Raw genomic sequence first — 72,089 nt, 5'->3', positions numbered from 1 at the left:
GCTATTGTAGCAGCGGCCGGAAAAATTTATGTTTTCCAGGCAGAAAAGTGACTAAAACATTACGGCTTGAACCCTAGTTGGTGGTGGAGAATTCACGAAAGTCATCCGGTATGCAGACATTAAATACAGCAGCGTGGGGACCATTTTGAGGCCAAGGCATGTAATCAGGCCTTTTGTTAGTCAAACGTATCCCCCACTGTCAGTCCCTTCGGGATCCATGCCTCATTCATCTTTATGAAGGTGAGGTAATCAACACTTTTTTGACCGAGGCGACTTCTCTTGTCAGTGACAATGCCTCCTGCTGCACTGAAGCTCCTTTCTGACAGGACACTTGAAGCAGGGCAGGCCAGAAGTTCTATCGCAAACTGGGATAGCTCAGGCCACAGGTCAAGCCTGCACACCCAGTAGTGAAGGGGTTCATTGCTCCTCAGAGTGTCGATATCTGCTGTTAAGGCGAGGTAGTCTGCTACCTGTCGGTCGAGTCGTTCTCTAAGGCTGGATCCCGAAGGGCTGTGGCGATGAGTAGGACTGAAAAAGCTCCGCATGTCCTCCATCAACAACACATCTGTAAATCGTCCAGTCCTTGCCGCCGTGGTAGGAGGAGGATTACACTTACCTCTTCCCCTGTTAGATTCCCGTTGTGCTGTGACATCTCCCTTATAAGCTGTGTAAAGCATATTTTTTAGTTTGGTTTTGAACTGCTGCATCCTTTCCGACTTTCGGTAATTTGGTAACATTTCTGCCACTTTCTGCTTATACCGGGGGTCTAGTAGCGTGGTCACCCAGTACAGATCGTTCTCCTTTATCCTTTTTATACGTGGGTCCCTCAACAGACATGACAGCATGAAAGACCCCATTTGAACAAGGTTGGATGCAGAGCTTCTCATTTCCCGTTCCTCGTCCTCACTGATGTCATTGACGGTCTGTTCTTCCCCCCAGCCACGTACAACACCATGGGTCCCAGATAGGTGACAACAACGAGCACCCTGGGGTGCCTGCTGTGGTTGGTCTTCCTCCTCCTCAAAGCCGCCACATTCCTCCTCTGACTCCTCTTCCTCATACTCCTCTTCCAGCGTTGCTGCAGGTCCGGCAAGCGATGATGACAAGGCTGTTTCTGGTGGTGATGGTGACCACAACTCTTCCTCTTCCTCTTCACGCTCATCTACAGCCTGATCCAGAACTCTTCGCAGGGCACGCTCCAGGAAGAAAACAAATGGGATGAGGTCGCTGATGGTGCCTTCGGTGCGACTGACTAGGTTTGTCACCTCCTCAAAAGGACGCATAAGCCTACAGGCATTGCGCATGAGTGTCCAGTAACGTGGCAAAAAGATTCCCAGCTCCGCAGAGGCTGTCCTAGCACCCCGGTCATACAAATACTCGTTGACGGCTTTTTCTTGTTGGAGCAGGCGGTCGAACATTAGGAGTGTTGAATTCCAACGTGTCGGGCTGTCGCATATCAAGCGCCTCACTGGCATGTTGTTTCGCCGCTGAATATCGGAAAAGTGCGCCATGGCCGTGTAGGAACGCCTGAAATGGCCACACACCTTCCTGGCCTGCTTGAGGACGTCCTGTAAGCCTGGGTACTTAGACACAAAACGTTGTACGATGAGATTCAACACATGTGCCATGCACGGCACATGTGACAACTTGCCCAAATTTAATGCCGCCAACAGATTGCTTCCATTGTCACACACCACTTTGCCGATCTCCAGTTGGTGCGGGGTCAGCCACTGATCCACCTGTGCGTTCAGGGCGGACAGGAGTGCTGGTCCTGTGTGGCTCTCTGCTTTCAGGCAAGTCAACCCCAAGATAGCGTTACACTGTCGTATCCGGGATGTGGAATAGCCCCTGGGGAGCTGGGGGGAATCAGTTGATGTGCAGCCAGACGCCGCAGCAGAAGAGGACTCAGCCGAGGAGGAAATTAAAGAGGATGGAGTAGGAGTAGAGGAGGTGGCAGTAGGTCTGCCTGCAAGTCGTGGTGGTGTCACCAACTCCGCTGCAGAGCCACGCATTCCATGCTTGTCAGCCGTCAGCAGGTTGACCCAATGCGCAGTATACGTGATATACCTGCCCTGACCGTGCTTTGCAGACCAGGTATCAGTGGTCAGATGGACCCTTGCCCCAACACTGTATGCCAGAGATGCCATGACTTCCTTTTCAATGACATGGTAGAGGTTTGGGATTGCCTTTTTTGAAAAAAAATTTCGTCCGGGTACCTTCCACTGTGGTGTCCCAATAGCGACAAATTTTTTGAAGGCCTCAGACTCTACCAGCTGGTATGGTAAAAGCTGGCGGGCTAAGAGTTCCGTCAAGCCAGCTGTCAGTCGCCGGGCAAGGGGGTGACTTTGTGACATTGGCTTCTTATGCTCAAACATGTCCTTGACAGACACCTGACTGTGGGCAGATGAGCAGGAACTGCTGAAGGTGAGAGATGGAGTGGCGGGTGGTTGAGAGGGGGCAGGGAGGACAGCAGTGGTTGACGTGGCTGAAGATGCAGGACCAGGAGGAGCATGGTGGCTTTGAGTTTGTGTGCTGCTTGTACTCATGTGTTGATCCCATAGGCGTTTGTGATGTGAGATCATGTGCCTTCGCAAAGCAGTTGTACCAAGGTGGGTGTTGGACTTCCCACGACTCAGTTTCTTTTGGCACAGGTTGCAAATGGCATTGCTTTTATCAGAGGCAGACACACAAAAAAAATGCCACACTGCTGAGCTTTGCAATGACGGCATTCTAGTGGTGGCAACAGCATGCGTTGACTGGCGTGCTGTCTGGCTGACCCCAGGTGCCGATACATGCTGTCTGACTGTGCCACTAACTCCTTGCGACGACCTCCCCCTGCTTCCAACTCGTCTCCTCATTCTCTCTGTCTCCCCTTCAGAACTTTCCCCCTCTTCTTCTCTTCGAGCAGGCACCCACGTGGCATCCGTGGACACATCGTCATCATCAACCGCTTCACTTGTATCTGACACCTCAGCAAAGGAAGCAGCAGCGGGTACAACATCATCATCATCACACTGTACGTCCATGTGTGTAATCCTGCCTGACTGAGACATATCCCCGTAATCTACATCATCTGGCAATAATGGTTGCGCATCACTAATTGCATCCAACTGATGTGTAAATAACTCCTCTGACGGATCAAGTGAAGCGGCTGTGGTGGCTGTGGTGGTAGTGGCGACGGGCGGGTGCGTGGTAACTTGAGAGCAGGTGACCGAAGCTGAGTTGGAGGAGGATGGTGCGTCAAGGTTCTTAGCGGAAGCTGTTGAAGATTGGGTGTCCTGTCTAAGCCAGTCAACTACGTCCTCTGAATTTTTCGGGTTCAGGGTACGTGGCCTCTGAAAACTGGGCATTATTCCAGGGACAGTGGAAATCACAGCACCACGACCACGACGGCCCCTGCGGGGTGGCCTGCCTCTGCCTGTCATTTTTTTTTTAGATAAGTGGTACTACGCGTGCTAGGTACTGTGCCACCCGGTATGAGTGGTTGGCACTGGCAGTGGGCACACTACAGTCTGTGGAAGTGGGCCTGACACACACTGGCAGCAGGCAAGCAACTGAATTTAGACTACTGTCTAAAAATTAAATGCCTTATTTATCGGCAAGCTACTGTGCCACCCGGTATCAGTGGTTGGCACTGGCAGTGGGCACACTACAGTCAGTAGAAGCGGGCCTGACACACACTGGCAGCAGGCAAGCAACTGAAATTACACTAAAGTGTAAAAATTAAATGCCTTATTTATCGGCAAGCTACTGTGCCACCCGGTATGAGTGGTTGGCACTGGCAGTGGGCACACTACAGTCAGTGGAAGAGGGCCTGACACACTGACTGGCAGCAGGCAAGCAACTGAATTTAGACTACTGTCTAAAAATTAAATGCCTTATTTATCGGCAAGCTACTGTGCCACCCGGTATCAGTGGTTGGCACTGGCAGTGGGCACACTACAGTCAGTGGAAGCGGGCCTGACACACACTGGCAGCAGGCAAGCAACTGAAATTACACTAAAGTGTAAAAATTAAATGCCTTATTTATCGGCAAGCTACTGTGCCACCCGGTATCAGTGGTTGGCACTGGCAGTGGGCACACTACAGTCAGTAGAAGCGGGCCTGACACACACTGGCAGCAGGCAAGCAACTGAAATTACACTAAAGTGTAAAAATTAAATGCCTTATTTATCGGCAAGCTACTGTGCCACCCGGTATGAGTGGTTGGCACTGGCAGTGGGCACACTACAGTCAGTGGAAGAGGGCCTGACACACTGACTGGCAGCAGGCAAGCAACTGAATTTAGACTACTGTCTAAAAATTAAATGCCTTATTTATCGGCAAGCTACTGTGCCACCCGGTATCAGTGGTTGGCACTGGCAGTGGGCACACTACAGTCAGTGGAAGCGGGCCTGACACACACTGGCAGCAGGCAAGCAACTGAAATTACACTAAAGTGTAAAAATTAAATGCCTTATTTATCGGCAAGCTACTGTGCCACCCGGTATGAGTGGTTGGCACTGGCAGTGGGCACACTACAGTCAGTGGAAGAGGGCCTGACACACACTGGCAGCAGGCAAGCAACTGAATTTAGACTACTGTCTAAAAATTAAATGCCTTATTTATCGGCAAGCTACTGTGCCACCCGGTATCAGTGGTTGGCACTGGCAGTGGGCACACTACAGTCAGTGGAAGCGGGCCTGACACACACTGGCAGCAGGCAAGCAACTGAATTTAGACTACTGTCTAAAAATTAAATGCCTTATTTATCGGCAAGCTACTGTGCCACCCGGTATCAGTGGTTGGCACTGGCAGTGGGCACACTACAGTCAGTTGAAGTCGGCCTGACACACACTAGCAGCAGGCAAGCAGCTGAAATTACACTAAAGTGTAAAAATTAAATGCCTTTTTTATGCAAAGTCCTGTGCCAGCCGGTATGAGTGGTGGGCACTGGCAGTGGGCACACTACAGTCAGTGGAAGTCAGCCTGACACACACTGGCAGGCAACTAACCTTAGATTAAAGTGTAAAAATTAAGTGCCTATTTTTTAAGCAAAGTCCTGTGCCACTCGGTATGACAGGGGTGGGCACTGGCAGTGGGCACACTACAGTCAGTTGAAGTCGGCCTGACACACACTAGCAGCAGGCAAGCAGCTGAAATTACATTAAAGTGTAAAAATTAAATGCCTTTTTTAAGCAAAGTCCTGTGCCAGCCGGTATGAGTGGTGGGCACTGGCAGTGGGCACACTACAGTCAGTGGAAGTCAGCCTGACACACACTGGCAGGCAACTAACCTTAGATTAAAGTGTAAAAATTAAGTGCCTATTTTTTAAGCAAAGTCCTGTGCCACTCGGTATGACAGGGGTGGGCACTGGCAGTGGGCACACTACAGTCAGTTGAAGTCGGCCTGACACACACTAGCAGCAGGCAAGCAGCTGAAATTACACTAAAGTGTAAAAATTAAATGCCTTTTTTATGCAAAGTCCTGTGCCAGCCGGTATGAGTGGTGGGCACTGGCAGTGGGCACACTACAGTCAGTGGAAGTCAGCCTGACACACACTGGCAGGCAACTAACCTTAGATTAAAGTGTAAAAATTAAGTGCCTATTTTTTAAGCAAAGTCCTGTGCCACTCGGTATGACAGGGGTGGGCACTGGCAGTGGGCACACTACAGTCAGTTGAAGTCGGCCTGACACACACTAGCAGCAGGCAAGCAGCTGAAATTACATTAAAGTGTAAAAATTAAATGCCTTTTTTAAGCAAAGTCCTGTGCCAGCCGGTATGAGTGGTGGGCACTGGCAGTGGGCACACTACAGTCAGTGGAAGTCAGCCTGACACACACTGGCAGGCAACTAACCTTAGATTAAAGTGTAAAAATTAAGTGCCTATTTTTTAAGCAAAGTCCTGTGCCACTCGGTATGACAGGGGTGGGCACTGGCAGTGGGCACACTACAGTCAGTTGAAGTCGGCCTGACACACACTAGCAGCAGGCAAGCAGCTGAAATTACACTAAAGTGTAAAAATTAAATGCCTTTTTTATGCAAAGTCCTGTGCCAGCCGGTATGAGTGGTGGGCACTGGCAGTGGGCACACTACAGTCAGTGGAAGTCAGCCTGACACACACTGGCAGGCAACTAACCTTAGATTAAAGTGTAAAAATTAAGTGCCTATTTTTTAAGCAAAGTCCTGTGCCACTCGGTATGACAGGGGTGGGCACTGGCAGTGGGCACACTACAGTCAGTTGAAGTCGGCCTGACACACACTAGCAGCAGGCAAGCAGCTGAAATTACATTAAAGTGTAAAAATTAAATGCCTTTTTTAAGCAAAGTCCTGTGCCAGCCGGTATGAGTGGTGGGCACTGGCAGTGGGCACACTACAGTCAGTGGAAGTCAGCCTGACACACACTGGCAGGCAACTAACCTTAGATTAAAGTGTAAAAATTAAGTGCCTATTTTTTAAGCAAAGTCCTGTGCCACTCGGTATGACAGGGGTGGGCACTGGCAGTGGGCACACTACAGTCAGTTGAAGTCGGCCTGACACACACTAGCAGCAGGCAAGCAGCTGAAATTACACTAAAGTGTAAAAATTAAATGCCTTTTTTATGCAAAGTCCTGTGCCAGCCGGTATGAGTGGTGGGCACTGGCAGTGGGCACACTACAGTCAGTGGAAGTCAGCCTGACACACACTGGCAGGCAACTAACCTTAGATTAAAGTGTAAAAATTAAGTGCCTATTTTTTAAGCAAAGTCCTGTGCCACTCGGTATGACAGGGGTGGGCACTGGCAGTGGGCACACTACAGTCAGTTGAAGTCGGCCTGACACACACTGGCAGGCAACTAACCTTAGATTAAAGTGTAAAAATGAAGTGCCTTTTTTTTAAGCAAAGTCCTGTGCCACACGGGATGACAGGGGTGGGCACTGGCAGTGGGCACACTACAGTCAGTTGAAGTCGGCCTGACACACACTAGCAGCAGGCAAGCAGCTGAAATTACACTAAAGTGTAAAAATTAAATGCCTTTTTTATGCAAAGTCCTGTGCCAGCCGGTATGAGTGGTGGGCACTGGCAGTGGGCACACTACAGTCAGTGGAAGTCAGCCTGACACACACTGGCAGGCAACTAACCTTAGATTAAAGTGTAAAAATTAAGTGCCTTTTTTTAAGCAAAGTCCTGTGCCACACGGAATGACAGGGGTGAGCACTGGCAGTGGGCACACTACAGTCTGTGGGCCTGCAGCTCCTCACACACAGGCAGGCCAGGCAACTGCAATATGTATATAAAGGAAAAAAAAAAAGCAGACTAATGTTGCAGCCCTAAAAAGGGCTTTTTGGGGTGCTGTCAGGACGCTGTCCTTACAGCAGAGATCAGATGAGTCTTTCAGGACTGGAGTGGACACTGAATTCACTAGCCTAGCTATCGATTTCCCAATTAAATCAGCAGCAGTTACAGTCTCCCTCCTCTCACTAAGACTGCAGCTTCAGAATGAATCTAAAATGGATGCTGTGCAGGAGGTGGGAGGGTCTGGGAGGGAGGGTATGCTGCTGATTGGCTGGAATGTGTCTGCTGACTGTGAGGTACAGGGTCAAAGTTTGCTCAATGATGATGTATAGGGGGCGGACCGAACATCGCATGTGTTCGCCCGGCAGAGGCGAACGCGAACAAGCTATGTTCGCCGGGAACTGTTCGCCGTCGGATAGTTCGGGCCATCTCTACTTAGCACTTGTTGGCCCTTTTGCCTTCACTCTGCGGTCCAGCTCACCCCAAACCATCTCGATTGGGTTCAGGTCCGGTGACTGTGGAGGCCAGGTCATCTGACGCAGCACCCCATCACTCTCCTTCATGGTCAAATAGCCCTTACTTTCAAAGTTTTCCCAATTTTTCGGCTGACTGGCTGACTTTAATTTCTTAAAGTAATGATAGCCACTCGTTTCTCTTTACTTAGCTGCTTTTTTCTTGCCATAATACAAATTCTAACAGTCTATTCGGTAGGACTATCAGCTGTGTATCCACCTGACTTCTCCTCAACGCAACTGATGGTCCCAACCTCATTTATAAGGCAAGAAATCCCACTTATTAAACCTGACAGGGCACACCTGTGAAGTGAAAACCATTTCAGGGGACTACCTCTTGAAGCTCATCAAGAGAATGCCAAGAGTGTGCAAAGCAGTAATCAAAGCAAAAAGGTGGCTACTTTGAAGAACCTAGAATATGACATATTTTCAGTTGTTTCACACTTGTTTGTTATGTATATAATTTCATAGTTTTGATGCCTTCAGTGTGAAACTACAATTTTCATATTCATGAAAATAAAGAAAACTCTTTGAATGAGAAGGTGTGTCCAAACTTTTGGTCTGTACTGTATATTGCTGCCAGATACAACTATAGTCCTTAAGAGAACTTTTGGGTCTCTGACAAGTTTTAGCAATTTAGTGCAGGTTGCGCTAAAAATATATATTGCTGCCACGCACAATAGTCCTTAAAGGACTTTTGGGTCTATAACAAGTACAAAAACTAAAATATTGCTATTTCAATCCCTACACTATCTCTCCCTTCTGCTCTCCAGCTCTCCCTGACTAATACTGAGCTGAACACGTGTCATCGGGTGCATATAGCACCCAATGATGCGTTCCGGCCAGCCAATCACTGTAATGTCAGCAGCCAACATGGCTACTGCATTACAGTGAATGGCAGTACTTACCTGCATGTTTATTGGCTGCACAGCAGCCAACAAACATGCGGGGAGGAGACTCGAGCATTCGGACGAACACAGCGATGTGTCGAGCATCGCGATGCTCGAGCCAAACTAGTGTTCGGCTGAGCATGCTCACCCAACACTACTAATGAAAGGTATTTGGGAATATATTTATAGTAAAGTAATATTTAAGAATTTTCATTTTCTTAGTTCCTGATGAACCCCTTTATAGGTATATTAGACTGGCTGATTCTTGGCCAGTTTATCGTTAACGAGACAACTAGACAGCATGGGGATGAGCAACGGCATAGCAATCACTCCTCCCTATGCTGTGGAGGAGATCTCTGCATGTTATCACCGCGGTCTCCTCCATTAGAGAGCAGCCAGTTGCCGGGAAGGAACACTTCCTTCCCGACAATCATCTTCAGAATTGGGCTGTCTAATACAGCCCTTACACAGGATATCCTTTTTAATGAGTAAAAATGCAAATAAACCTTTCAAGTTGCTGTATCATATGAAATTATCTGAAGTACAGCTAGGTTTCAAATGGAGCAAATACACTATATGGACAAAAATATTGGGACACCTACACATTATACTTACAGGATATTTTATGACATCTCCATCTAAACCCATAGTCAGTAATATCTAGTTGGTCTCCTTTTGCAGCTAAAACAGCTTTCTCTCTTCTGGGAAGGCTTTCTGCAATATTTTAGGCCCCTTTTACATGGGCGAGTATTCCGCGCGGGTGCAATGCGTGATGTGAACGCATTGCACCCGCACTGAATCAGGACCCATTCATTTCTATGGGGCTGTTCACATGAGCGGTGATTTTCACGCATCACTTGTGCGCTTGCGTGAAAATTGCAGCAAGCTCTATTTTGTGCGCTTTTCACGCAACACAGGCCCCATAGAAGTGAATGGGGCTGCGTGAAAATCGCAAGCATCCGCAACCAAGTGCGGATGCGGTGCGATTTTGACGCACGGTTGCTAGGAGACGATCGGGATGGAGACCCGATCATTATTATTTTCCCTTATAACATGGTTATATATATAGACAAAAGACCGGCACTCACTGTTGGCGATTTAGTGTGCGTTATTCAAAGCATGGATTCAGCATTACTTAGAGCAACACGTGTTTCGGCTCAACAATGAGCCTTTGTCAAGCATAATGAAACTGAGTTACAAAGGAATTTAAATAGAGCGCCATGACCGGCGTTCAAACGTGATGACGTCACATTGCCATAGTAACAATTTGTATACAAAGTAAAAAGTTATAGCTGAAGACATAATCAATTGATCAATCACTCAAATTGGTGATCGCAATGCTAAATAAATACTCTTGTAATATATAACAGAAAAACGGAAAAAAGGAAAAACAAGGGACAAGAAAATAGGGAAGACGGCAAGCATGTGGTGCAAACATGCACAAAAGCCAATTAGACTGAAAAAACAATGATAAATGTCCTGAGATATCTCCATCTCTTACAGGCTAAACTTAATTACATAAACTTTCCATATTTCAATTTTACATTATTTTCATTGTTTTAAATTTTCATTTTTTCTGTGACTAAAAAAGAAGGGAACAAAATAAATAAATAAATTACCTCATAAAAGGGAACTCAATTCATACTCTCGATTGAGACCTTTTGGTTCCAAAGTCTGCAAGGTGTGGATCCAAAAGCTTTCCCGTTTTTTGAGCATTAATAACCTGTTGCCACCTCTACGTGGTTGCTGAACCTGTTCAATAATTTGAAATCTTAATTGTGAAAGCTTTTGGATCCACACCTTGCAGACTTTGGAACCAAAAGGTCTCAATCGAGAGTATGAATTGAGTTCCCTTTTATGAGGTAATTTATTTAAAAAATGAAAATTGAAAACAATGAAAATAATGTAAAATTGAAATATGGAAAGTTTATGTAATTAAGTTTAGCCTGTAAGAGATGGAGATATCTCAGGACATTTATCATTGTTTTTTCAGTCTATTTGGCTTTTGTGCATGTTTGCACCACATGCTTGCCGTCTTCCCTATTTTCTTGTCCCTTGTTTTTCCTTTTTTCCGTTTTTCTGTTATATATTACAAGAGTATTTATTTAGCATTGCGATCACCAATTTGAGTGATTGATCAATTGATTATGTCTTCAGCTATAACTTTTTACTTTGTATACATATTGTTACTATGGCAATGTGACGTCATCACGTTTGAACGCCGGTCATGGCGCTCTATTTAAATTCCTTTGTAACTCAGTTTCATTATGCTTGACAAAGGCTCATTGTTGAGCCGAAACACGTGTTGCTCTAAGTAATGCTGAATCCATGCTTTGAATAAAGCCAACTAAATCGCCAACAGTGAGTGCCGGTCTTTAGTCTATATATTGAAGCGGGTCTTCTCATACCCTGGACGCGAGCACCACAACACAAAGAGAGGAGTGCCGACTGTTTCCCACTGTTTATAACATGGTTATAAGGGAAAATAATAGCATTCTTAATACAGAATGCATAATACAATAGCGCTGGAGGGGTTAAAAAAAATAAAAAAATTATTTAACTCACCTTAATCCACTGGATCGCGCAGCCCGGCATCTCCTTCTGTCTTCATCTTAGCTGTGTGCAGGAAAATGACCTGTGGTGACGTCACTCCGGTCATCACATGATCCATCACCATGGTAAAAGATCATGTGACGGACCATGTGATGACCGGAGTGACGTCACCACAGGTCCTTTTCCTGTACACAGCTAAGATGAAGACAGAAGGAGATGCAGGGCTGGGCGATCAAGTGGATTAAGGTGAGTTAAAAAATTATAATTTTTTTTTAACCCCTCCAGCGCTATTGTATTATGCATTCTGTATTCAGAATGCTATTATTTTCCCTTATAACCATGTTATAAGGGAAAATAATACAATCTACAGAAAACCGATCCCAAGCCCGAATTCTGTGAAGAAGTTCGGGTTTGGGTACCAAACATGCCGATTTTTCTCACGCGCGTGCAAAACGCATTACAATGTTTTGCACTCGCGCGGAAAAATCGCGCATGTTCCCGCAACGCCTGTGTGAAAGAGGCCTTAGAGTGTTTCTGTCAGAGTTTATGCCCATTTATCCAGACAGGCATTTGTGAGGTCGGACACTGAAGTTCATCCCACGGGTGTTGGAAGGGGTTGAGGTCAGGGCTATGTGCAGGCCATTCAACTTCTTCCACATCAAAGACACACAGCCATGCCTTGCTTAGTGCATTGGGACACTGTCATTCTAGAACAAAAAATAATCTTCCCCAAACTGTTCCCACAAATTTGGATGCATCTAATTGTCCAAAACATTTTTGGTAAGCTGATGCATTAAGATTTCCCTTTACTGGAATTAAGGGGCTACATTCTGAAAATAATTCCCTGAAAAACAGCTCAATAGCATTACTGCTCTTCCACCAAACTTTACAGTTAGGACAATGCATGCAGGCAGACATGCCTGGCTTTTGCCAAACCCAGACTTCTCCATCAGACTTCCAGATTAAGAAGCGTGATTCATTATGCCACAGAACAGATTTTTACTGCTCCAGAGTGTTGGCATGCTTTACATCACTCCATGAGACACTTGGCATTATGCTTGGTGATGTAAGGCTTCCATGCAGCTGCTTGGCAATGAAAACTGATGACATGAAGCTCCTAGTGCACAGTTTTTGTGCTGATGTTAACGCCAGCAGGGGTTTGGAACTCTGCAGGTATTGAGTTAACAAAGCATTTTTTATTTTAAGCACTATTGGTGTCATTTATCAAACTGGTGTAAAGTAGAACTTGCTTAGTCGTCCATAGCAACCAATCAGATTCCAACTTTCATTTTCCAAAGGAGCTGTAAAAATGAAAGGTGGAATCTGATTGGTTGTTATGATCAACTAAGCCAGTTCTACTTTACACCAGTTTGATAAATGTGCCACAGCACTCGGCGTTCCCAAGTCTATATGTTCTACCACTTCATGGCTGAGTTGCTGTGGTTCCTAAACACTTTTTTACTTTGCAATAATACCGCTCAGTTGATCTAGGAGTCATTACATTTCACCAACTGACTTGCTGAACCAGTGGCATTCTGGAATTCAGAGAGCTCTTTAGAATGAACTATTCTTTCAGAAATGTTTGAAAAGGCAGACTGCATGATTAGGTGCTTGACTTTACAAATACATGGCAATGGAACTGAATTCAAGGTGCATCCCAATACTTTGGACCATGTAGTGTGTGTGGCAAACCAATTATTAGCAATTGCTGCATGTCTATACAGCACACTTTTAACTTTTAAGGGGTTATCTGACTTATAAAAAAAAATATATAAAACTCATCAGGGCATACATATACTGTACATTAGTTAAGCTTGATTTCTTAAGAGAAAACCCATACTTACACCTTTGCATGGTTCTGTTATTATTGCTTTGTTTTCATGCTACAGCAAAGCTGTGGGGGCGTGTAACAACAATGCCTGAGCTCTCCCTCATGAATATTTGTGGGTGTGAATAATCTGACATTCCCCACCCCCTGCTCTGCACTTTGCATAAAAAAACATGATCATCTCCTAGCTCAAATACGCAGAAGATCTTCCTGTCACATTGCAGATACACAGCTATATGTATCTAAGCTATATGATACCTACATCTATCTAAGCTATATCTATATCTAAGCTATATGTATCTAAGCTATTAATAAATAGTGATGAGCGGCAGGGGCAATATTCGAATTTGCAATATTTCGCAAATATTTGGGCGAATATTCGCCATATATTCGAAAATTCGCGAATTCATGATCTCCAGGCATTATTTCCTTGATTACGAAAATTCGCATAAAATTCGTCTAAAATTTTCGCATAAAAATTCGCATGAACTGGTATTTAAAAAAAAATAGAATATTCGCGATTACGAATATATTTAGCGATATTCTAAATATTCGCGAATTCTCGAAGTGCCGATATTCGCGATTAAAATTCGCAACTTGAATATTCGTGATCAACACTATTAATAAATAAATCTGGGCCAGTGTACTCAAACACTTTAAAAAAGGTTTTTGTGGGGTGGAAAACAGAAAAACACAATTCTGCCATTTTATTTGAGGGAGATGTTTATTTATATTTTTTTCGGAGTCACTGAGCATGGCTTCAGCATGGTGGTGTAAGGCAGCATAAGTATACTGTAGGTTCAGGCCACCCAACAATAATCTGGGCACATACTTACCGACCCTGGCACTGCTTTGCATGAATAAGGAGAAGAACACTGAAGTGGATCACAGGGAGGGAGCGGACACACCATTGAATCTCTCTGCCCCGCTGCCAGCACTGATAATGATCGCGCATGCTTGATACCTCACAGGAGCCGCGGCAGCCAGAGGGGAGAGAGGGGGGCAGAGACACAAGGCTCTGACATTTCGTATACAGAGTCCAGCCGCTGCCTAAGGCAGGGAGAAGCCTCTACACGAGACGTCCCTGCCGGAGCCTGGTGGATGACGTCAGGGGTCACGTGACCCGCATCGGCAGTTCACAAACAATGCTGAATAAATTATGTAAGTAAATAACAAATGTTTTTTTAATACTGTTATAAGACAAAGTAACATGTATAGATATAATACTACAAGAAAATTTTGACTAGAACCTTCAAAAATCACAGGTGCATATCCATGAAGCAAACATAATTATAAAAAAAACTAAATTCTTAAAGGGGTTGTCTGAGTTATATTTATACATAATTATAAAAAACAAAATGGCTGCACACCATTATACATACAAACAATAGAGCTAAGAAATGGGGGTCATACCGGATAAAAGTGGTACAATACCGACTATAAATGGGTTAATGGAAGCTCTTAGCGCACATATTTGATCAAACGTGTGTCGGGCCCATCTACCAGGCGTCAAGGTGGCTTCCGCAGAAAGCAAAAGCCACCTTGACGCCTGGTAGATGGGCCCGACACACGTTTGATCAAATATGTGCACTAAGAGCTTCCATTAACCCATTTATAGTCGGTATTGTACCACTTTTATCTGGAATGACCCTATTTCTTAGCTCTATTGTTTGTATGTATAATGGTGTGCAGCCATTTAGTTTTTTATAATTATGTATAGATATAACTTAGACAACCCCTTTAAGAATGGGAACTACATGCTGCTGAAATACTTATGATGCATGTGATCATAGAAAGTAGCATGCTATTCTAGTAAATAACACATTGGTTGGTCTCTATTTTTATGTGTATTAATGTGTAATCCATCAATACATCAACAAATACTTGTGGTTGTGCCTTTCAGAACTATTTTCAAGAATGTTTGATCTGTTATATATTTTTTAGATTCTATTGATCTTAACTCTGTTATCAATGGATGGTGACAGCTTAAGAACATTAGCCAAGACAACATGGCTACTCTCTGAATTAAATATGTCAATTTCTTTCAGATCTTGCTGTACATCTAAACTACAAACCAATAATCTAGGGACACATGGTGAGAGTAAAGCTGTATTTATAGACTTAAAACTCCCAAGGTCCTTTAAATCTAGCCATTTCTGCATCTAGTCATTTTCTGAGGATCATGGCATATATTGACTAGCTTCATTTTGCTGAGCACCTGCCTATATTGATTCTCAGCTGTTCTTCACATGACCAGTTTTCAATTTCTTTTGTTGATTTCCTACATATATGCCCTTCTTACCAAAATAGAAAAAAATGCCCTTGACGTTCAAATAACCGATTTAAAGCACTCAGTACCTGGTTTGTTAAATTGTTGAGTCAGACTCTGAGCATTTTAGATGTTCACTTAAAAACAAAAATGTCATTGAAGTTAAAGTCAGTGTTATGATGAATATTGTTTTCATTCAATTGGTTCATGAATTCACAGTGCAAAAGTCTTAGGAAACTAATCAGTAAATGTAAAGCTTATTTTTGTTCATTCCCTTTTTTATTTTTTCATACATTTTTACAGTACAAAAATATATTCTATATGGTCACATATTCTCCTTCCAGGATTGCTAATTGTCCATATTACAGTCCATAAAACAGGGGACATTTTGTCATTTATTACCCATTGCTTACTTATTGACAACATATTCCATCCCTTATACCATTCACAAGTCCCTGTCTCCAGTGGGGCTCCCTATGTCGGATATGTACAGAAAATAATAGAGCCAATGTTATAAGAAGCAAATTAGCAATGTATTATTATTATTATTATTATTATTATTATTTTTGCAGTGCAGGAAAAGACCCACCTATCTAGAAGAAACAAACACAGGGAGAACATATAAACTCCATGCAAACTCCCGTGTTCAAATTTTAACCCAGGACCAAACTGAACACCATTAAGTCAGCCCAGGGGCATGGAAAAATCTCATAGGGCCCCATAGCAAAATTTAGTATGCCCCCTCTGCTCCACGCAATTTCCCAATATGTGTGCAGCCAAACACTCCCAATTAACGCAGAATGCAAAGGGTAAAGCCCCATATTTCTGATAAATAAACTTTTTTTTTTTACAGGGAAGAAGTTTTGAAAAAAAAGTGATAATAAAAGTCGCCCTTGGCCTCGCCCACACTTTATACAACTTCTACGGGTGCTTTAAAAATATGATCATTCAAGATATTTCTCAATGTATTACGACAAGACAACTGGCATATATACTTTGATAAATCTCCCCACACAGTTTGGAACTCCACAAATGGAGTGCAGTGTATAGGCATTTATGCTGTTACTGAAATAATCTCTTAGAGCTGAACTCCCCCCAGTGGCAGTGCTTTCATGTCGGGATAAGAGGAAACTCAGCCCTAGCTTCTCCTCCCCTACGCCCGGTAGCAGAAATGTGATCTGCCTCCAATAAAGATATGCCACTAATGAAGCCTCATTATCATATTAAGGTGGTCATAAAACATTGGTTGTCCTATTGGTAGTATATTCAGACCAGGGTCTTGATACCAGTGGGGTACCTCAGGGATCTGTTATGGGACCCATATTGTTTAATATCTTTATCAGCCAAATTGAAGAAGGCCTCGATGGTAAGGTGTGTCTTTTTGCTTATGACACAAAGATTTGTAACAGGGTTGATGTTCCTGGAGGGATACACCAAATGGAAAAGGATTTAGGAAAACTAGAGGAATGGTCAAAAATCTGGCAACTAAAATTTAATGTTGATAAGTGCAAGATAATGCACCTGGGGCGAAAAACCCAAGAGCAGAGTATAAAATCAGTGATACAGTCCTAACCTCAGTATCTGAGGAAAGGGATTTAGGGGTCATTATTTCAGAAGACTTAAAGGTAGTGTCACCTCCAGCTCTCTGAGAAGATCTGGCAGACCTTCTTCTGTACCTCTTGCATGATGTTCTTTGTTTTGGTTTCACTTTGTCATCTCTTTTCCTTCTCCCAGCTGTCACCTATTCACACTAATTGCCTCCCTTTATATTCCCTCCCATACTGCCTCACTTTGCGGTTTATACTACTTCCTGGATTGAAGGTTCCCTCCTGGAAGTTGGGTCCTAAGTTTATTGGGCATTACAAGATCTTGTCCGTCATCAATCCCGTTGCCGTCCATCTTGATCTTCCTCAGACTTTGAAGATCCATAATGTTTTTCACAGGTCCCTATTAAAACCTTATGTCCAACCCACTGTACCCTCCTCTTTGCCTCCTCCTCCGATTGTTGTTGATGGTAATCTTGAATTTCAGGTCTCTAGGATTGTGGATTCTCGCATTATCCGTGGTTCTCTCCAGTATTTGGGAGGGTTATGGTCCTGAGGAGAGGATGTGAGTCCCAGTGGCGGACATTAATGCCACTCGTCTCATCAGGGCTTTCCATAGGTCCCATCCTGAGAAGGTGGGCTCTGAGTGTCCGGAGTCCACTCGTAGAGGGAGGGGTACTGTCACCGCCAGCTCTCTGAGAAGATCTGGCAGACGTTCTTCTGTACCTCTTGCATGATGTTCTTTGTTTTGGTTTCACTTGGTCATCTCCTTTCCTTCTCCCAGTTGTCACCTATTCACACTAATTGCCTCCCTTTATATTCCCTCCCATAATGCCTCACTTTGCGGTTTATACTACTTCCTGGATTGAAGTGATCACTGCTGGAGACTTCTGTTACTGCTTGTTCAGATAAGTCCTTTCTTGTATTGTGTTTCTTTGCTGGCTTGATTCTAGGTGACCCTGACTCCCTCCGTATTAAGTGCAGGGAGCTGGTGGTCGTGTCCCCTCACTATTATAGGGTTTTCAGGTGTCACACAGTCTAGGTACAAGGGCATGCAATCGTCTACCTCTGAGACCTTTTGTATGTGCTTAGCAGTCAGGGTGAGCTCTTAGGGTTTTACAGGGGTCACCTTTATGCTCCTTAGTTTGGGATCAAGCCAGTCGGATGTTTATCCATAACTTACAGCTATCTGCTATATCATCCGTGACAGGCAGGCAGACAATGTCACAGAGCAGCAGGAATTGCTAGCAGAATGCTTGGGTGTATAGGGAGAGGCATTACCAGTAGAAAGAAGGAGGTGCTCATGCCGCTCTACAGAGCACTAGTGAGACCTCATTTGGAGTATTGTGCTCGGTACTGGAGACCATGGGCCAGATTTAGTGAAAAAGTCTCCAAAAAAGTCCCAAACGTTAAAACTGTGCACAAATTTGCAACTTTTTTCTGCTCTGCACTATACTCGCCAGTTTTCTGAAAGTGGGCATGGTTTCTTATGTAAATGAATCTCTAGACAGATTTACTATTGGGACTATTTAAAAAGTCGCAAAAAAGTCGCAAAAAAATCGCAATTTCACTCCAGTGAGGACCATGCTTATCTTATGAGACTTTTTAATAGAACATGCAACTTTTTCATAAAAACGTGCGACTTTTTCGTAAAGATGTGCGACTTTTGTAAAGCTGCTTACTGACGGATAAACTGCTACCGTTAAACCACATTTATTACAGTCTTAAAGGGCCGATCATAAATCTGACTTGGCTAAAACTGACTTTAGCCATATGTGAAAGTGGAGTGAGCTGTCAGAGTAATGATAAATCTGGCCCCATATCTCCAGAAGGATATTGATACTTTCGAGAGAGTACAGAGAAGAGCTACTAAACTAGTACATGGATTGCAGGATAAAACTTACCAGGAAAGATTAAAGAACCTTAACATGTACTGTATAGCTTGGAAGACAGACAAGACAGAGGGGATATGATAGAAACTTTTAAATACATAAAGGGAATCAACAAGGTAAAAGAGGAGAGAATATTTAAAAGAAGAAAAACTGCTACAAGAGGAAATAGTTTTAAATTAGAGGGGCAAAGGTTTAAAAGTAATATCAGGAAGTATTAATTACTGAGAGAGTAGTGGATGAATGGAATAGCCTTCCTGCAGAAGTGGTAGCTGCAAATACAGTGAAGGAGTTTAGGCATGCATGGAATAGGCATAAGGCCATCCTTCATATAAGATAGGGCCAGGGGATATTCATAGTATTCACTATATTGGGCAGACTAGATGGGCCAAATGGTTCTTATCTCCCAACACATTCTATGTTTCTATGTTTCTATGTCCTTCAATTTTGAATTAGTTGTCCAGGAAAAAAAATAAAGTAAGCAACTCTGTCCCTTATTATCTTATTTGACCATAGATCTGCATATATAGAGAACTTACATTTCAATAATCCATGTTCATCTGTCACAAGTTGACAACACTAATATATTTTGGTTGCCTGCAGTTTTCAAATTTAGACAAGCTTATAATACCTGTACTTATTGTTCTTTTGTAACTATCGGGTAATGGAAATCCCAGAACATTCTTACACTAATCCCATGACATATTTGGTTCCATATAACCTTGGCTACAATATAACTGCTGTTAATATGTGATCCAGACAGAATATGTTTCCAGGTGTCATTAAAAGAAGAGACTTGATTCTTTGCTGCACTTCAGTGCAATAAATTATTTTGTCGCATCACGTCTAGTGGTTGGAATTACTTGGATTCAATTCTAAGCACCAGAACAAATACAAATGCCATGAAGGTTTTGGTGAAAAGCAAAAATGTCCTAGAAAAGGTGGGATTTTTGGGCCAATTTTTTTAACCTATGTGGCCACATAGTCTTAGTTTAGACTTTTATATACGTACACTCACCTAAAGAATTATTAGGAACACCTGTTCTATTTCTCATTAATGCAATTATCTAGTCAACCAATCACATGGCAGTTGCTTCAATGCATTTAGGGGTGTGGTCCTGGTCAAGACAATCTCCTGAACTCCAAACTGAATGTCAGAATGGGAAAGAAAGGTGATTTAAGCAATTTTGAGCGTGGCATGGTTGTTGGTGCCAGACGGGCCGGTCTGAGTATTTCACAATCTGCTCAGTTACTGGGATTTTCACGCACAACCATTTCTAGGGTTTACAAAGAATGGCGTGAAAAGGGAAAAACATCCAGTATGCGGCAGTCCTGTGGGCAAAAATGCCTTGTGGATGCTAGAGGTCAGAGGAGAATGGACCGACTGATTCAAGCTGATAGAAGAGCAACGTTGACTGAAATAACCACTCGTTACAACCGAGATATGCAGCAAAGCATTTGTGAAGCCACAACACGCACAACCTTGAGGCGGATGGGCTACAACAGCAGAAGACCCCACCGGGTCCCACTCATCTCCACTACAAATAGGAAAAAGAGGCTACAATTTGCACGAGCTCACCAAAATTGGACTGTTGAAGACTGGAAAAATGTTGCCTGGTCTGATGAGTCTCGATTTCTATTGAGACATTCAAATGGTAGAGTCCGAATTTGGCGTAAACAGAATGAGAACATGTATCCATCCTCTGATGGCTACTTCCAGCAGGATAATGCACCATGTCACAAAGCTCGAATCATTTCAAATTTGTTTATTGAACATGACAATGAGTTCACTGTACTAAAATGGCCCCCACAGTCATCAGATCTCAACCCAATAGAGAATCTTTGGGATGTGGTGGAACGGGAGCTTCGTGCCCTGGATGTGCATCCCTCAAATCTCCATCAACTGCAAGATGCTATCCTATCAATATCATTTCTAAAGAATGCTATCAGCACCTTGTTGAATCAATGCCACGTAGAATTAAGGCAGTTCTGAAGGCAAAAGGGGGTCCAACACCGTATTAGTATGGTGTTCCTAATAATTCTTTAGGTGAGTGTATATCTTTTGTATAAATTATTGTGGTTTTATGATGTGTTAGATCTGAATATCTTGTACTTGAGATCACTATTATATTGACTAATGTGACTTTTGTTCTTCTATTGCATATGATTAAAATACTATTTGTATTTTGTCTACAATATGGATTTGCTGTTTGGAACAATGTACTGTAAATTGGATTTGTCATTACTGTATGCATTTTGGCCCGGTGTGACATAATTTCTTTCATTTCAGGATTAAGCCTCATTCACATGTCACTGCTTTCATCACTGATTTCCATCAGTGATTGTGAGCCAAAACCATGATTGGAGCCTACACAGAGATAACATATAAGAGAAAGGTTTGCACCTTTTCTCTGTTTACAGTCACACCCAGTTTTGGCTCAAAATCACTGACGGAAATCACTGACCGAAACACTGACTTGTAAAAGAGGCATTAGAGGAATGAATTTTCACAAGAAAAGTATGGTTACCTTTTGGGGCACTTTTCCTACATGGTGGTATATGCTTACTTTGAAACTGATTTGGCAGTGGCAGGAGTTCCATTTAGTATTATCTTTCTTTTCCTCTTGGGACATGATAGTTTCTTGTAATATCAATTATATTCCCCAAATGCTTTGTTGAAGAATAATTCATGTAACCACAGACAAACTAAAAGATGTTGAGATCAGTGCACCATAGGTGTAGTGGTCGGCTAACGTAACTTAGTATAACAGATGAAAAATAAATCATGCTTACTTCTCTTTGAATTTCAGAAGATGTCTAGCAGTGCCATCAGCTGAGAACAAGACCAAACCAGTGGGACACAGGTTCACCTATCTACTGTTTGGGAAAGTATGACAAGAAAAGTGATACCTTTGATGCACATGCAAGGCCAGGTGACTCAACTATGAACAGTCAAAAACATAGAAACCGGGGTGCAGAAAAATGACAACAGATTCTTTGGCCTGAGTTAAAATCTAAAATATTTGGCTATAACAGAAGGCAGTTTGTTTGCAAAAGAGCTAGAGAGCAATAGAATAATGAGTGTCTGTAGGCAACAGTGAAGTATGGTGAAGGTTCCTTGCAAGTTTGGGGCTACAGTTCTCCAAGATGCAACAACCTGCCTGCTGAGTTCCTTCAAGAACTGTGTGCAAAGATAAAGGGTGATCATAGAAAACATAGAAACATAGAATGTGTCGGCAGATAATAACCATTTGGCCCATCTAGTCTGCCCAATATACTAAATACTATGGATAGTCCCTGGCCCTATCTTATATGAAGGATAGCCTTATGCCTATCCCATGCATGCTTAAACTCCTTCACTGTATTTGCAGCTACCACTTCTGCAGGAAGGCTATTCCATGCATCCACTACTCTCTCAGTAAAGTAATACTTCCTTATATTACTTTTAAACCTTTGCCCCTCTAATTTAAAACTGTGTCCTCTTGTGGTAGTTTTTCTTCTTTTAAATATGCTCTCCTCCTTTACCGAGTTGATTCCCTTTATGTATTTAAAAGTTTCTATCATATCCCCTCTGTCTCTTCTTTCTTCCAAGCTATACATATTAAGGTCCTTTAATCTTTCCTGGTAAGTTTTATCCTGCAATCCATGTACTAGTTTAGTAGCTCTTCTCTGAACTCTCTCTAGAGTATCTATATCCTTCTGGAGATATGGCCTCCAGTACTGCGCACAATACTCCAAGTGAGGTCTCACCAGTGTTCTGTACAGCGGCATAAGCACTTCACTCTTTCTACTGCTTATACCTCTCCCTATACATCCAAGCATTCTGCTGGCATTTCGTGCTGCCCTATTACATTGTCTTCCCACCTTTAAGTCTTCTGAAATAATTACTCCTAAATCCCTTTCCTCAGATACTGAGGTCAGGACTGTGTCAAATATTCTATATTCTGCCCTTGGGTTTTTACGCCCCAGGTGCATTATCTTGCACTTATCCACATTAAATTTCAGTTGCCAGAGTTCTGACCATTCTTCTAGTTTTCCTAAATCCTTTTCCATTTGGCGTTTCCCTCCAGGAACATCAACCCTGTTACATATCTTTGTGTCATCAGCAAAAAGACAAACTTTACCATCGAGGCCTTTTGCAATATCACTTATGAAGATATTAAACAAAATTGGTCCCAGTACAGATCCCTGTGGAACCCCACTGGTAACATGACCTTGTTTTGAATGTTCTCCATTGACTACAACCCTCTGCTGTCTGTCACTCAGCCACTGCCTAACCCACTCAACAATATGGGAGTCCATGCTCAATGACTGCAGTTTATTGATAAACTATGATCAAACCAAATTTATTTGATTTAGATTTCTCTTTTGTTCACTCACTTCGCATTTTATTAATTATTAAAAAATCAACTATAACTGCCGGGTTCACATCACCGTTTTGTTTTGCATTCTTCTGATCCATCAGCAGAACAGAAAAAAATAATAATAATATAATAATCTGTTGCATCCATGCTCCTTTTGAATCATTTTTTGTCAGTTCCATCAGAGATCCATTATTATTTTTTAGGAGAAAAAGTCCTGAATGTAGGACTTTTTCTCATGTGAAAAATAAAGGATCCTTTTAAAAAAATGTTTTTGTTATTCTGACGGGTCAGAAAAATGGAAAACAAAATGGTGATGTGAACCTGCTCTAACACTTCTGTGAAAGCATTCTTACTTTGTAACATTTTTCCACACTTGCCTAAAACTTTTGCACAGTACTGTATATACTGTAACACCTAAAGTGAGGTGGTCTACATCATACACATCTTATTAAATATTTCTCTGTATATTGTTAAATGTCTTTATGATGATTTGAACTGGCTAATTGGCTGCAGTACCTAATTGCTAATTCCACCCTTTACTACTAAGTACAGTAGAAAACAGCTTGGCTCCAGGCCCACAACTCTACAATAAATGCCTTTAATACAGGCTATAAACTTCCCAAGGCCTACTCTTGAATTCATTATTAAACATTATCACTGCATAGGGTTTTGAGTTCATTATCACAGCTTCAGACTGCAGTAGTAAAGATAGATTGCTAACATAATCTACTTCTGTATTCATGGATTGTAGACTGGAAATGGTTTGGCACTTATACATTATGTTATTGATAAAATAATTAGTTTACCATTGAACATGCTGGAGTATGTAATGGAAATTGAGTAATGATAAACCCAGCTTGCATCGGGTGTCTGTCAAGTAACTTCCTAAATTCAGACTTCTGCCCTGACTAATTTCAGTTGCATAAATTATCAGTTTTTTCTATACTGAAGTCAATAGCAGAGTTTTAATGCAGGAACACAACAGAAAGCATGCATTTATTTTGTTAGAGACAAAGGCAAATATATGAAGCGTGCAAACCACAGCCTGGAAAAACAATGTATTCCAAGAGTAGAAATTCTCAGTTAGGCCTCATGCACACGAACGTATTTTGTTTCCGTGTCCGTTCCGTTTTTTTGCGGATAGGATGCGGGCCCATTTATATCAATGGGTCCGCAAAAAATGTGGACAGCACACCGTGTGCTATCCCTTTCCGTATGTCCGTTCCGTAGCCCTGCAAAAAAAATAGAACATGTCCTATTCTTGTCCATTTTAGGCATTGTTACAATGGATCTGCCAAAAAAACGGATGGCATACGGATGTCATCAGTTTTTTTTGTGGATCCGTAATTTTGCGGACCGCAGAACACATACAGTCGTGTGCATGTAGCCTTATTCATTTAAAATATCCATGGGTAACTCTCTGTACTCATATCTACTGCTTTGAGAATACTAGGATTCAATGAATTAACATAGATTATAATTAGAGATGACCAAACTTCTTTTTTTTTTTTATAAATTTATTTTCTTCAATAATAATTACAAAAAAACAATTAAACAGCGCTGAAAAAGCGGAAATGAGCCAAGAACACAGAAAAGTAAACACAGCTTATAGACATATGCCATAGATGATACTATAATTTCCACATTGACAGACAATAGCATTAAGTCCAACACTGTAGACACAAGCATAGTACCTTTAAACCCCGCTATTCCCCCTCTTACCCTTATACCCTTAGCCGCTGTTGCTGATAGCCCGTATCCCGTACCCGTCCGTCTACTCCACCCTTCGAGTTAAGGTAATCAATACACCACACTTCTGGAAAGCAGCACAATGACGCGTACCTCACCTACTTCGCCTCTCAACCTCCTCATACAGCTTTATTTGAGACATGATCCGTCTCTACTCCTCAAGTACTGGGGAAATGGGGAAGCCCCATCTCTTGACTATCAGAACCTTTGCAATCAAACAGCCCTTCAACCAAGCTAATTGAAGATTCGAAGGATTAGGGTTGTCAGGTATATAATAGCCCAAAATTACGGATATCATATCTGGTACACAAGCTTGGGGAAAATGCACCTGCAGTGCTATAAATACCTGCTCTCAAAAACGCTTTATCACACTACATTCCCATAAAAGATGGATATATCCACACTTTCGACAGGGAAAATCATGTCCTCGGTTTTTAACAAACGTAGCCTGCATTTGTGGTGTATAGTACAGCCTATGTAAAATCTTAAACTGAATCAATCTATAGCTGGCTGCCAATGATACCTTTTTTATATTTTTGAAGATCTGCGGCCAGGGAAGGGGGGAGGTTTTTAATTCCTGTTCCCATTTAAATGTGCTTTTAAGGGGAAACACCGCGGACAGTGAATCTCGCATTTTTGAGTAAATCTCTGCCATTTTAATCTTTTTCCCTGCGTGAAGAAAGACATAATCAAAGAATAATTGTTGTTCAGTGATCATATATGTTTTATTAAATGTAGCATCATAGGCATGTTTTAAACGTGCATACATGAATTGATCTAAGAAAGTGTTTGTGAAATTAAAATCCCCTAAAACTTTGAAGCGGTCTGCAACAAGCAAATGGGCCACTCTAGTGATACCTTTACAACTCCAATAAGTGTAATCAGTTATTTTTCGAAAATTCCCCTAAATTCTGGTTTTCCCACAGCGGGGTAAAATGAAAAACGTGTCGCACTTGCAAAATCGTTTTCAATGTGTCCCAATTCCCAAACCCTTTGTAGTGTTCTCGCAATTAAACATCTAGTATCCAAAGTAAGAAAGTGTGCAATTTCTAAATGCATAAAAATATTGTCAAGTGACCTACCTGATACCCTATTTAAGTACTGCCCTAATGCATTCTCGCCAGCATTACAGCATCTTTGTATCTGCGTACAAAAAAAATAACCTTGAAAGAAAGGGAGTGATAATCCCCCATCTGACTCGGCCAGCCACAGATACCTCTGCTTTATGCGGACCCTCTTCCTCCCCCAAATGAAGTCATTTATTAAAACTTCCAATCTATAAAAAAAAGCATCTTCTATCCAGATGGGAGATGCACAGATCGGATACAAAACCAACGGTAATATGATCATTTTTATTAATGCCAGACGATCAGTTTGCGATATTGCTAATTTTTGCCAGGCTCTAATTTTCCCCTTTACTTTATCTATTACTGGGGAAAGATGTAACTCATAAAATCTACCTATGGGAACACCTATCCTTATCCCCAGATATTCCAGGGAATCATCCCTAGACAAAATCCGAACCCGGGAACCTCCGTCGGGGGCCATTCGATTTAGCGGGAGGAGTGAGGACTTAGCCCAGTTAATTAAATAGAGATCAAATCAATAGAAATATAGGCTGGCTCACAGTATTTGATCTCTTTTTTCAGCTGGTAACTGAAAGGCTGAGCTCCAGTAGTTTGCTGGTGGAGCCTTTTCTTATTTGATAACAGTTAATTAAATAACTGGAGAGTTCACTAAACTCCTCTATCACCTGCATAACGTAGGGAACAGCCTTCCAACCCTGATCCAAAAAGAGAATAACATCATCTGCACAGAGCCTGATTTTGTCACTCTCTCCCGCTACCCCGAACCCCCGAATATGACCGTCCAAACGTATCCTGCAAGCCAGCGGCTCCATAAATAGCGCAAATAATAAGGGAGAGAGGGGGCATCGCTGTCTCGTGCCACATTGAAGCTCAATAATGGAGGAATTAACCCCATCAATATTAACACTGGCGATTGGTTGGGTGTATAACAATTGAGTCATTGCAATGAAGGTAGACCCCAATCGAAAGTGTGCCATAGTCCGCCACAGGAAGGACCACTCTACCCTGTCAAACGCTTTGGCAGCATCCAGGGACAGGATAGAGTGGTCCGGACCCCCCCCTACTGATAGGTTCAAGAACGTCCCATACAGATTCTCCTGAATCTGTCCCCCAGGTATAAATCCTGTTTGATTAGGGTGAACCAGGGCTGCAATCACCCGTTTCAGACGATTTGCTAAAGACTTTGCAAAGATCTTATAGTCTGTATTAAGGAGTGATATGGGCCGGTAAGACCCAACCTCACTATCGTCCTTATCTTTAAAAAAAATTAAGATGATGATTGCCTCCCTGAAAGATGGAGGGAGAGAACCATATCTATAAGATTCAGTTAACACCTGCAACAAAATAGGGAGAAGTAGCGTCATATCTATATAGTTCGAATGGCAAACCGTCGGCCCCGGGGGATGAGTTATGTTTAAGTGACCGAAGAGCATCTTCCAATTCTGCCTGTTGTAGAGGGTGATCAAGCATTCCAGTTTCCTGAGGTGAAAGGAAGGGCATTTCTAATTGGTCCAAATAGTCATCGATATTAGAAGAACTACATGCCGTTTCGGATCTATATATAGTAGAGTAATAATTGACAAATTCCTGTCTACCCAGATCCGGATCCTTCACTATCTGGCCCCGAGTATTTCTGATATACCTAATTTTGGTTGCGCCTCTTTGGTTGGCAACCAATGCGGCTAACAGTTTGCCTGTTTTCCCCTCCTCCCTGAAACGTCTTTGTCCTTGAAAAAAGAGTTTGTGTTGGGCCTTGTTTACCATAAAAGACCTGTATTGTAGATTAGCTTCTTTCAATTGTGTGCGAAGTGAATCCGTGCCGTATTTAGTCAACGCTCCCTGCAACTTCCTAACTGTCTCCCTCATTGCATTTTCCTGTTTATGGAATTCCGCTCATTGTCTTTTAATTTTACTACAATAGAGGCCCCTAATATAGGCCTTCAAAGCATCCCATACAAAATGGATATGCACTTATACATTATGTCATTGATAAAATAATTCGTTTACCATTGACCATGCTGGAGTATGTAATGGAAATTGAGTAATGATAAACCCAGCTTGCATCGGGTGTCTGTCAAGCAACTTCTTAAATTCAGACTTCTGCCCTGACTAATTTCAGTTGCATAAATTATCAGTTTTTTCTATACTGAAGTCAGTGAGTTTTAATGCAGGAACACAACAGAAAGCATGCATTTATTTTGTTAGAGACAAAGGCAAATATATGACGCGTGCAAACCACAGCCTGGAAAAACAATGTATTTCAAGAGTAGAAATTCTCAGAGTTAGGCCTCATGCACACGAACGTATTTTGTTTCCGTGTCCATTCCGTTTTATTGCGGATAGGATGCGGGCCCATTTATTTCAATGGTTCCGCAAAAAATGCGGACAGCACACCGTGTGCTATCCCCTATCCGTATTTCCGTTCCGTAGCCCTGCAAAAAAAATATAACATGTCCTATTCTTGTCCATTTTAGGCATTGTTACAATGGATCCGCCAAAAAAACGGATGGCATACGGATGTCATCTGTTTTTTTTGTGGATCCGTAATTTGCAGACCGCAGAACACATACGGTCGTGTGCATGTAGCCTTATCCATTTAAAATATCCATGGGTAACTCTCTGTACTCATATCTACTGCTTTGAGAATACTAGGATTCAATGAATTAACATAGATTATAATTAGAGATGACCAAACTTCTTGAAATTTGTTTTGTGTCTGATTTGTTGAATTTTTCAAAAAAGTTGATTTGTATCTGTATCAATGCTACAATAATCAAATATGCTCCAATTGGCCTGAATATTTCTATATAACAATCTGAGGTCTGCTGAGACATTTTTTTTAAATAATTCCCCCCCCCCCTTCTTTTAAGTTCTTGAATAGTGATGGATGAACATCGGCCGGGATGATTCGCAAACGCGATTGCGAGAAGGCGATCAAATGCTCATAAAACCGCAAGTTCGCAGCGGGCCTCATTCACTTAAATGGCAGGCGAATCTGAAAAACCTTCAGGTCATATTTGCACCACTAAATACTTACTAGAAGTGCACAAATCACCCCACAACATGGACAGTGACATACCAGAGGGGGAACAATGGCAAAAATTTCCACAAAAAATATGTATTTTAATCAGGAGCCATTTTTATGCGTCTTAAAGGAAAACTCTCAAAAATGTGGCCTACTGGTGCCTAGAAAAGTTTTATTTTAGGCCACGGGAGTACAGGCCCCAAACATTAGGCATTCACCACAGTAAATATCAAGTGATTATGTGGCTGGAGGTATATTAGACAGTCATTGGATATAAATTTTTCTGCAGGCCAGTAAAAATACATGCCAAATACATATGTTTAAAAGAACTAAAAATATAAAATTGGATTAAAAACATGGTTAACGAAATCCCACCTCTTGAATAAACCCCAAATGATAATAGCTAAAATTTGATGACACATAGTAGTCACAAGTGTTGGATTCCTCCAAGGCCCCAACAATTAGGCATTCACCGTACAGAAAAGATCAAGTGATTATGTGCCTGGAGGTATATTAGACGGTCAATGGATATCAATTTTACTGCAGGCCAGTGGACTACAGGCCCCAAAAATGATTCATTCACTGGACAGAAAAGAACAATTGATAATGTGGTTGGAGGTACATTATGCAGTCACCCTATAACAATTTTACTGTTGGCCAGTTAGATTACAGGCCCCAAAAATGATGCATTCATCGTACAGAAAAGATCAAGTGATTATGTGGCTGGAGGTATATTAGACGGTCATTGGATATCAATTTTACTGCAGGCCAGTGGAGTACAGGCCACAAACATTAGGCATTCACCGGACAGAAAACATCAAGTGATTAGGTGGCTGGAGGTATATTAGACGGTCATTGGATGTCAATTTTATTGCAGGCTGGTGGACTACAGGCCCCAAAAATTATTCATTCACCGTACAGAAAAGAACAATTGATAATGTGGCTGGAGGTACATTAAGCGGTCACCGTATAACAATTTTACTGTTGGCCAGTTCGATTACAGGCCCCAAAAATCATGCATTCACCGTACATAAAAGATCAAGTGATTATGTGGCTGGAGGTATATTAGACGGTAAATGGATATCAATTTTACTGCAGGCCAGTTGACTACAGGCCCCAAAAGTTCTTCATTCACCGGACAGAAAAAATCAAGTGATTATGTGGCTGGAGGTATATTAGACGGTCATTGGATATTAATTTTAATGCAGGCCAGTATAAATATATGTCAAATACATATGTTTAAAAGAACTAAAAATATAAAATTGGATTAATAACATGGTTAACGAAATCACCCCTCTTTAAAAAGAAAACAATGGCAATAGGTGAAATTCAAATAAACGTGGTTGTCACAGGTGTTGAATTTCTCCGAGATCCATTCCTCATTCATTTTTAGAAAGCTAGGCGACTGCTTATCAGTCACGACCCCCACTGCTGCGCTGAACGTCCTTTCGGACAGGACACTTGACGAGGGGCAAGCTAAGAGTTCCATGGCAAATTGTGCCAGCTCTGGCCACAGGTCAAGCCTGCATGCCCAGTAATCAAGGGGTTCCTCGCTTCTCAGACCAATACATCTTCAAACCGCCCTCTTCTTGCATGTACTGTAGGATTGGTACCCAAAACTGTTTCTCTGTGGGTGGAAATTCCTGTGCCAGCGCCCGCAAAAGCAGAATGCAGCATCTCTTGAAAAAATGGTTGGAAATGCTGCATTCTGACAGCCCTCTGTGATGCTGGTAACATGTCCGCGATTTTGTGTTTGTACTGGGGGTCCAAGTACGTTGCCACCCAGTACTGGTCCTTGCCCTTTATGCTTTTTATACGGGGGTCCCTCTTCAAACACTGGAGCATGAAGGCTCCCAATTGCACTAAATTGGAAGTGGTGGAGCGGCCTGGCTCATGCTCATCGCCCAGGAGAATGTCATCCTTGGTCTCCTCTCCCCAGCCATGGACAACACCAGGGATCCCGAAAAGTTTAAAGCTTGCTCCTATTGCTCCTCCTCCTTCCCCCCAGGCACCATCCTCCTCTGACTCCTCTTCAGACTCCTGTTGAATTGTCTCAGATGGAGTAGCCCCCCCCCCTGGGAATTCATTCAGCATTGCAACTTCCTCATCTTCTAGCTCCTGCTCCTCGATGGCTTGATCCATGACACGACACAATGCACACTCCAGAAAGAAAGTGTAAGGTACGATGTCACTGAAGGCACCCTGGATGTGACTGACTAGTTTGGTGATCTCATCAAATGGCTGCAGTAGTCTGCATGCGTCACGCATGAGCAGCCACTTGCGCTTTGAAAAAAACCAAGCTCCCCAGAACCTGTCCTGCCACAGAGTTCGTACAGGTAGTCGTTAACGGCACGTTTCTGCTGGAGCAGCCTATCAAGCATATACAAGGTCGAGTTCCAGAGCGTTGGGCAGTCACAAATCAAACGTCTGACGGGATAGTCGTCACTGAACGTCAGCAAGGCGAGCCATGGCCGTGTAAGATCTTCTAAAATGGCCAGAGATTTTCCTGGCCTGCCGCAAGACGTCCTGGACCCCGAGGTATTTGGCAACGAATCGCTGCACAACTAAGTTCAGGACGTGTGAGATGCATGGCACGTGTGTCATTTTGCCCTGTTTCAGCGCGCTCAGCAGATAGGCACCATTGTCGCACACCACTTTACCAACTGTCAAATTGAGCGGGGTTGGCCACTGATCGGCCTTTGACCGCAGAGCTGAAAGGAGTGCAGGACCGGTGTGGCTCTTGGCTTCCAGGAACAACAGCTGCAGCACAGCATGGCAAAGTCTCACATGGCAAATCGAATAGATTCTGGGGAGCTTGGGGGGTGCAGCGGAAGAGGCGGTAGCATTGGAAAAGGAGGAGTCAGCCAAGGAGGAAACGAAGGATGGAGTAGGAGGAGGAGAAGAAGAGACAGGCCTGCATGCAATCCGTGGCGGTAACACCAAATCCACACGGGTGCCACGAGTTACATGCTTGATTGCCGTTAGAAGGTTCACCCAGTGGGCAGTAAAAGTTATGTACCTTCCCTGCCCGTGTTTGCTAGACCACGTATCTGTGGTCAGATGTATCCTGGCATCGACACTGTGTGCCAGAAATATATTAACTTGCGGCTGAACGTGACCATATAGTTCAGGGATGCCCTTCTGGGAGAAATATTTCATACTGGGGACCTTCCATTGTGGTGTGCCAATGGCCACAAATTTTCTAAAGGCCTCCGAGTCCATCAATTTATATAGCAGTAGTTGGCGGGTTAGCAGTTCCGACAAGCCAGCAGTCAGCCGTTGGGCAAGAGGATTATCCAGTGTCATAATTTTTTTTTACTCTCGAACATTTTTGCCATGGAAGCCTGCCTTGTGCCAGATGAACGTGACGACGGCACAGTGGAAGGTGGAGTGGAGGACAAAAGGGAGGAGAGAGGAGAAGGAGAAGAGGCAGGACATGGAGCATCGGGAGTGTGGCTTTGTGGGTTCTGACGGCGTTGCTCCCACTGGGCTCCGTGATGGAATGCCAGGTGCCTTCGTAACGCGGTCGTCCCTAGGTGAGTGTTGGGCTTACTGCGACTTATGTGTTGACAGCACAGGCTGAAGATGGCAAAAAGTCCACACTGCGGAGCTATGTTCCGGCATCCTAGGAGCGCAAGATGTGACCGTGTATGGTGGATGGCTCGCTCCAGATACATTTGCAGTCTGCTTTTTGCCTTCTGTGCACTGCGAGTTCTGCATGCTTCTCCTTTTCCCTCTATCTGCTGCTCCGTCTCTCCCTCTGAAATCCCCTCCTCTTCCTCTCTTGTGGGCACCCACGTGACATTTTCCTCTCTTGTGGGCACCCACGTGACATCGTCACCTTCACCAGCACTGACCATAGAGATCTCGGAGTAGGCAGCAACAGTGGGGACCACCCTCCTTGGACTGATCTGGGTACCTTCGTCAGACAGCTGGGTGGTGGCCGTTGCTACCTCCTCTTTCTCATCCGATGCCAAGAATGGCTGCGCATCGGTAAGTTCTGGGAATAGATGTGAAAATAATTCCTCTGACTCGAGTGGAGGGGCTATCGTGGTGGTCGTGGTGGTGGTGTCTTTGGTGGTACACACAGCAGAGAGTGAGGAGGGTGCAGATACAGAGGATGAGGAGGGTGCAGAAGCTGAAGGCTGAGTGAGCCACTTAACCAACTCAGTTGCGCCCTTTGAAGTTATAGCACACACCTTCTCCAATTTCCCACTTATGCTCCAGCCTGGTGCACCTGCCCGACCCCTACCATCCATGTGGAACAGTCTGTCTCTTCCTCTGCCTGTCTTTTTCTAAATGACTGTCTGCTAAGTCCGTAGAGAAGAGCAGTCGAAGGTATATTGCAGCCCTCAATCAGTATTTGGTGGAAGAAGGTATATAGCAATAGCACCCCTCAATCAGTATTTAGTGGAAGTATATGGCACCCCTCAATCAGTATTTGGCAGAAACAGGCATATAGCACCCCTCAATCAGTATTTGGCAGAAATAGGTATATGGCACCCCTCAATCAGTATTTTCTGGAAGCAGGTGTATCGCAGCCCTCAATAAGTATTTGGTGGAAGAAGGTATATAGCAATAGCCACCCCAATCAGTATTTTGTGGAAGAAGGTATATAGCACCCCTCAATGAGTGTTTGGCGGAAACAGGTATATAGCACCCCTCAATCAGGAGTTTGTGGAAGAAGGTATAAAGCACCCCTCAATCAGTATTTGGTGGAAACAGGCATATGGCACCCCTCAATCAGTATTTTGCGGAGACAGGTATATAGCACCCCTCAATCATTATTTGGCAGAAACAGGTATTTGGCACCCCTCAATCACTATTTTGTGGAAGCAGGGGTATCGCAGCCCTCAATCAGTATTTGGTTGAAGAAGGTATATAGCAATAGCACCCCTCATTCAGTATTTTGTGGAACAAAGTATATGGCATTCCTCAATTAGTATTTGGCAGAAACAGGTATATAGCACCCCTCAATCAGTATTTGTCAGAAACTGTTATATAGCACCCCTCAATCACTATTTGGCGGAAAAACAGGTATATAGCACCCCTCAATCAGGATTTTGTGGAAGAAGGTATAGCGCAGCCCTCAAGCAGTTTTTTTGGGGGCAACAGGTATTTCTCACTTGTTGCAATTAGTTACTCCAATAGCGTTTGTCCTTCTATCTAGCTGCGGTATCGCAGCAGAACCGCACACAACTACTGCACAATACAAATACACTATAATATAATTTCTATGTTAGAAAGTATATTATAAGTATATCACACCCCTCTGTGTATCACACCAATAATAGCACACTGTTACCAGTCCTTAAAAGGACTTTTCTGGCCCTATTAGCTAGTGTTTGGTGTCCCTAAGTCCCTAATAGCCTGTTGTGGCAGGAGCAGCGCTATCAAGTGCCTTTTGCGCTGTGGCATTAGAATAATTTTGATATCTCTGACTTTTAGTCTAACCAGACTGTCTGTCACTCTGTAATTCCTCTAGCGCCGTTCTATGGAAACAGTAGGTTTAAAGAGCACACCAAATGCTTGAAAATAACTTATTTATTAACTTCAACTTTTCTTCATATATAACACTGCCGCCTCCGCAGCAGATAGTCCATGTACAAAACACATAATGGCGGTATGCAGTTAGCAGTAACTATTTACAGATTGGTTGAGTATGATCTGGTATGGTTGTATGCAATTTGGATTTCAATATGTTTGTATGGTATTTGTAGTAGTTCAAGTTTGCAACTGTAGCTTGCAATTTGCAATTTGTATTTGTACTTTGCAATTGGTGGAACTGTAAGTAAACACACGTATAACTGGTTCAATATACAGTTCCAATCACAATACTAACAACAGGAACATTATATAACTGTTTTAAATACCTATTTTGGCCTCTCCTGTTTCCATAAAAACACAGCTCTCAGTGGAGTGAATGTCTCTTCAGCTCCTGTCTCTGGTGAATAATGATTCTAGCAGCTCCTGCTAGGGGAATTCCCAGACAGACTGTGTGTGAGGCTGGCTGTGATTGGTAAAAACTCTTGCTGTGTGAAAAGAGGGCTGTGATTGGGCTAGACTTCTGCCCAGCAGCAATAGATTAACACTATGCTTTCTGTTGTTTCTGCTGTGTCACTGAGCTTACCTTACACTATAAAATGAATCTTAAAGGCATATTATCTTTTCTGCTTCTGTGAACACAATATATAACAGTTATATGAAATCCAAAACATGATGTCACAGTAAATAACTCTGATTTTGTCTTTAACACATAAACATAGGAACTGTATTTAGGTTATTGGCAAGTCTGGCTATATACACATATAAGCTAATCTAGCAACCTAGGAAAAGTCTTAGCTGGTCAGCTACACTCCCACCAATGTTCTTAGTGGTAGGACTTAAACATGAATTTGAGGAATTTTTCTACCAGGTTCTCAACTTCCAAGTGTCTTTTATCACTCTCAAGTAGAACAACTAACTTCTGTATGGGACATTCCAACTTGAGTGGAGTAGTGAGACGTTTTCCTTTTTTGTCAAGTTTATGTCTCCTATTTTTAACAACACTCTTCTTACTAGTTTGTCTTCATCCTTTTGAACTCCTAGAACTTTGGCCAATTTCTATTGACCTCTCTACGCGTTTGGGATAGATTCGCTATCCTTCGTCAGGAAAGATCTTTCCTGACGAAGGATAGCGAATCTATCCGAAACGCGTAGAAAGGTCTTGTGGTACCTGTGACTTTCTGTAGTCATAGTAAGTGACGTCACTTTCACTCCGTGCGAGCGCGAACCACTGTATAGTTCCAAGAGCTGCGCCACCGGCCGGGGCGCGACTCTGTGTGCTAAAGCACCCGACCTGTGCCTGCAAGATCCTAGGATTAACCACCATGCAGAATACCCCGTGTTATATGAAGCTCATCCACCAGGTAACGCAAAGGCGCATTTAGATTGTGGAGTGCTTTTAAACTAGGGGGCGGGGGTATCAGGTTTTGCGATTTATGCCCAATAAGTTAGAGCGCGGTATCACCGATTTTCTCAAAATGCTATATTTATTGCCCCGATTCTGTAGTTTGCAGAAACACCCCATATGTGGCCGTAAACTACTGTACGGGCACACGGTAGGGCGTAGAGGGAAAGGTGCGCCGTATGGTTTTTGGAAGGCAGATTTTGCTGGACTGGTTTATTTACACCATGTCCCATTTGAAGCCCCCCTGATGCACCCCTAGAGTAGAAACTCCATAAAAGTGACCCCATATAAGAAACTACTCCCCTCAAGGTATTCAAAACTGATTTTACAAACTTTGTTAACCCTTTAGGTGTTGCACAAGAGTTATTGGCAAATGGAGATGGAAAATTTGCCAAAAAAATGTAATTCTCAAATTTCATTTTAATCCATTTTTTTCAGTAACAAAGCAAGTGTTAACAGCCAAACAAAATGCTATATTTATTGCCTATTATTCTGTAGTTTGCAGAAACACTACATATGTGGCCATAAACTACTGTACGGGCACACGGTAGGGCGTAGAAAGAAAGGTGTGCCATGTGGTTTTTGGAAGGCAGATTTTGATGTACTGGTTTATTTACTTTAGTCTGTGCAAACTGTGGTAAAGATAAATGTATATGTGTTTCTGTGTTTCTGGTCCTTTAACCCATAGATCACCCGCTCCATACATGTACGCCGCAGATGTCCATGACTTAAGGACCAGCGCAGTACATGTACAGCACTGTGATCGGGCGGCTGCAGGAGATGCGCCCGCCCCATCCGCGACAGGATTCTGGCAGTCACTGATAGCCAGACCCCTGCTGCATGCGCCGGCATTGGTGAAATCACTGATGCCGGCACATTAACCCTTGATGTGCCGTGGTCAGCACTGACCGCGGCACATGCGATGTTCTCACAGGTATCGGAGCTACCATTGGCTCCCTGTGCTGCTGTGACGGGGACCCAATGGCATGGAAGGTAGCACGATGCCTTCCTTATGCATCGTGGCTGCATTCTGGGAGAGCCTGTGAGATCCAGCCCCCCTGGATCTCACAGGCAGGAAGCTGTAAGTGTATTACACTGTGTAATACACTTACAGCCAATGCATGACAATACATTGTAAAGGATATCATACCCCCAAAAGTTGAAGTCCCAGAGTGGGACAAAAAATAAAGTGAAAAAAAGTAAAAAAAAAATAAAGTTTTCCCCCAAAAAATGTAAAAGTTTCAAGTGAAAATAAAAATTAAAATATCCTAAAATAAAGGGAAAATTATAAAATAAAATAGGGGAAAAAATCTAAGTAAACATATTAGGAATCACCACATCCGTATTGACCGGCTCTATAAAACTAACACATGACCTAACCCCTCAGATGAACACCGTCAAAAAAAAAAACAAAAAAAAAAACGGTGCTAAATAAACCATTTTTTGGTCACCTTACATCACTAAAAGTGCAACACCAAGTGATCAAGAAGGCATATACCCCCCAAAATAGTACCAATCTAAACGTCACCTCATTCCGCAAAAAATTAGCCCCTACCTAAGACAATTGCCAAAAAAATAAAAAAAACTATAGCTCAGAATATGAAGATACTAAAACATCGTTTTTTTGGTTTAAAAAATGCTGTTATTGTGTAAAACTTAAGTAAATAAAAAAAGTATACGTATTACATATTGCTACGTCCGTAGCAACCTTCTCTATAAAAATACCACATGACCTAACGCTTCAGTTGACCACCGTAAAAAAAAAAAAAAAAAGTGTCCAAAAAAGCCATTTTTTTGTCACCTTACATTACAAAAAGTGTAATAGCAAGCGATCAAAAAGTCATACGGACCACAAAATAGTACCAATAAAACTTATACCCTACCTGAGACAATCGCCCAAAAACTGAAAAAACTATGGCTCTCAGACTAAGGAGACACTAAAACATGATTATTTTTGTTTCAAAAATGAAATCATTGTGTAAAACTTACATAAATACCAAAAAGTTGACATATTAAGTATCGCCGCATCTGTAATAACCTGCTCTATAAAAATATCACATAACCTAACCCACAAAACACAAAAAGTGTAATAGCAAGCGATCAAAAAGTCATACGCACCCCAAAATACTGCTAATCAAACCGCCATCTCATCCCGAAACAAACAATTTAAAAAGTATCATATTTGGTATTGTCGCTTCCATAACAACCTGGTCAATAAAAATACCACTTGATCTAACCTGTCAGATGAATGTTGTAAATAACAAAAAATAAAAACAGTGCCAAAACATCTATTTTTTGTTACCTTGCCTCACAAAAAGTGTAATGTAGAGCAACCAAAAATCATATGTACCCTAATATAGTACCAACAAAACTGCCACCTTATCCCGTAGTTTCCAAAATGGGGTCACTTTTTTTGGAGTTTCTACTCTAGGGGTGCATCAACGGGGCTTTAAATGGGACATGGTGTAAAAAAAAAAAACAGTCCAGCAAAATCTGCCTTCCAAAAACCGTATGGCATTCTTTTCCTTCTGCGCAATGCCGTCTGCCCGTACAGCAGTTTACAACCACATATGGGGTGTTTCTGTAAACTACAGACTCAGGGCCATAAATATTGAGTTTTGTTTGGCTGTTAACCCCTTGCTTTGTAACTGGAAAAAAATGGAAAAATCTGCCAAAAAAGTGAAATTCTGAAATTTCATCTCTATTTTTTCATCAATTCTTGTGGAACACCTAAAGGGTTAACAAAGTTTGTAAAATCAGTTTTGCATACCTTGAGGGTTGTAGTTTCTGAAATGGGGTCACTTTTTTGGAGTTTCTACTCTAGGGGTGCATCAGGTGGTCTTCAAATGTGACATGGCAGCTTAAAATTATCCCAGTGAAATCTGCTTTCCAAGAATCATATGGCGTTCCTTACCTTCTGTGCAATACCGTGTGGACGTACAGCAGTTTACAACCAAATATGGGGTTTTCTGTAAACTACAGAATCAGGGCCATAAATACTGAGTTTTTTTTGGCTGTTCTGTTTTGTTGCTTTGTAACAGAAAAAAATTGATTTAAATGGGAAATCTGCCAAAAAAGTGAAATTTAGAAATGTTATCTCTATTTTCCTTTAATTCTTGTGGAACACCTAAAGGGATAACAAAGTTTGTAAAATCAGTTTTGAATACCTTGAGGGGTGTAGTTTCTACAATTGGGTCATTTGTGGTTTCTATTATGTAAGCCTCACAAAGTGACTTCAGACCTAAACTGGTCCTTAAAAAGTGGGTTTTGGAAATTTTCTGAAAAATTTCAAGATTTGCTTCTAAACTTCTAAGCCTTCTAACGTCCCCAAAAAATAAAATGTCATTCACAAAATGATCCAAGCATGAAGTAGACATATGGGGAATGTAAAGTAATAACTACTTTTGGAGGTATTACTATTGTAGGGATTTGCTCTGGCAGGCAGGGTAAGGCCTCTTTCACACTTGCGTTGTCCGGAGCCGTCGTGCACTCCATTTGCCGGAGGTGCCCGCCGGATCCGTAACAACGCAAGTGAACTGAAAGCATTTGAAGACGGATCCGTCTTCAAAATGCGTTCAGGGTTACTATGGCACCCAGGATGCTATTAAAGTCCTGGCTGCCATAGTAGTAGTGGGGAGCGGGGGAGCAGTATACTTACAGTCCGTGCGGCTCCCGGGGCGCTCCAGAATGACGTCAGAGCGCCCCATGCGCATGGATGACGTGATCCATGCGACACGTCATCCATGCACGTGGGGCGCCCTGACGTCACTCTGAAGCGCCCCGGGAGCCGCACGGACGGTAAGTATACTGCTCCCCCGTTCCCCACTACACTTTACCATGGCAAACAGGACTTTAGCGTCCTGGAAGCCATGGTAACCATTCAGAAAAAGCTTAACGTCGGATCCGGTAATGCGCCGAAACGACGTTTAGCTTAAGGCCGGATCCGGATTAATGCCTTTCAATGGGCATTAATTCCGGATCCGGCCTTGCGGCAAGTGTTCAGGATTTTTGGCTGGAGCAAAAAGCGCAGCATGCTGCGGTATTTTCTCCGGCCAAAAAACGTTCCGTTCCGGAACTGAAGGCATCCTGATGCATCCTGAATGGATTTCTGTCCATTCAGAATGCATTGGGATAATCCTGATCAGGATTCTTCCGGCATAGAGCCCCGACGACGGAACTCTAAGACGGAACCCAACAACGCAAGTGTGAAAGAGCCCTAAGCGGATGCAATACAGAGGCAAGACCATGGTTGAAAAAAGAAAAAAAGTTCAGTATTTATTTACACAGAGAAGGCAGAAAAGAAAAACAATGCTTTACAGGGTCCTAGTGTTAATTCACACAGCAAGAGTTCCCAATATTACATAAATCACCTGGCAGAACACAGCAGGCTTTAGGACGCCTGACTCCCAGCAGGCGGCTCTCATGCAGCTCTCAGCCTTGCAGTATGGCGGATCTCCTCAGTTCCCAAAACCCCAGAGCTCCCACAGCTGAGCCGCTGGCTGGGTTTTTATACCCAGCCCAAAACCTAGGCTGGGCGTGGGGAACAGCCACCCACCCTGCTCTTTGGCTGCTCCCAATAAGAACCGGCCCTGATTGACTTTACAGCCACACTAAGTAAAACAGTGTCAGAGAGCACTAGCTGCCGCTGACACACAAAATTACCGGTTCTTATCTCACCGAAGCCAGGAACCTCGGTGACACATACGTTCCAGCAATGTCGGACCCTTGCGCCTTCCTACACTATCTATTATAAAAGTAGAGAAATTGAAATTTGGAAATTTGCTAATTTTTCAAAATTTTGGGTAAATTTGGCATTTTTTATAAAAAAATAATAATAATTTACTCAATTTTACCACTGTCATGAAGTACAATATGTGACGAGAAAACAATTTAAGAATGGCCTTGATAAGTAAAAGTGTTTAAAAGCTATCACCACATAAAGTGACACATGTCAGATTTGAAAAAAATGGCCTGGTGCATAAGGTGAAAAATGGCAGGGTCCTGAAGGGGTTAAGACAGCAGATATTGTAATATATGCTGTAGTGACAAGCCCCCAATGATGATGTCAGCCTGCCTGTTTTGCAGGGTGTGAGAAGAGAAGCAGACAGTGACAAGAGAGGAGAACAGCAGCCATCCTGGCAAGAGAAAAGACAGGCGTCTGTGCTGTATTGAGAGTGTGTGGAGATACTGGAGAACTTTTCTGTGCAGCCAAGCTGTATGTATTTCAGTCCAGAGGTGGATGGAGTGTAAAGAGACAGTGCTTTTAGTGGAGCCACGCTGAAGGGACTGCTAATCGGTGAAACCGACATTTTGGCTGTGAATATTGCCACCAAAGTTAGAGACTCGCAGTGCTGTTGAAGTACCGGACAGTAACTGCAAAACCTCAGTTTACATCACACCTCAGTGTACTGATTCTGCATGACTGTCAGTGTGCTGAGTGATACTTGCTGTTGGACTCCAGTGCATTCATTTGTTTCCCTGCCTGCTGAGGATTTCATTGCTTTGGATATTGTTTGTGATAACCGTGAGGAGAGGACGCTTCGCCATCAAAGAAAGGAACGACGTTGGGCCCCACCACGAGCGCTTCTACGGACTGTAAGCGGTTCACCTAGACCACGGGGAGAAAGGGGGGCATGCACCCAACTGTGAAGTTAGGGTCAGTTAGGGATAGTTTTGGGAATATCGTTCATTTAGTGTCCGTACTGCAGAAACGGACGTAGTAAAAGTGGAAACTATTGAGGAACCTGCCTTGAATTGTTCATACTAAACTGTGTATTTTGCTTGTCCTTCTCCCTGTTCTTACCCCTTTAACTTGCCTTTATTAACTTGTAGTAAATGCATTTTTCTTGAACTTGACCACTCCGTGTGCGTTCTTTTCTGGTTGCGGAGCCCAAGCCACCTGCCTTGCTCTCGGTTCACAAATGCGTAAACATATGGATGATGGTGTTTGCAAACATTGTGTTTGCAAAAAAAGTCCCTTATAGGGAGTAGATAGTGTTTAAACACACTGTGTTATGGGGAAAAAACTGTATATTGTTGGGACCAAGCATCCAAAAATTATATGTTAACAGGGGTGTACCCTTCCTCTGTTTATACACACATCTTAATGTCCTGAGAAACAGTGGCTTGTTCTGCACAAGTATTCAAAAATGACTCTTTAATGGGGACATAATGCAAGACCCTGTTTATACACACACACAAAAGTTAATTGTCAGAAGAAAGAATACCTTGTTCTGAACGACCCTGAAACAATTCTCCATTTTAAATTAGAGCAGCAGCAGTACAGTGTGGATGTGGAAAGAGTAGGGTAATAGAGCTATGTGGCAGCAATAGTAGTGGCAGCAGTAGCAGCATAGCATGGAACTGACAAGGCAGTAGATGAGTATGCGACTATTTCGGGTAGTAGTACTTGTAGTTACGGCTGTGTAGCGATAATGGTAGTGGCTAGAGATGAGCAAAGTATTAGAAAATTCGATTCAGCTGCTTCTCCGAATTTCACCCCCAAAAATTTTCTTCTTGACAAATTACTATGTCACAAAGTGAATTTCTTTGTAAGTAGTGGGTGCAATGACAGGTAGCTACCCCCCAGCCCATCATTGTACTCGCAGATTTCACACTGTGCTATGTATATCCGATGCCGCAGTCATTTATGAACGCGGCATCTGATATACATAACACGGTGTAAAATGTAAAAAAATAAAAATACTTACCTGATCCATTTGGTCTCGACAGGCCGGCCACCGCCATCATGCTTGAAATGCTGGCGCAAAGTCTCGCACGGCCTGAGATGGCGTTATCACACTGGCCGGAATGGTGGAGTCATATGTCACCATGCAATGGATTTCGTCTGGGATCTTCACGCAAAGGGAGCAGATAAGTATTATTTTTTTTTTTTGCACTATTTCAGGTAAAATCAATTTGCTACCTCGAAGCATGAGGAAGTTCGCTTTTGTGGCAAATTGAATTTTCCTAAAATACTAGTAGTGGCAGTATAGGCAGTGACATGATAGCGGCAGCAGCAGCCATAGACTACTGTAAGGAACATAACGGTAGACAGGCAGACAGCGTCAGTGCCATGATGGGGGCAGCAGCCACACTGTGGAACATGATGGTAGGCAGGTAGACAGTGGTAGCGACATTATGGTGACAACAGCAGCCATACGTACAAAACATGATTGTAGGCAGGCAGACAGCGGAAGTGACATAATAATAGCAGCACCAGCCATATGGTATGGTATGGAACACGATGGTAGACAGATAACGGCAGTGACTTGATGGGGCACCACCAGCAAGGGCAGTGCTGTTTATTGGCCTAACCTGGAGGAGTGCAAAAATCCTCAATGATCCATGCCTTGTTCAGTTTTACAAAACGGATGTTTTATACACTGGCAGAGGACAATTTTTGTCTGTTTGGGTGTCAGTATACTGAAAACCCTCTCTGAGATGACAGTGGAGGCTGGGCAAGACAATACAGAGAGAGCATACTGGGCCAGCTCCAGACACTTTTCCAATCTGGCTTCCCAAAAGTCCATGTGGTCAGGGAACATATGTGTCGGAGAAATGCCAGAGTCCAGGTAGGACTAATCCTGAGTGTTGAGACTGTGCGTATCCATTTTCTGATTTGCGTCATCCTGGCATTGCACATTGAAAAATTTCTTCATTATGTTGATGATCAAGAACTGGTTGCTGGTGGTATGAATTCTGCTGCTTGTGGTAATCGAGATGGTGGGAGATGCAGCCTGCACACAGATCGTGTTCCCCAGGCCAACCATGGTTGTATCACACGTGTATCACATATGATAAGTAGTGTTGGGCACGAATATTCGAATAGCGAATATTAATCGCGAATATCGGCACTTCGAGAATTTTTTTATATTTAGAATATAGTGATATACAGTCAGGTCCATAAATATTGGGACATCGACACAATTCTAGCATTTTTGGCTCTATACACCACCACAATGGATTTCAAATGAAACGAACAAGATGTGCTTTACCTGCAGACTGTCAGCTTTAATTTGAGGACAAGACATCCAAATCAGTTTGCGTATGTGTCTCCCACTTGTTAAGTGACCAAAAGTAATGGGACAGAAAAATAATCATAAATCAAACTTTCACTTTTTAATACTTAGTTGCAAATCCTTTGCATTCAATTATAGCCTGAAGTCTGGAACGCATAGACATCACCAGATGCTGGGCTACATCCCTGGTGATGCTCTGACAGGCCTCTACTGCAACTGTCTTCAGTTCCTGCTTGTTCTTGGTGCATTTTCCCTTCAGTTTTGTCTTCAGCAAGTGAAATGCCTGCTTAATCGGATTCAAGTCAGGTGATTGACTTGGCCATTGCATAACATTCTACTTCTTTCCATTAAAAAACTCTTTGGTTGCTTTTGCAGTATGCTTTGGGTCATTGTCCATCTGCACTGTGAAGCGCCGTCCAATGAGTTCTGAAGCATTTGGCTGAATATGAGCAGATAATATTGCCCGAAACACTTCAGAATTCATCCTGCTGCTTTTGTCAGCAGTCACATCATCAATAAATACAAGAGAACCAGTTCCATTGGCAGCCATACATGCCCACGCCAAGACACTACCACCACCATGCTTCACTGATGAGGTGGTATGCTTAGGATCATGAGCAGTTCCTTTCCTTCTCCATACTCTTCTCTTCCCATCACTCTGGTACAAGTTGATCTTGGTCTCATCTGTCCATAGGATGTTGTTCCATAACTGTGAAGGCTTTTTTAGATGTCGTTTGGCAAACTCTAATCTGGCCTTCCTGTTTTTGAGGCTCACCAATGATTTACATCTTGTGGTGAACCCTCTGTATTCACTCTGGTGAAGTCTTCTCTTGATTGTTGACTTTGACACACATACACCTACCTCCTGGAGAGTGTTCTTGATCTGGCCAACTGTTGTGAAGGGTGTTTTCTTCACCAGGGAAAGAATTCTTCGGTCATCCCCCTCAGTTGTTTTCCGTGGTCTTCTGGGTCTTTTAGTGTTGCTGAGCTCACCGGTGCGTTCCTTCTTTTTAAGAATGTTCCAAATAGTTGTTTTGGCCAGGCCTAATATTTTTGCTATCTCTCTGATGGGTTTGTTTTGTTTTTTCAGCCTAATGATGGCTTGCTTCACTTATAGTGACAGCTCTTTGGATCTCGTATTGAGAGTTGACAGCAACAGATTCCAAATGCAAATAGCACACTTGAAATGAACTCTGGACCTTTTATCTGCTCATTGTAATTGGGATAATGAGGGAATAACACACACCCGATCATGGAACAGCCGAGAAGCCAATTGTCCCATTACTTTTGGTCCCTTTAAAGTGGGACGCACATATGCAAACTGTTGCAATTCCTGCACCGTTCACCTGATTTGGATGTAAATACCCTCACATTAAAGCTGGCAGTCTGCAGTTAAAGCACATCTTGTTCGTTTCATTTCAAATCCATATTCTAAAAGACGGAGTTAGAGCAATATTACGAATATTCTAAAAGACGAAGTTAGAGCAATATTAAGAATATTCGTAAAATACACATATAGATTGTAATTTAGCTAATATACTGCTATAGTAATTTTTTTAATAGTGTACATATTTTCCAAAACTGAAGTTCAGAAGAGGCAAAAAAAAATTAGAGAAAAAAAAAAGGATTATAGCACTATATTAGCTAAATTACAATCTATATGTGTATTTTACGAAAATTCGTAATATTGCTCTAACTTCGTCTTTTAGAATATTACGAATATTCTAAAAGACTAAGTTAGAGCAATATTAAGAATATTCGTAAAATACACATATTAGCCTAGCCATAGTCATAGGAACGTTGCCTTATACAGAAAAAATAAAATAAAAATTCGTATGATTAATTTAATCGCATATTATTCACGATAAATGAAATAATTACGAATATTCGATTTTGACGAATATAATCCGAATATTCAATCGAATATTCGCAAAATATTGCGAAATCGAATATGGCACCTCCCGCTCATCACTATTCATGGAGTGCTGCCCACTTTTTCTATATTTTATTCATTGGGTTTGCTTATTCCCATTTGGGGTAGGTGCACCCACCTGCTTTTCTACTAGATGGTGCTTTTTTTCTTTTTTCATATATATATATATATATATATATATATATATATATATATATATATACACTGCTCAAAAAAATAAAGGGAACACTTAAACAACACAATGTAACTCCAAGTCAATCACACTTCTGTGAAATCAAACTGTCCACTTAGGAAGCAACACTGAGTGACAATCAATTTCACATGCTGTTGTGCAAATGGGATAGACAACAGGTGGAAATTATAGGCAATTAGCAAGACACCACCAATAAAGGAGTGGTTCTGCAGGTGGTGAACACAGACCACTTCTCAGTTCCTATGCTTCCTGGCTGATGTTTTGGTCACTTTTGAATGCTGGCGGTGCTTTCACTCTAGTGGTAGCATGAGATGGAGTTTACAACCCACACAAGTGGCTCAGGTAGTGCAGCTTATCCAGGATGGCACATCAATGCGAGCTGTGGCAAAAAGGTTTGCTGTGTCTGTCAGCGTAGTGTCCAGAGCATGGAGGCGCTACCAGGAGACAGGCCAGTACATCAGGAGGCCGTAGGAGGGCAACAACCCAACAGCAGGACCGCTACCTCTGCCTTTGTGCAAGGAGGAACAGGAGGAGCACTGCCAGAGCCCTGCAAAATGACCTCTAGCAGGCCACAAATGTGCATGTGTCTGCTCAAACGTTCAGAAACAGACTCCATGAGGGTGATATGAGGGCCTAACGTGCACAGGTGGGGGTTGTGCTTACAGCCCAACACCGTGCAGGACGTTTGGCATTTGCCAGAGAACTCCAAGATTGGTAAATTCGCCACTGGCGCCCTGTGCTTTTCACAGATGAAAGCAGGTTCACACTGAGCACATGTGACAGACGTGACAGAGTCTGGAGACGCCTGTCACGGCTGAGGATGGGGAAAACCCTCAGCCGTGCGGTATCAGGAGATGTAAGGTCGCTACTTGGCCAGTAACACAGAATTAGGGAGCAGGTCATCTCCTAGAGCTTCCCTAATCTGACCCTGACTCCTAGCTGCATGAGCCGCCCTTGAAGGTAGGAGGGCCCATGCTCCGGAACCTACGATCCCTTCTGACCCTCCGACGATCCCTGTACTAGGAGCTGGGTAGACAGCTCGTTCCTCCTGGACACGGAGGAACAGGAGTCTAAAGTGGCCAAGCTACAAAGCTTTGGATACCAAAAGCACTACTTTTCACGAGCACAATGATTTCATTTTGTGTCTATTAAGATTCATTCTAAGTCACAACTATTTTCTCTGTAACGGTACCTTCTACCAACAGATGAAGGGTACCGCTATGGGGACGCCCTGTGCACCAACTTTTGCTAATTTATTTTTGGGGTGGTGGGAAGACACTATAGTTTTTACAGACACAATGGCATTATTTACGAGTCACATTTTATTTTGGGGGAGATTCATTGATGACGTTTTGTTGATTTGGGATGGGGAGGAACGGGAATTTCACAGTTTTGTTGATATGTTGAATCACAACGAAATAGGCATGCATTTTACTTTCGAAATTAATCAAACCCAGATATGCTTCTTGGATCTATTGATCCAGAAGGATATGGATGGGCAAATCCTTACAGACATCTTTAGAAAACCTACCTCGACCAATAGTCTCCTTCACTGGACAAGTTGGCATCCAGTGGCATTGAAGAAAGGAATACCTGTGGGGCAGTACTTGAGAGCGAGGAGAAACTGCACAACAGAGGAGACTTTTAAGAAAGAGGCTGATGAGCTATACAACCGATTCAGGAGTAGGGGATATCCACGTAAATGTCTTAAAAAGGCATTTAATCGTGCTAAAGGTGTCAATAGGGAAGACCTGATAACTCATAATTATGGGAATAAAAAGAAAACTGAGGAAAAACGGATTAGATGCATAGGTACCTATGATTGCAACAATCAACAGGTGATGAAAATCCTGAGTAAATATTGGAAGATACTCACCAGCGACGAGGAGTTGAGATCCGTGCTACCACCATACCCCAGTGTGACATATAGAAGGGGACAAAACTTAAAAGATAAGCTCGTTCATAGCTTCTTACCTGCAAAAGAAACAATAAATACAACCTGGTTAAAATCTAGTGTCACTGGTTCCTTTCCTTGCGGTAATTGCACCTTTTGTAAATACCTACCCAGAGTTAAAAAATTCAAAAACCCCTTAGATGGACGTGAATACACAATTAGAGAATACTTCAACTGCCGAAGCAGTGGGATTATCATTATTGCATCCTGCAATTGCCCTAAACTATATGTGGACAAAACCATACAGGAGCTGAGGCGAAGGATCTCTGGACACGTGAGTGCCATAAATACAGGTAAAGACACGTCACTCTATAGGCATTTTACATACGCACATGGGGGAGACCTCAGAGTTTTAAAATTTTGGGGACTGACGAAAATAACTCTGGGACCCAGAAGTGGAAACTTGGATGTAAAACTTCTGCAAGAAGAGGCCAGATGGATACACAGATTGCAGACCCTAAGTCCAGGAGGCCTAAATAAAGGTTTTTCGTATACAGCCTTCATCTAATTAGCATATGAAATATCAAGAGAAGAGAAATAAGAAAATAAAAGAATAAAATGAAAAGGAGAAAAAATTACTAAATGAAACCCCAATATATTTCTAAAGCAGTCCAACCCCCCGAATAAAAGGGAGTTATTCCTAGTCAAATAAATAATCTTATATATAAAAAATAAAAATTATTCATAATATAATCCTTATACAACCCCAAGTGTCATGTATAATCTGCAGAAGGTTATATTAATTAACAAAAACAGTAACCCTTGTTTATATTATATGTTTGCAATTCCTTAATTTTTATAAGATTAATAACATACTAGCTATAAGAGTATATATGATCTATTATAAACATACAGTGTGGAATAGTAGGCATAAACAGATGTAATCCATACTAAAGAAATATAGAAACCAGAGGTATAACTACAAGTATACCTCTAAATATGAGAGCAGAGGATCAGCTAGTTGTATATATATCCGTATACTGATAAATAAGTGACATGATTACATGTACTATGATCAAATGATAGATTGATCATCATGTAAGAGATCTGGCATTGATGGGGAAGTGAATTTGAATAAGATCGCTTATCTACTGACAGACTGACACAAATATAATGTAAACAAAAATGGGTACTGATCATCTCATACCATCAGCGATGGCCGCTTCTATGGATATACCGATATCAATATTGTGGATAAAATTGAGTACTGTTTACTTTATGTCATCTGCGATCATCTGCGATCGCCTCTTCTATTGATATACCGATATGAATATCATGTAAACAACACTGAATATTGATTACCTTACGTCATCGGTGATGGACGGAACAAGGGAGCGCAGTTGATATGACACATGCACGGACCAGAGGATGTACGTCAGTGGACACGTGCACTGACCGAAGTGAACGGTCAGTGATTGGCTGGGATAAACAGGAGGGAGGGACGCAAATAAACATAAAGGGAGGTCTGTACGAGCGCGCGCGTCTATCCATACCCCACATCCCCTGACGAAGCCACAGCCTGTGGCGAAACATGTCGGGAGGGGTGGTATAGTGCGATTCATTTTTAGACAGTTACGGAGCAAGTGAGAAAAGTCTTGTGGATGGTCTAGGAGTAGCGTAGGGACCTAGAGCTGAACATAGTGAGGGATTAAATACAGAGTGGTGTTTAACTGACTCGCAGCGCTCCAATAATAGTATAGAGCCGATACAGAGTTGTCACAGACAGAGCCGCATACAAAAAGGGAGTGGATATAGAGCGATTATACTAGCAAAGTGTGTCTAATTGCGGATTGCTACAATAGTGTCAGCCCTAAGGGGTGGCAACACTGTCAACTAAATTGTTGCCCTTAGTGTTTGGGCTAGACAGTGGTAGCTCTCTGCATCCTTTTTGACACAAGTACTTTGAAAGTGTGACTTTGTGAATAGGATACGCCATGGTGCACAAATGAAACTGAAACACTCGCGTCTATGTTAATCTAAGGACGAGTTGGATGCCAAACACCAACCTGTGACCCCCACAGGATAAATGTGAATACATATATGGAATAAACATCCCCATGCACTCTGTAATCCACAGACATTAATATGCTAATAATGGTTGTAGCTAGCAACCAGCAGCAACAATAATTATCTCACATTCCATTGGTAACTGAAAATTTTAATTGTGTTCTTTTTTCCCCCTACATTTCTTATATGTTTTTTTGAAGTTAAATAATAAAGATAAGATTTTAAATATTAGTTAGGGACCCCTACAGGGATTTATGGTCCTACAGACCATTAGAATATAATTAAATAATAGCCCGAGGGTCTCTAAAAGGGACATTGTTGATAACAAGCTACAAAGGGGAACAGAAACAGAGATATGGCAATGACAGGTAAGTGAGACTAGTACCACACTTACCTGCCACAGATACACAACCTGGAACCCACGTGCAAGTGCTGCTGTCCACAAACAACACAAAGGACACCGCACACACCGACATCACACGGGAACCCAGGAAACCATATTCTGCAATAAATAAAGACCAAACAAACATCTTCTAAACACCATACATAAACCTATGACCACAAGGGTGGCCCCCACTGGCAGATGGAATACACAGGAGGCTGCTCCAGCTAACCATGGCTGAAGTACCCCTCAGACAAGTGAAATACACTGAGGCTTTATAGGCCCAAGTGGCCACACCCACACAGACACACCCAGTGTTCACACACACAGAAGGGATTTAACCCTTCCAACACCAGGCAAGGGAAGATGGACACTTAAAGAAGAATACACACATAAACAAACACACTTCACCTGTTACCCGCGGGCAACGGCATGCGTGGCAATCATGTCCTGGGGATCAGCCATAGGGCTGAGACACTGACACCACATGCACACAACACCACACGTTGCCACGGGCAACCAAGTGAAGGAAAGTGTCACAAAACAAACAACTGGCCGTGACAACGCCGTGGAGAACGTTCTGCTGCCTGCAACATCCTCCAGCAGGACCGGTTTGGCATTGGGTCAGTAATGGTGTGGGGTGGCATTTCTTTGGAGGGCCGCACAGCCCTCCATGTGCTCGCCAGAGGTAGCCTGACTGCCATTAGGTACCGAGATGAGATCCTCAGACCCCTTGTGAGACCATATGCTGGTCCGGTTGGCCCTGGGTTCCTCCTAATGCAAGACAATGCTAGACCTCATGTGGCTGGAGTGTGTCAGCAGTTCCTGCAAGACGAAGGCATTGATGCTATGGACTGGCCCGCCCGTTCCCCAGACCTGAATCCAATTGGGCACATCTGGGACATCATGTCTCGCTCTATCCACCAACATCATGTTGCACTACAGACTGTCCAGGAGTTGGCAGATGCTTTAGTCCAGGTCTGGGAGGAGATCCCTCAGGAGACCGTCCGCCACCTCATCAGGAGCATGCACAGGCGTTGTAGGGAGGTCATATAGGCACAGGGAGGCCACACACACTACTGAGCCTCATTTAATTAAATGTAACAATCCCCCCCAAATATTTAATTGCAATCATGTGGAAAAGGAATTCACAGAAATGGATTATTGAGGCTTGATGCTCAATTTCTCAATACTTTCCCTAAATTTTTTTTAATTGCAACCATGTGGAAAAGGAATTCACAGAAATGGATTATTGAGGCCTGATGCTTAATTTCTCAATTTCTCATTACCACTCACAGGTTGATTGCTGCCCTACCCTGTGTCTTGTAATAATCACATATTATACTGGTTTACTTAACAATCCCCCAAAAATTTTTTAAATGCAACCGCGTGGAAACAAAATAAATGGAAACTGACAATTGAGGCTTGATGCTCAATTTCTCGTTATTACACACAGATTGCTGCTATTCTTTGTTAATTGCTGCAGTAATCATATATATATCTGCTTCTTACTTAAATTGAACCCCACAAAAAAGGATTTCTGTGAAAATGGGGGGAAAAGTGAAAGTATTTGCTTGCAGGTAGCTGCTTTCGAGGTCTGCAATGCAGCACTTGCACTTCTGATAGCAGGCACAGCCAGCAATAGCTCCTGTTTTCTCTCTCCCTGTCGGTAAGCTGCCTTGCTTTTCTGTCCTGCTTGTCTGTATTCTGCACAAGACACGCAATTCTTCTTTGGAATCCTAGCTTTTCCCTTCACTCTCTCTGGCAGTAGAATAGAAGCCTGATTGCTTACTGACTATCCCTGATTAATTTTTCACTGTTCCAAACACCCTAAGATCTTTTTCCTGACAGACACTTTATTCACAGTCCAGCAAAAAATGGCGTTATGCTCCCTCCCAACTTCCTCTGAGGGTCATGTAAGAAAGCTTCTTCTTCCTTCGTAGTGCTTTTTTACCACCAACATGTGCACTATGCACCATTTTTGTGGATTCGTCCTGAAAATAATAGAGTTTGTCTGCCGTCTGAAAAATAGTAAAGTTCGAACCACACCCGGTTTGGTCCAAACGGGTTTGCTCATCCTTAATTGTAAATCTACCGGTCACGACAATGGGATCGCTAATAAAAATAATCTCTACACAAAGTGTCATCTAAGGGTCCATTCACAGGTCTGCAAAACACGTACACCCGTCATGTGCGCTCCGCATTTTGCGGACCGCACATGGCCGACACTATGATAGAAATGCCTTTTCTTGTCCGTGGCTGCGGACAAGAATAGGACATGTTCTAATTTTTTGCAGGGCCGCGGAAAGGAAGTGCGGATGCGGACAGCAAACATTGTGCTGTCCGCATTTTTTGCGGCCCCGTTGAAAATGAATGGGTCCGCACCCATTCCAAAAAATTGGACCCTGATTGAGAGGCTCATTAGTAGAGATGGCCAGAATAGTTCGCCGGCGAATAGTTCCCGGCGAACATAACTTGTTCGCGTTCGCCGCTGCAGGCGAACATATGCGATGCTCGGTCCGCCCCCTATACATCATCATTGAGTAAACTTTGAACCTGTACCTCACAGTCAGCAGACACATTCCAGCCAATCAGCAGCAGACCCTCCTTCCCAGACCCTCCCACCTCCTGGACAGCATCCATTTTAGATTCATTCGGAATCTGCATTCTCAGTGAGAGGAGGGACAGTGCTGCTGCTGCTGCTGTTGATTCAATAGGGAAAGCGTTAGCTAGGGCAGTGTTTTGTGTCCACAGACTCATCTGCTGTAAGGACAGCGTCCTGACAGCACCCCAAAAAGCCCTTTTCAGGGCTGGTACATCAGTCAGATTTTTTATTTTTTTTAATATATATATATATATATATATATATATATATATATATTGCAGTTGCCTGCCCGTGTGTGAGAGGCTGCAGGCTCAGTCACAGACAGTACTGTGTGCAAACCATTCATACAGGGTGTGACAGAAAATACCTCGCAGATAAAAAAAAAAATTCTATTTAATCTTTTTCTGTGATATAATCACAGTTGCAAGCCAGTGTGTGTCAGGCCCACACAGACTGTATTGTGGCCACTGGCTAGGCCTCCACTCATACCGTTACAGGGTGTCACTCGCTCAAATACCTTTCAGATAAAAAAAATTCTATTTAATATTTTTCTGTGATATAATCACATTTGCAAGCCAGTGTGTGTCAGGCCCACACAGACTGTATTGTGTCCACTGGCTAGTGGCTAGGCCTCCACTTATACTGTTACAGGGTGTCACTCACTCACAAATACCTCGCAGATAAAAAAAAATTCTATTTAATCTTTTTCTGTGATATAATCACAGTTGCAAGCCCGTGTGTGTCAGGCCCACACAGACTGTATTGTGGCCACTGGCTAGTGGCTAAGCCTCCACTTATACCGTTACAGGGTGTCACTCACTCACAAATACCTCGCAGATAAAAAAAAATTCTATTTAATATTTTTCTGTGAGTGAATATTTTTCTGGAATAATGCCCAGTGTTCAGAGGCCACGTACCCTGAACCCAAAACATTTGGAGAAAATAGTTGACTGGCTTACACAGGACACCCAATCTTCAACAGCTTCCGCTAAGAACCTTGACGCACCATCCTCCTCCAGCTCAGCTTTGGTCATCTACTCTCAAGTTACCACTCTCCCGCCTGCCGCCACCAGCACCACTACCACCACAGCCACCACAGCCGCTTCACTTGATCCCTCAGAGGAGTTATTTACACAGTTGGATGAAATTAGTGATGCGCAACCATTATTGCCAGAGGATGGAGATAACAGGGATATGTCTCAGTCAGGCAGCATTACACACATGGACGTACAGTGTGATGATGATGATGATGTTGTACCCGCTGCTGCTTCCTTTGCTGAGGTGTCAGATACAAGTGAAGTGGTTGATGATGACGATGTGTCCGTGGATGCCACGTGGGTGCCTGCTCGAAGAGAAGAAGAAGAGGGGGAAAGTTCAGAAGGGGAGACAGAGAGAAGGAGGAGACGAGTTGGAAACAGGGGGAGGTAGTCGCAAGGAGCTAGTGGCACAGTCAGACAGCATGTATCGGCACCCGGGGTCAGCCAGACAGCACGCCAATCAACACATGCTGTTGCCACCACCAGAATGCCATCATTGCAAAGCTCAGCAGTGTGGCATTTTTTTTGTGTGTCTGCCTCTGACAACAGTGATGCCATTTGCAACCTGTGCCAAAAGAAACTGAGTCGTGGGAAATCCAACACCCACCTAGGTACAACTGCTTTGCGAAGGCACATGATCGCACTTCACAAACGCCTATGGGATCAACACATGATGACGAGTAGAAGCAGCACACAAGCTCAAAGCCACCATCCTCCTCCTGGTCCAGCCACGTCAACCACTGCTGTCCTCCTTGCCCCCTCTCAACCACCCGCCACCCGCCACTCCGCCTCTCACCTTCAGCAGTTCCATCTCATCTGCCCACAGTCAGGTGTCTGTAAAGGAAATGTTTGAGCGTAGGAAGGCAATGTCACAGAGTCACCCCCTTGCCCGGCGTCTGACAGCTGGCTTGACGGAACTCTTAGCCCGCCAGCTTTTACCATACCAGCTGGTGGAGTCTGAGGCCTTCAAAAAATTTGTTGCTATTGGGACACCACAGTGGAAGGTACCCGGACAAATTTTTTTTCAAAAAAGGCAATCCCAAACCTCTACTCAGTGATTGAAAAGGAAGTCATGGCATCTCTGGCATACAGTGTTGGGGCAAGGGTCCATCTGACCACTGATACCTTTTCTGCAAAGCACAGTTAGGGCAGGTATATCACCTACACTGCGCATTGGGTCAACCTGCTGACGGCTGCAAAGCAGGGAATGCGTGGCTCTGCAGCGGAGTTGGTGACACCGCCATGACTTGCAGGCAGGCCTACTGCCACCTCCTCTACTCCTCCTACTCCATCCTCTTCCATAACCTCCTCGGCTGAGTCCTCTTCTGCTGCGGCGTCTGACTACACATCAACTGAATCCCCCCAGCTCCCCAGGGGCTATTCCACATCCCTGATACGACAGTGTCACGCTGTCTTGGGGTTGACTTGCCAGAAAGCAGAGAGCCACACCGGACCAGCACTCCTGTCCGCCCTGAACGCACAGGTGGATCAGTGGCTGACCCCGCACCAACTGGAGATCGGCAAAGTGGTGTGGGACAATGGAAGCAAATTGTTGGCGGCATTGAATTTGGGCAAGTTGTCACATGTGCCGTGCATGGCACATGTGTTGAATCTCATCGTACAATGCTTTGTGTCTAAGTACCCAGGCTTACAGGACATCCTAAAGCAGGCCAGGAAGGTGTGTGGCCATTTCAGGCGTTCCTACACGGCCATGGCGCACCTTTCAGACATTCAGCGCCGAAACAACATGCCAGTGAGGCGCTTGATTTGCGACAGTCCGACACGTTGGAATTCAACACTCCTAATGTTCGACCGCCTGCTCCAACAAGAAAAAGCCGTCAACGAGTATTTGTATGACTGGGGTGCTAGGACAGCCTCTGCGGAGCTGGGAATTTTTTTGCCACGTTACTGGAAGCTCATGCGCAATGCCTGTAGGCTCATGCGTCCTTTTGAGGAGGTGACAAACCTAGTCAGTCGCACCGAAGGCACCATGCGAAGAGTGCTGGATCAGGCTGTAGATGAGCGTGAAGAGGAGGAGGAAGAGTTGTGGTCACCATCACCACAAGAAACAGCCTTGTCATCATCGCTTGCCAGACCTGCGGCAACGCTGCAAGAGGAGTATGAGGAAGAGGAGTCAGAGGAGGAATGTGGCTTTGAGGAGGAATAAGACCAACCACAGCAGGCATCCCAGGGTGCTCGTTGTTGTCACCTATCTGGGACCCGTGGTGTTGTACGTGGCTGGGGTGAAGAACAGACCGTCAATGACATCAGTGAGGACGAGGAATGGGAAATGAGTAGCTCGGCATCCAACCTTGTGCAAATGGGGTCTTTCATGCTGTCATGTCTGTTGAGGGACCCTCGTATAAAAAGGATGAAGGAGAACGACCTGTACTGGGTGGCCACGCTACTAGACCCCCGGTATAAGCAGAAAGTGGCGCAAATGTTCCCAAATTACCGAAAGTCAGAAAGGATGCAGCAGTTCAAAACAAAACTAAAAAATATGCTTTACACAGCTTATAAGGGGGATGTCACAGCACAACGGAAATCTAACAGGGGAAGAGGTGAAAGTAATCCTCCTCCTACCACGACCACGGCGGCAAGGACAGGACGATTTACAGATGTGTTGTTGATGGAGGACATGCAGAGCTTTTTCAGTCCTACACATCGCCACAGCCCTTCGGGATCCAGCCTTAGAGAATGACTCGACCGACAGGTAGCAGACTATCTCGCCTTATCTGCAGATATCAACACTCTGAGGAGCAATGAACCCCTTGACTACTGGGTGTGCAGGCTTGACCTGTGGCCTGAGCTATTCCAGTTTGCGATAGAACTTCTGGCCTACCCCGCTTCAAGTGTCCTGTCAGAAAGGACCTTCAGTGCAGCAGGAGGCATTGTCACTGACAAAAAAAGTCGCCTCGGTCAAAAAAGTGTTGATTACCTCACCTTCATTAAGATGAATAAGGCATGGATCCCGAAGAGACTGACAGTGGGGGATACGTTTGACTAACAAAAGGCCTGATGACATGCCTTGGCCTCAAAATGGTCCTCACACTGCTGTATTTAATGTCTGCATACCGGATGACTTTCGTGAATTCTCCGCCACCAACTAGGGTTCAAGCCGCAATGTTTTAGTCACCTTTCTGCCTTGAAAACATCAATTTTTCCGGCCGCTGCTACAACAGCGGCTGCAACAATAACATTATTTTTCAGGCATGTGTACATGCCTAATTTTTCTGGCCTCTGGTGCTGCACTGTGGCTGTGAAAACAAAACAAAAAAAAAAGGCACATACAAGTGTCAATTCCCCTTTGTGATCGTTACTTTGTTGTGGTGAAGGGGCTTGCGTATCACAATGAAGCGATCATCACCTCTATGAGTCTGTTGGCAATGTTGCCACACCCCAGATGATAAGGCCATTGCTTCATTATGATCAGACCAAAAGCGATCGGCTGGATAATTTTTCATAGAAAAAACTGAATTTTTTTTTTTTTTTTTAATTGTATGGGTGGGTTTTTAATACATAAAATAAAAAAAAATCATAATAAAGTCTCTTATTAGTTTATTAGAAATAATGCAGACAATTTAAAAAATCCCCATCAATTCCAATACAAAGCAAGTACAAAGCACAGAACTAAATTATTCCAGGATGTCGTAATGGTTCGTTAATTCGACAATGGTTAATCAATTCGACACACGTCCCCGGATAGGGGACGTAACAGGGATTAAACTGATAGGAATAGTACTAGTTAAGACACCATTCATATAGGGTGTCACAGCACATTGCTCCGTGCACGCGCAGTGCCCCAACTTGGGAGTAAGAGGACCGACCAAGCTGCTTTTTCCATCTCCCGGTTCGTAAAATCAATTCAGTTTGGTGTATCAGAGTTTGGTCTATCACTGTGAAGGCAGTCGAAGGTACCCGGCCTAAATTTTTTTTCACAAAAGGCAATCCCACCCTGATATGGGACGTAACAGGGATTAAACTGATGAGAATAATACTACAGAAAATACCACTCATATCGGGTGTGACAGTAAATTGCACGGCGCAGACGCAGTGACCGTGGCGTGTATTCAAACAAAGGGGAGGGAGCCAGCATTTTTTTAACCATCTCCCCGTTCGAAAAATCAATTTAATAAATGGACCCCAGATTGGGGACCATACAGGGATTAAACTGATGAGAATAGTACTACAGAAAATACCACTCATATCGGGTGTGACAGTAAATTGCACGGCGCAGACGCAGTGACCGTGGCGTGGATTCAAACAAAGGGGAGGGAGCCAGCGTTTTTTTAACCATCTCCCCGTTCGAAAAATCAATTTAATAAATGGACCCCAGATTGGGGACGTAACAGGGATTAAACTGATGAGAAGAGAGAACTACAGAAAATACCACTCATATCGGGTGTGACAGTAAATTGCACGGCGCAGACGCAGTGACCGTGGCGTGGATTCAAACAAAGGGGAGGGAGCCAGCGTTTTTTTAGCCATCTCCCCGTTCGAAAAATCTATTTAATAAATGGATCCCAGATTGGGGACCATACAGGGATTAAACTGATGAGAATAGTACTACAGAAAATACCACTCACGGGTGTGACAGTAAATTGCACGGCGCAAACGCAGTGACCGTGGCATGGATTCAAACAAAGGGGAGGGAGCCAGCGTTTTTTTAACCATCTCCCCGTTCGAAAAATCAATTCAATTCACCTTTCGGGGACCCTTGGTGTTGTACGTGGCTGGGTGGAGGATGAAACCTTCAATGACATCGACGGGACATGGCTAGCTTGGTATCCAACCTTGTACAAATGGGGAGTTTGCGGTTAGGCAAATGGACTGTTTGCGGTTATTTGCGGTGCATTAAAAGGGGAGTTTGGTCTGTCAATGTCTGTGAAGCGGGCGTAACCCTTACACTACCTGATCGATACAACATCATACCTGATCGTATACACACACTGGATGTTTAAACCACGTTGTTAAAAAAAAAATTGGATTGTTAGGTGATTTATGCCCTTTATCCAACTCAACTATATAATTTTCCATTTTTGCCATGGATCCCCATCCGGCATGCCATGGATCCCCCTCCGGCATGCCACAGTCCAGGTGTTAGTCCCCTTGAAACAACTTTTCCATCACTACTGTGGCTAGAAATAGTCCCTGTGGGTTTTAAAATTCGCCTGCCTATTGAAGTCTATGGCGGTTCGCCCGTTCGCGAACATTTGCAGAAATTCGCGTTCGCAATTCGCGAATGGAAAATTTGATGTTCGCGAAATCTCTACTCATTAGTCTGTATGAAAACTGGAAAATGCTATTATATGAAGAAGCACCACAAAACTTTAAACATAACATATAAAGTAAGTTTAAGCAATTGGCTATTTCCAGATAATACATTCCCTTTAATATACAGTAGTTTATGCAATGTTGAACAAACCCATATGCTATCTTTTCATAGGCCATTAAAACGTTTCCTAAATAATTGAACTTCTGATGTCACTTACTGGCTTTAGAGGCTTTGTCCAATATAGGACTATCATAACTGTACCATGATTTGTAGTAGATGCTTAAATATTTCACAGTTTCCACCAAATATAGATCTGGAGAACAAATCATTCTGTAAGTGAAAAAGAAGATCAGGTCAACCTGAAATCATTTATTTTCTATAGTTTGAAGTCTCCATCCCAATATGAGGTGTATTAAGTCTGCACAATCACACCTGTTCATGAAGAAAGCCTGCAAGTCTAAATAATGAGTCCTAATAAAAATCTAAACCCGTTCTTAATCGTCAAAAGACAAATGTGAAATGTTCCATCCTGCTGGGAAAACTAAATAGATCTCCAGAACATGAAGAGTTGTATTGTTTAAAACACAAAAGAAAGAAGATGCAGAGAAATTCTCTGTAATAATTATTATTACAGCTGCTTTTATGAACATTTCTAAGATACAGTCTAAGGCCTCCTGCACACGAACGTGTACACCCAGTGGCCGCATTGCGGACCGCATTTGCGGATCTGCAATACACGGGCACCGTTCAATGGGCGTTCCCCATCATGGATGCGGACCCATTCACTTCAATGGGTCTGCAAATCCAGAGATGTAGAATTGTGCAGAACGGAAGCACGGAACGGAAACCCACAGTAGCACTATGGAGTGCTTCCGTGGGGTTTCGTCCTGTACTTCCGTTCCGCAAAAAGATAGAACATGTCCTATCTTTTTTGCGGAATTGGCGGATCGCGGACCCTTTAAAGTGAATGGGTCCGCGATCCGCTGCGGCTGCCCCACGGTCGGTGTTCGCCCACAGCCACAGGGCGCACACATTTGTGTGCAGGAGGCCTAAGAAACACCAAAGGATAATCAAGTGAACAATCTAAATGACATCTACATACCTCGTATAAGGTTGCTTAATGGAATAAGAATATGTACTGTAGGTTATTATTCGCTTAGTGATACATCTGTTTTCAATAAAAAAACTTTTCACGCCTAAGCAGTTATGTACCATGCTCTTAAGAACACTTAATAGGTATACATCTGTTCTTGATGCAAAATAGTCTGAAGGGTATAAGTAGTTTACACAATGGAGTTATTTTCTCTATTCCTAGCATCCCACTCTATTAGGTGACTAGCTGACAACATAAGTCTTCGGTGCAATGTGCTGGTTCAGGGAAATACTGTTAAATAAGCCTTTCCTTATGCTGAATAGAATAATACTTAGTAATGGTAATATTTCTACATACATATGATATGACAGTGACCCAGCTTAGCCAATGATCCAGGCCTGTCCTGCTTGTAGAAGCATTTTTTCCTGCAGAAAACTTTCATTCTTGCCAGATACCTGGCGGATCCCATTATAGTGGGTCTCTGTGGCATTCAGTTATGTCGGATACGGCAATTCTGGTACTGTGCTCCTGTGCTGGAACAGAGTACCGGAATGCTAAAAAGCAGATGTGGATGTACTGTAGCCTTAAGACCTGTTCACATCTTGTTTTTGCTGTACATCAGCAGACTCGTTTAGACATACAGTAAAAAAGGAAGTATACAAATGTGTGTAATTTTGGGGTTATATGTTTTTTAACGTATACATTTGACTAATGTGGATATGTTTCAATATGTTTCTGTAGTTTTTTTTTTACCAAAAAAGTATATTTTTGAGAAACCTTTTTTTTTTTTTAAATAAAGATTACATTTAACAGATGATAAGTGTATTGTCTTACAGTACCATCCGTCTCTTATTCATGGCAATGTAAAAAAAAAGTATACGTTTCTATACGTTTTCTTTGCAGGACAGCAAAGCGTGGTATGCTATGTTATTCTGTCCTGCAAAAAAAAAAAAACATATAGAAAAGTATGCATTTTTGAACTACATTTGCCCAATTATAGTCTATGGCGTTGTCAAGCTATATGTTTGTAATTTTTTTTTCTGTTTACAAACGTATCTTCATGTACAGCAAAAACTAAATGTGAACAGCACCTTAGACAGGCTGTCCAGACCTGCTCTAGATTTATCACAGTAGCTTGGTTGGCTCACTTTGCTTACTTTAAAGGCTATGTACATATTTGGGGGCAATTTTTGTTTTATTATTGCATTGCACTGATTTTGAGCTAAAAAAACAACAACACTTTTTCAATTGGTCTTTATTAAAAATATGGAATCCTTTTGGGTATACATAGCTGAGATGCTCAATTAGCTGCCTTTTATCTGGGAAGCAGATGGACTATTTATCTCTGCTCTCTGACATTATAAACACCTATCAAAGCTCAATTCTTATCTTATTGATAAGAATGTGGCTTAAATAAGTGTTTATGACCTCTAGTAGTTTAGAGATAATGGTTGCTAGATGACCGGCACAAAGTAAAAGTACCATTCACACAGTTAGACAAACAGTAAACCCTTTGTGACAAAACTGCTCAATATTTTTTGGCTCAAAATATGATTTTTAGCCAAAAATGAGTAAAATGTAATCATAAACAAAAATTGCCTCCAAAGGTGTACATAGCCTTTAAGACAGAATTTTACTGCAGAATTGTGTTGCAATGTTGGTACAAAGTGGCATATCCCAGGTAATGTAACTTTTCTGCTAAGCAACAAGCCATGACCCTTTTCAAGTAAAGGGTAGAGCTGGTCAGCACTTACTCAGTGCACGCTGCACGGAAGAAGGAGAAATCTCCACAATCAATGGATTAATGAATCCCAGCAGCTATGTCTTTGCGGTATAAATTTATTCCAGATATGTTCTACAACCAGGACGCGTTTCGGAAATTATGCCGTCTTGTTGATGAAGGCATGTTTGCCGAAACGCGTGCTGGGATTTTGGTAAATAAATTACATTAATCCATTCACAATGTCATGCTCTTCCAGAGGTTTTTGTAAGATTATTGGGCAGTTTCACTGCCTACAAGATATTATCACAGATGCTTGGTTTACTTTTGCAGTTCTCAAAACTGAATTTGACTCAGCAGAGATCACATGCCTCTTCTTCACAGCAAAAATGTTATAACATGAACAGAGTTGAGAAAAAGACCTTAATCCTAACTTCTACAAACCTATGAATACAGAATCAACCTAATCAAACTAATATGAAAAGTTGTTATTCTAAAAATCTAAAAGTTATACCAGCAAGAATTAGTCTTTATGTAGAAAACTATGATTTAAATTAAGCCTTACTGACTAGTGATTTAAATCAGTTTGATTTAAATCAAATCCACCCTGGCCACTGGTGAAGGCACTGGGACCAGATTGGCTGCCAGTCGGGTACTATAAATCCTTCTCCTCTATCTTGATTCCTATATTGGTTGTTAGGTGCGGCATGCTCATGTGTGAAGATCCACTTCCGAAACAAGCTCTCAATGCCACAATTACCATTTTGCCGAAAGAAAGGAAGAATCCTGAACTATGTGGTTCATACCATCCTATATCACTTATCAATGTGGATATTAAGATCTGGGTGAAGATCTTGGCTCTCCACCTTGGTAAGCTTGTCCAGGGTCTTGTTCACCCAGAACAAACTGGCTTTGTTAAAGGAAGAGAGGGAAACCACAACTCAGTGAGGCTTATACATGCTATAAGATATGCTTCCACCAGGCATATTCTGCTAGTGCAGGGGTGGCCAACCTTACAGACACAAAGAGACAGAAAAAAAAACGTATGACTACCAGGAGCCACAAGCTATACATCGCGCGGTTGTGATTTCTTTCTGTTATGGCGTTCATCGCATAGGAAATATTTTTTTGCATTTTAATAGTTCACACTTTTTCGGGCATAGTGATATGTAATATGTTTATTTTTTATTGTTTGTAAATTTTATATGTAAAATTGGGAAAGGGAGTGATTTAAACTTTTTTGGCATTGGTTTTAACTTTTTTATTTTTATTGACTATTAGCCCCCTTAGGCGCTAGAACCCTTGTCCTATTGACCCTAATAGAGCTCTATTAGGGTGAATAGGACTTCACACTCTCTTTGCCGCCCTGTGCATAGTACACACAGCAGCAGGGAGCTTACCATGGCAGCCAGGGCTTCAGTAGCATCCTGGCTGCCATGGTAACAGATCGGAGCCCCAGGATTACACTGCTGGGGCTCCGTTGGGAACTGCCACCAATGAAGAGGGGGGAGGGGACCCTGTGGCCACTGCCACCAATGATACTAATACTTGGGGGGGGGGCACTACACCACCAATGTCAATGGAGTTAGACAACAGATCCGATGGCACTGCACATAACCCCGCTTCCTCCTGCAAGTACAGCGGACAATGTTCAGCGTATTCCCTGGTCAGGCAGTGCTCAGCTGCTGTCACGCATTAATAATTCACGTGCAACATAAGAAAATAATCCAGCGGCACTCACCAATCGACATTTTAATTTACTTTATTCACCACCGGTCAGGAGCAGACACGATACAGTGCAACCAAACAAACAGTAAGCGGTGACGGCCATTTCGCGCACAAAGCGCTTCCTCTGGCCACAGCTCACAAGTCAAGCACACCTATCACCTTATATAGGTAAATGCACTAGGGGCATATACCCACTACATCACTTCCCATCCATAACGCAGCTCAGGTGTACAGCACTGTTGCGATCGTGTTCACCCACCTCCATCACACACGATCGGATTGAAAGTGTGTGCTTTAGTGGTGGCGCGATCACTAACTTACCGGATCACCATACACTGTGTATTGGTGGGTTCGATCCCCTGCTGGACATACATCAGGTGATATTAAAAATGAACATTGAGCAAATCCCTAGTAAATAATTACAAGAATACACTTAAATCTATTTTTTCATTTAGCCCAAGGGGGCCCATAGCATTGGACCATAGGATCCAGCTGCTTTTCCTTCTAAGAAGTTCGCAATCCCTGTCCCCTCCTCTCTGAGGGGTTGGGACAACCTCCAGACCTGCAAACCGTAGAACTCTACTGTCACTGCCGTGTTTTGTTTCTTTAAAATGTCTCCTTTCTAGTTTATCCCTTAGGGTATGACACCTTCTGAAGGATACGAGGGGTCGTGAACCCCCAATATCCCCAAGACTGATGTCTCCCTCTAACATGTTCCAATTATCCTTAATTATTTTCCTGATTTGCTCCGCCATCGGACTGTATTTGAAAGAAAAAACTACCAGAGAAGGCTGACCCCGAATATTGTATCTTTTCTTTGCTCGTAATTCTCCCCCTCAAATAGTATTGAATGCTCGCATCATTGTGTAATTTAATTATTCCATGGGGTAACCCCTAGAAGACAACCTACTCTTCAGGTCTCTTGCTTGCTTTTGGAAGCTTTCTTCAGTGGTACTGATTCTGGCTAGTTGTGTAAACTGGCCAAATGGTACAGCTCGCTTAACACTGGTATGGGCCCCCTTGGGCTAAATGAAAAAATAGATGTAAGCATATTCTTGTAATTATTTACTAGGAATTTGCTCAATGTTCATTTTTAATATCACCTGATCTATGTCCAGCAGGGGATCGAATCCACCAATACGCAGTGTATGGTGATCCGGTAAGTTAGCAATCGCATCACCACTAAAGCACACACTTTCAATCAGATCGTGTGTGATGGAGGTGGGTTAACACGATCGCAACAGTGCCGTACACCTGAGCTGCATTATGGATGGGAAGTGATGTAGTGGGTATACGCCCCTAGTGCATTTACCTATATAAGGTGATAGGTGTGCTTGACTTGTGAACTGTGGCCAGAGGAAGCGCTTTGTGCGCGAAACGGCTGTCGCCGCTTACTGTTTGTTTGGTTGCACTGTTGCACTTTTGTTTTGGTTGGTCTGCTCCTGACCGGTGGTGAATAAAGTAAATGAAAACGTTGATTGGTGAGTGCCGCTGGATTATTTTCTTATGTTGCACGTGAATTATTTCTGCACCACCAATGGTTAGAATTAATAATACTGGGGGGATGGGGTGCACTGCGCCACCAATGAATGTAATTAACACATTAATTCAAGTATAGGAGGCAGCGGGTTTCGGCGGCGGTATCACATACCCGGCCTCAATAACAGGACATGTGATCTGCTGCACCGCGGCAATTAACCCCTCAGGTTTGGCGGATCGCATGCCCTGTTATTGAGGCCGGGTGCCGGGTATTTGATACCGCTGTCAGTACCCGCTGACTCCTATACTTGAAATAATTACATTCATTAGTGGTGCAGTGGCCACAGCCGCTCCCCTTCTCCTCCCTGCTATCTCCCCATTGGTGGCAGCAGCAGCCGCGTCACAGTGGAGAGGGAGGGAGGGACTCCCTCTTTCTCCACTGTGATAGTAAAGAGAACATGGTAGGCGCTGAGAGCGGCGCGTGCCATGTTCTCTATTAGGCTGCGCAGCTGCTTCATATCTCCACCGCAAGAGCTGCACTTGAAGCGGCAAAGAGCCGCATGTGGCTCGAGAGCCGCGGGTTGGCCACACCTCTGCTAGTGCTACTTTAGCACGGAAGTGGAAAAAGCCTTTGACAGGGTCAACTGGGAATTTTTGCAAAAGGTTCTATTGTGCTTTGTTGTCCAAGTCTCCTATGTTCGAGCAGTTATGTCCCTCTACAACCATCCGAGTGCAAAGATTAGAGTCAATCGAACTCTGCACCTTTTGAAATTTATAATGGTACCAGACAAGGTTGCCCACTTTCCCCCACACTATTAATAAGGGTTATGGAGAAACTACTCCAGGCTATTAGAGAACACAAACAGATTCAGGGTCTGAAGGTGGGAGATGTAATACACCAGAATGCAGCTTTTGCAGATGACCTCCTAATACTGGTTACTAACCCAGACATAGCTTTTTCACATATTATTGATTTATTCAAAGAATTCGGGAAACTCTCCAGTTTCAAAGTCAACTACACAAAATCGGAAGCCCTCAATATCTCTGCACCTTGAGCGGTAGTGGACACCTTGATAGAGTCAATGCCTTTCAAATGGCAGCCCTCTCAACTGAAATACCTAGGAATTTACCTAACTAAAGACCCAAATATGCTTTATGGGTGAACTATCCACAACTAATCTGAGAGATCAAGACAATGCTATCCTCCCTCTCCATACCTTATGTCTCCTGGATGGGACAGAAGAATTTATTATGCACATACAGTATGTCATGTCCAAATTACTGTATGCTCCAAATGGTGCCCATCTTTCTAAGCCAGTCTTTCTTCTATATGGTCAAATCCATCTTCTCTTTCTTCTTGTGGCAGAAAAGAAAACCCAGGATAACATATGATGCCCTCACTTTACTCCACTCCATAGGAGGATTTGGTGTACCAGACCTTCTGACTTACTATAGAGCAATTCAGCTGAAGCGTTGGATCTCCCTCTGTGTTACTGGCTATGACTTACTGGGTGTGGATTTCGAGCGTGCTGCACTAGGTGACCAACAACTTTCTATCTTATGGGGTCTGATAGTGCCCAAGACTATGATAACTGGGCTGACTAAAGAAATCTATACCAATTTCCAATCCCTCAACAATAGCTCTCCCCTTCTGTCCTGACTCCCCATTTCTATAACTGCCCAGTTAATCCCATACTATGTCCTCCCCTCCCACACCCACGCTCCGAGTTTCTGGGTTAGGCTAAAGGGTAAATCAGTTGAGGAACTCCTAACAGAAATAGAATCTGCGGAGAATATTTTGTGTTACTGTTCCATAACACTCCCATCTGGTAACTTTCTAGAAAAACAGGAATTCTCCTGCTCCCTCACAGCTTTGTTTCTGGCAAAGGGAGACTCGGAAGTACCCACTTGGTTGGAAAAATCAATCAACCCTCTACCCACCCACCCAAGGTGGATCTCCTTTCTCTATCATACCCTTTAATCTCTAAAACAGATGCCTGGCCATCATATATAGGCGGCTGGGAAAAATACTACAAAGATCATTTACTGAACCCAAAATTGTAACAATTCGCCTTAGGTCCCATGGGTTTTCTAGATGCTTTCATATACAAGAACACTCCTTCAAGGTCCTGACTAGATGGTGCAATTATCCCCAAAAAACTATTCCAACTGGGCCTCTCTCAATCTGACCTGTGCTGGGGGTGCACCAAGACTCTGGATCCCTCCTTCATATATTTTTGACTTGTCCAACTATCCAGACATTTTGGCAAAAGATAGAATCCAAGATAAATGCAATATGTGGCACTCAGATCCGATTGTCCCCAGAATTGGTTCTACTATGGCTACCAAGTGATTTGTGGTCTCCATTAGCACATAACCTACCCGAATGATCCGAGTTAATTCACAACGAATCTCATAAAAAAAAAAAAGGCTATTTCCGGGCTGCATAGAGCCTTTACATGGGTGTAGAACACTGTGCCTTGGAGTGTGCTGGGGTAGTGAAATAATATTGTCAGTCAATATGACATGCAAATGACAGGCGTCGCTATTAGAATCCCTGCACGCTTCACTTATTTGGGCAGTCACGGGGCCAAAACTGATCAAATAACTAAAGTATTAACTCAGCCTTACAGGTCGATGTTAGTGTAAAGAAGAAGCACACTCCTTTTACACCCTCGTCAGCTGATTCCACATAGATGTCTACAGAACCTGTTCTATTAAACGCTTATGGAAGTAGAGCCCCCCCGACAGAGTGGAGAGGGTGTCAGCAGTAAGTTTGTGTTGACGTCACTGTTTATTTTGCCCTTCCTCTGATCCGTCAAAACAATAACCCACAAAAAACGGATCCTGTGTGGAGCATCCGCCTTCACTTGGTCAGCATTTGCTCAATAATCCATTAGTATTGCTAAAGCACAAAATAATAATGTAATATTGTAAAATCTGCAGCGTGAGGGCCCTGTGTGGCTTCTACACACTTTCAAAATAATCCTTCATCGGGGCAAGGAGCTGCTGTCGAGAGCAGCGGTTCATTTCTGGGACGTCCGATAGTGCAGGGGGAATCCGAAGACCCTCTCCATCTCCGTGCACCACAGGATGCCGTCCTTTTTATTTCCATGATGACTGGGAACCCGTGATGTTTTCACCGGATGAAGAGATCGGGGCCTGGTTGGTTGGTTTGAATCTTGACTAACTTTGTGACTCTTCCGGGCTCCAAGCTTATCTTGAAGCTTTGTCTTCTCATTGTCTGTAGCTACTGGAGGCCTGTTCATGCCAGGCACGTTTCCCCCAGAATTATCTTGATCGATGAGCAGCCAATACCGCACTTGCATCAATCTTGACAGGATTCATCTCCATCGCAACACCATGTCGTTGAATAAACAGAAGACTGGCTGATTCTCTCCTGTCGTAGGCAACATGTAATTTTTATTAGTAAATTCATTAAATATTTAATATTAAATTGAATCAAAACTTGATTAAAATTATAAGAAAGTAAATTTGCAAAAACTGACCAAATAACTCAAGTATGAACTCAGCCTTACAGGTCGATGTTAGTGTCAAGAAGAAGCACACTCCTTTTACACCCTCGTCAGCTGATTCCACATAGATGTCTACAGAACCTGTTCTATTAAACGCTTATACAAGTAGAGCCAGAGTGGAGAGGGTGTCAGCAGTAAGTTTGCGTTGACATCACTGATTAATTTGCCCTTCCTCTGATCCGTCAGAACAATAACCCACAAAAAACGGATCCTGTCTGTGGAGCATATTTGCATGTCCTCTGTGTTTTGTACCCACTCCTGCTTTTGGCTACCAAATCATAAGCCAATTCTGACGGAACCATATAGGCCTTACAGCTGCAACACAGACCGGATCCGTTGTGCGTCTTATATTCCTTCCTTCTGACAGATCAGAAGAAAGGTCAAATAAATGATGATGTCAGCCAAGCCGAAAGGCAAAATAGTGGCCCATTCATGAAGTGGGGAGGGTGGGAACAGCATTAGAAGTCCACAGAGTGGCCCTATGACATAGTGGTGAGGTGGAAGCAGCATGAGGAGACCACAGAGTGGCACCATGACAGAGTCTAGAGGTGGCGGCAGCAGCATCAGGCGGAGACCACAGAGTGGAACAATGACAGAGTCTGTAGTTGGCCAGCAGTATGAGGAGGCCACAGGGTGGCACAATGACAGAGTCTGGAGTTGGCATCAGTATGAGGAGGACACAGAGTGGCACAATGACAGAGTCTGGAATTTGCAACAGTATGAGGAGGCCACAGAGTGGCAAGGTGACAGAGTGTGGAGATGGCTGCTGCAGCAGCAGCATCAGGAGGATACCACAGAGTGGCAGGTTGACATAGTGTAGAGATGGCAGCAGCAGCATCAGGATACCACAAATTGACCCGTTGACAGAGTCGGGCGGTGGGTAGCAATACCAGTACCCGCTGACGAAGGTGGTTGAACGAAAGAGCACTTGGCATCAGATGTGTGGCATCAGGCGGATGGCAGCATCAGAGTAGTAGCTGAGGCAGGCAGACAGAAGAAACCGGTATCTTTTGTCAAGGTTTGGGTGAGGTGGCATGGATGATCTAATCAGATGCATCAGTCATTGGTGGGTGGAAATCCTGGCTGATCCACACCTGATTCATCTTGACAAACTTCAGTCTCTCCACATTTTGCGTGGACAGGCGAGTTCTTCTTGGGGTAACTATGGCCCCCGCTGCACTAAACACCCGCTCTGATGCCACACTACTGGCTAGGCAGGACAGCTTTTCCAGGGCAAACTCGGCCAGTTGCGGCCACAAATCTAGCTTGGCTGCCCAGTTGTCTAGCAGATCTTCAATGACGGCTGGCAGGTTGCTGTTAAAGTATGCCACCACCTGTTGGTGAGTAGTTTCTTTACTATGCGGGTGAAGAAAGCTGCTTATCAGCGACTCTAGACTCAGGCTGCTGGTGCTACTGTCACTTGCGACGAAGCCGAAGATCGAGTCCACCAATCAAGAACCGCTGGGTTGCTGGTCAAGATACGACCGCTAGCTCACACTGGGAGCTCAGGCCTCAGGAAGAAACCCCTGGTGCCACGCCCCCTTACTCTGCTGTGACCTATGCCTGCGCCAAAATCATTTATGCCTCTGCCACTCCTCTGTGCATGGCCTGTCACTTCTCTGTCTGACATACTTTTAGCTTAACTAAATAAATTAAAAGCAAAATAAAACACCACTAAAAGCCACAAATATATTTCTCTTTTTGTACTAAACTAGGCCACTAAATTATTTCTGCGCAAAAAAACAGCAAACGTGAACTGAGTATATATTTCTCATATTGTACTGAAATAGGCCACTAAATTATTTCTGCACAAATAATAACAAATGTGAACTGCGTGTACGTTTATCTTTTTCTCTAGAAATATGACAAAAAACACTTTTAGCGCAAATAACACCAAATGTGAACAGCGTCTATTTTTATCGTATTGTACTGAACTGACAATAAATGTTTTTAGTGCAAATAACACCAAATATGAACGGCGTGTATTTTCCTCTTTTTCTCTAGAAATATGACAAGAAACGCTTTTAGCGCAAATAACACCAAATGTGAACAGCGTCTATTTTTCTCGTGTTGTATTGAACTGACAATAAACGTTTTTACCAAAAATAACACCAAATGTGAACAGCTTTTTTTTTCCTTCTATTGTACTGAACTGATAATAAATGTTTTAGCGCAAATATGAACGGTGTGTATTTTTCTTGTATTGTACTGAAATATGACAATAAATGTTTTTAATGCAAATAACACCAAATGTGAGCAGCGTCTATTTTTCTCATATTGTACTATAATAGGGCACTAAAAGCTTTCACCATATATAGCTGCAGAAGTGAACAGAGTATATGTTCTTTTTCCACAGATATAAGCCACTAAAGACTTTTCAACATAACACTTGCACCCCTACAACAAATTGCTGGAATGACAGAGCTGTATAATGGATCCCCAAATAATCTTTCCTTGCACTTGTAAATGGTATTTTTTTCCCAATGATGTTTTCTTTATGACTCTCCCTAGCCCCTGCAACGTCTGACCCTGCACTAAGATGCTGTGAAATGATACCTCCCTATCCCTATGGTGCACTTATAAACCACTTTGTTTTTCACAATGATGTTTTCTTTATCACTCTCCCTAGCGCCTGAAACATCTGTCCCTGCACTTAGATGATGTGAAACGATTCCTCCCTATCCTTATCATGCACTTATAAAACGCTTTTTTTTCACAATGAGGTTTTATTTCACTCTTCTTAGCGCCTGCATAAACGTCTGTCCCTGAACAAAGTATGATGGTGAATGGCAGAATCTAAGATGGCCACCTTATTTATAGGGCTGTGACATCACCAGTCTGGCTGGGTGCTGATTGGCTGCATGCATGGTATTATGGGTCATCCCGCCTTCCTAGAATTCCTTGCCCTATGTCCTCACACGTGTAGCCGCCATTTTAGCCACCATTGTAGCCGACATGTTAGGAAAAATTTGACTGTCAGCTTTGATTCACTCATCTCTAGTGATTATATACTAAAAAAAATCTTTATAAAAAAAACTAAATTCAAAAAAATAAATAACTGCAGGTCAAAAAACAGAACAGGTGCAGATATTTCCATTATACCTTATCTGTGTGTAGGCTTCACTACTGGTTTTGGGTCATAATAACTGATGGAAATAACTGATCAGATAACTGAAGTTGAAAAAACTGAACCAATTTGAGACACATTTTTT

Source organism: Bufo bufo, chromosome 3 (genome assembly GCF_905171765.1).
Source record: "Bufo bufo chromosome 3, aBufBuf1.1, whole genome shotgun sequence".
In the NCBI taxonomy this organism is placed as follows: domain Eukaryota; kingdom Metazoa; phylum Chordata; class Amphibia; order Anura; family Bufonidae; genus Bufo; species Bufo bufo.
The sequence above is the reverse complement of the archived record's forward strand: the minus strand, read 5'-3'. Positions refer to the sequence as shown.